The sequence below is a fragment of the Taudactylus pleione genome, unplaced genomic scaffold (genome assembly GCF_031769625.1).
Source record: "Taudactylus pleione unplaced genomic scaffold, aTauple2 ptg000037l, whole genome shotgun sequence".
Taxonomy (NCBI): domain Eukaryota; kingdom Metazoa; phylum Chordata; class Amphibia; order Anura; family Myobatrachidae; genus Taudactylus; species Taudactylus pleione.
Window position 1 is genome coordinate 21,207,743 of NW_028284439.1, and position 72,089 is coordinate 21,279,831.

The window sequence follows — 72,089 nt, forward strand, 5'->3', positions numbered from 1 at the left end:
AACGTCCCTGCCCCTACTTATTCCACCTTTACATAAGGTACATATGGCAAGACAGTTGTTGTCCGGATTTGGATAGAAATATTGCCAGACCAAAGAGGTGGAATGTTTGGTCTTCTGCCCAGGCATGACCGTGATGGGCTTTTTCATCCCACGGACAACAACTGTCTCCCCCGGAGCCTGATTTAAACAAACCACATCACCATCAGAATCCTCCTCGCCAACTTCCTCCTCAGCGCCAGCTACACCAGTATCCTCATCCTGTTGTACTTCAACAGTGACATCTTCAATTTGCATATCAGCAAGTGGACTGTGGGTGCTCCTTTCAGCACTTGCAGGGGGCGTGCAAATGGTGGAAAGAGCCACCTCTTCCCGTCCAGTGCTGGGAAGGTCAGGCATCGCAACCACCACCACACTTGGACTCTCCTTGGGGATTTGTGATATCTTCTTAGAAAGCACAGTTCTTCGCTGTGCTTTTGCCAGCTTAACTCTTTTGATTTTTTTAGTGGGAGGAGGGCTTCCATCGTCATGTGTAGCTGAACCACTAGTCATGAACATACTAGGGATCGACCTTAGCCGTTCCTTGCCACTCCGTGTCGTAAATGGCATATTGGCAAGTTTAAGTTTCTCTTCAGCTGATTTAAATGTTTTTTTCAAGGTCATTTTCCTGAACTTTGTCATTTGGGATTGTATGTGCCCTCTATTATGACATTGGGCATCGGCCTTGGCAGACGACGTTGATGGCATATTATCATCTATGTCATGACTAGTGGCAGCAGCTTCAGCACTAGGAGGAAGTGGTTCTTGATCTTTCTCTATTTTATTTTTATCGGAGAAAGTTTGGTTCTCCATTTATGTTATATCGATTTGATATATGCGTGCGGCTAAACACAGAAAATATTTCTTTATTTTTGCTGGAGAGTAGTGCACTTTGTGGGTTACACCAGCCTTTAAGAAATGAGCCAGCCGGCTCTTTACTTATGGGACACAGGCGCACGCTTGGCGCTGCTCCTTTGTTGATGCACGTGCGGCTACTGCGCACACAATTCACAAACACAGAAAATAATTTTTTTTTTGGTTTGGACTGGAGTGTACTTTGGGGGTTACAGCACCCTTTAATGGTCAAGCCAGCCGGCCCTTTACTTATGACACAGGCGCACGCTTGGCACTACTTTGTTGATGCACGTGCGGCTACTGCGCACACAATTCACAAACACACAAAAAATATTATTTTTTTGGTTTGAACTGGAGTGTACTTTGGGGGTTACAGCACCCTTTAACGGTCAAGCCAGCCGGCCCTTTACTTATGACACAGGCGCACACTTGGCACTACTTTGTTGATGCACGTGCGGCTACTGCGCACACAATTCACAAACACAGAAAATAATTTTTTTTTTGGTTTGGACTGGAGTGTACTTTGGGGGTTACAGCACCCTTTAACGGTCAAGCCAGCCGGCCCTTTACTTATGACACAGGCGCACGCTTGGCACTTCTTTGTTGATGCACGTGCGGCTACTGCGCACACAATTCACAAACACAGAAAATAATTTTTTTTTTGGTTTGGACTGGAGTGTACTTTGGGGGTTACAGCACCCTTTAACGGTCAAGCCAGCCGGCCCTTTACTTATGACACAGGCGCACGCTTGGCACTACTTTGTTGATGCACGTGCGGCTACTGCGCACACAATTCACAAACACAGAAAATAATTTTTTTTTTGGTTTGGACTGGAGTGTACTTTGGGGGTTACAGCACCCTTTAACGGTCAAGCCAGCCGGCCCTTTACTTATGACACAGGCGCACGCTTGGCACTACTTTGTTGATGCATGTGCGGCTACTGCGCACACAATTCACAAACACAGAAAATATTTTTTTTTTTGGTTTGGACTGGAGTGTACTTTGGGGGTTGCAGCACCCTTTAACGGTCAAGCCAGCCGGCCCTTTACTTATGACACAGGCGCACGCTTGGCACTACTTTGTTGATGCACGTGCGGCTACTGCGCACACAATTCACAAACACAGAAAATATATTATTTTTTTAGCACTTGGGGGGAGCACCCCTGATGGATAGAGCACCCCCTGGACAACACTACAGCACCCCTTTAGGACTGGGACACTGCACAGGACTTTGGAGTGGACACAGCCCCTACGGAGAACTGACTGCACAACACAGTCCAGCCAGCCCTTATGGACTTTGAAGTAGTGGACACAGCCCCTATTAACAACAGCAGCACAGCACAACACAGCCAGCCCCTATGGACTTTGAAGTAGTGGACAACAGCAGCACTACACTACACTACACAGCCCAGCCAGCCCTAACTCCCACCCTCACTCTTCACTGTCCACAGCTGAGTGAGAAAATGGCGCCGACGCGGGTACCTTATATTGGATCCAAAACCCGCGAGACTCGGAAGGCGGGATGATGACGTTTTGCCTCGATTTCAGATCCGAGTCAGGCGGGAAAAGTCGAGCCTGACTCGGATCGGACTCGGATCGGGGGGGCTCGGGGGGGTTCGGATTTCAGAAATCCGAACCCGCTCACCCCTAGTTTTTATCATTTAGTAAATGAATCCAAAACCAAACCAAAACACTTGTGGTTGGTTTTGCCAAAACCAAAACACGATGATGATTTAGAACAAAGATTAAAACACAGGGGTCTGTGTACATTCTGCCCAGTTTAAACAGCTTATTATTGCAAAGCACAACCCCTCATCCTTACATCACTGGACTGTTCATCATGATTCAGTATGTGTCATACACAGATCATAATGTAAGAGGGAAGTCGATAGCCGGGCGCATGCTCCATGCATCATGCATGGCGCCAGGTGATGCATCATCTATATCGCCAGGCTCCATGCACCTCCAATTCTTCCACATGGGCAGGTAAGTACCATTACAGGCCGAAGCAGCTCCCGAACCGCCCCCCAGGTCATTGCACCCTGGGTGACTATGGCATCGGCTGCACCGCCCTCGCTACAGCCCTGTGGTTATGAACTCAAACTCTGTTTATTCCTTAAGTAGGCTTCAGTATATTAGGTCAACATTCACAATGTTGACATTCATAATGTTGACATGAGAATGTCAACATGAAAATATTGACATGGTGAATAATGTCGACAGCGAACACGTTGACATTTAGCTTGTAGACTCTGATGAAATGACAACATGGTTAGAATGTCAACTTTGTCTATTGCAGGTAAGTCTAACCCTAACCCTACTGCTAACCCTCACCCCAATCTCTAACCCTAACGCTAACCATAACCCAATCCCTAAACTTAAGCCTAACCATAATGCTAATGTTGATATTTCATACATGTATGCCGTTATTCTGTCCATGCCAACATTTTCCAGGTGTCAACATTTATGATGTGGACATTTTAACCATATCAAGCTCATAACTGACATCATTCTGGCATACCCCTTAACATGATAGCATTTATTTAGTTGTCAAATTTCCATCGTTTTGTTTATTATTATTATTATTATTATTATTATTATTATTAATACGTTTTATTTATAGGGCGCCACAAGTGGTCCGCAGCGCCATATTCATTGAACTCTTCAAAACATTGCCAATAGGTGTATTGCTTAAAAATCTGTTTCAATAAATATAATAAACACAATTCTACATTTACTGATATAGAATGCTACATACATTAATAAAATATATACAAAGAATGAATGTAATCAAATAAAAAATATTCTTATACAGGTAAATTCTGTTTGTCTTATCATCACCTTGTTTTACATAATATTTTCACCATTACTGAAGAGCCTCTATTAGAACCAATTTAAAACAGTTTACTGATTTCATGAAGAATCATGAAGAGCTAGAATTATGTCCTATATTAGATATAAACACATATTTATTTTTAGAATTTAGTTTTAATTGATGTATTACATAGTTCCAGTTAACTTAGGGCCTGATACAGAGATGTACGCTAACCCAATGGTTAGCATACATCTCCGATGGTTTAGGGTCTGCGCATGTGCAGAATGGGTCCTGCGATCTCACTTGCTGACCCCACAGGGCCGCAGCATGATTGACACGCTTCGACGTTTGGGGTGCAGAGTGGGCGCATGACTGATCACCATTCCCAGAGACAATGGCGTGTCTGCCTGTTTTCCAGGAGGTACAAGGCCAGGGTCTCCGCCGGTGGATGCAGATTTCCTGGTCTCACAAGTGACCATTACCTGGCCAGGCTGCGGTAAGCTTCAGCTTCCGCAGCCTGGTCAAAGGGACAACCATCACAACTGATGGTCACGATGGTTGCAATAGTGATCCCAGGCTGTGACCTCAGACACAGCTCTGGGATCGCAGATGCAACAAAGAGGTGTCTGTTTCCTACAGACACCTTCTTCTGCATTAGCATTTGAGATGGACGAAATTGCACAGCCGCTTGTGTGCATCTCTGCAATTCCGTCCATCTCTGACTCAGGCCCTAAGTGGTCTATTTACTAAGCAGTGTCAGGAAACAGAGTGAAAAGTGATAAGTAAGTGATAAGTTGCCAGCCAATCAGCTCCCAACTGTAATTTTTCAAACACAGCCTGTGAGATGACAGTTGGGAGCTGCTTAGCTGGCACCTTATCACTTACTTATCACTTTTCACTCTGTCTCCTAACACTGCTTAGTAAAGACACCCCTTAGTAATTTTGTGAAGTTGCTTTCCCAATACAAAACAGCTTTACTTGGTATTAGATTATGGGGGAGATGTACTAAGCATTGGAGAGTGATAAAGTGGTGAGAGATAAAATACCAACCAATCAGCTCCTAACTGTCACTTTACTGGCTGTGTTTGACAAATGACAGTTAAGAGTTGATTGGTTGGTACTTTATCTCTCACCACTATCACTCTGCAAGGCTTAGTACATCTCCCCCTATGTCTTCTAGAATACATGTGTTCAATATTCTGGGTTCAGTATATTTTGTTGATGGTTAGAATCATGTCAACCAGAGAATGTCAGGGGAGGGGGCTGGTCTGCAAACTCTAATTTTAAAAATAATAAGAGATGCTACTATGCTAAGACTTGTAGTGCTATGCAGAAAAAAAAGAAAATGCAGGTGCACACTCCAAGCACTAAGAATACTGATAGTCAAAATAATTATGATAAACTCTACAATTAACATGGATTAAATAAGGTCTTTAGCATGCCTATCTTCAATGTCAGATGGGTGCCTAACATCCGTAATACAAACACATTCTATCAATTTATCCAGGGCTTACCTATAATAGTGCCCATTCTAATATGTAGACAGCAATGCAAGGACCTACAGTATACTAATTAAAATCACCTAAGTGGGATACTAGTATATATAGGAGTTTTTTCTAAGAAACAGTCCAGTTTAATCACTTAAGGCAGTACGGCGATGCGGCTGTTCCTGGTGTAAGTACCCTAAGCCTAACCACAAGTGGTGGTTGCGGCAGTAACTATGTCTCTAATCCTAACCCTAAAACTATGTCAGCATTTTGCAGAATTTGCAATTTGCAGATGTCGACATGTTAGCTGTCGATATTTCAACAATGTTGGTGTTCTAACTGTAGACGTTATATTGGTGACATTATGAATGTCTATATTGTTACCGTCGTCATGCTGACCGCATACCCTAAATCCTTAACATCAAAAGGTGTGTCTGATCTCAAAGAATGTGACATAACATGGTGCAACAAAACAGTATTTAATTACACATGGTATTACACGGAAGCAAAGGAAAACAAGAATTGTGACTCTCCACCAGTTATGGTGGAGAGATGTACCAGGATAAGGAAATATGATATATAGTGTACACTGTATGAAATGTTTTTTACACTTTTTTAAATTGGTATATTTCTTAACTAATAGGTTATAGTGTAAACTATTAATCTACAGGTTATATAGATCAGATCTTTCTATTCTGTGTAAATCTAGTGTGTAAATCTAGCAATAGTTTTTGCCTTACCATACACGTAAAACCTGCAAGAATGAAATTGAGGAGCAGGGTTTCTTTGTCCCTGGGGTCTTCACACCAGTAGTTCAGATAGAGATCTGATACTGTACATTTCAGAATCTTCCTCTGCCTGGTTGCTTTTTCAAAGGAGGGAGATACTGGTGATTATAAACCAATGATTATAACTGCTATTTTAGATGGCATCTGACAAACAATCAGATCATTGAGATCTTGCTCCTAATCCAGTCTTCCCCATGTTTCTTTGCTCCTGAGGGTTTAGATATGTCTGTCCTTCTAGAGGGTTCCAAGATTGATTGTCTTTCAAAGAGTCAATTGATTGCATCTTCTCCCAAGGTGAACTAATGTCTGGCTGGCTTCTTTACCTGCTTATGGCAATAGCTTTTTCATATGTTCTAGCACATATTTGTTGTTCCTAATACCCCTTTCACATCACAAAAGTAACCTGGTATATTGCCGAGTCGACCCGGGTCGAGGTGCAGTGTGAACGCACCAAAAGAAAAATTGCCGGGTTTGGCAACTCGGCCTTTCAACCCTGCAATCGACCAGAGTTGAACTTGGGAACAAGCCGGGTTGATGACCAGTGTGAACGGGCCCAACCCGGGTTATTCAACCCTGGACTCAGCAAACAGCGATGATTGGATGTTCCTGTGTCTCCTTTGATGATGTCAGAGCTCTGGACACACACGCAGCACACTGCAGATGACAACAACAACAACAACAACAGAGGCAGCATTCCTGCGGTTGGAGGCTTTTATTCCAAAAATCTGCACTACCACCATGTCCATTTGGAGTGATGAAGAGGTGAGGGAGTTGCTGACCATAAGGGGTGAGGAGGAAATAAGAAGACAGATAACAGGCACAGTGAAAGACGCTGTTGTGTACAAAAATATAGCAAAGGTCCTGGAATCCCATGGCTTCCATAGGACTCAGCAGCAGGTGGTATATATGCTTAAGGCACTCAGAAAAGTTTTTATGAAAGTGCATGATCACAATAGGAATAGAAGTGGAGCTGCCCGCTTAGAGTGGCAATACTATGACATATTTGTTTTTGGACACACAGCATTATGTACACCTGTTAGCCTGTCATCCAGCTTAGCAGCAGGGGAAAGCAGCCGGCCCTGTGCCTCATAAACCACCAGCAGCATGCCAGTCTCCCAAGCAGGCCCATCAGCCTCACAAGCATGCCCATCAGCCTCACATGCAGGCCCATCAGCCTCACAAGCATGCCCATCTGCCTCACATGCAGCCCCATCAGCCTCACAAGCATGCCCATCTACCTCACATGCAGGCCCATCAGCCTCACAAGCAGGCCCATCATCCTCACAAGCAGGCCCATCAGCCTCCCAAGCAGGCCCATCATCCTCACTAGCAGGCCCATCATCCTCACAAGCAGGCCCATCATCCTCACAAGCAGGCCCATCCTCGCCACTGTTACTACCAGATGACCCAGACAACAGCAATGCACCATTATCTGTGGCATGATGACAGCGTTTCACCAAGCATTCAGGTGGTTGTTGAGACACAGGCTGGTGCCAGTGGGATGCCCAGAAATAGCCAAACCCCAGCTTTACGCAGAAACAGTAAGTATTAGATAAAAATACAACACACATAACACCTCACATAAAAACACACACGTATAACACACACACATGAAAAACACTGTCACGATCGGGGCTGCGGAGACTGCGGTCCTTACCGGTCCGGGCGCTCTGGCGGGGGTCTTCCGGTGGGGGTGCGTGCTCCTGGAGATCAGCGCTGGGCACAGTGAGGCTCCAGAGAGGAGGCAGGTGAGAAGAGATGAATCTGGCAGCGCTACCGTGCTGTAGTCTGATGGGCGCCGCCATCTTGGATTCAGGTCAGGTGTCTGATTGGGCCAATCCGGTTGCAGCATAGCCTGGGAGTTCTAGCAGCCAATCCTGCACCATCTGGTAGTACTTAAGGACTGTCAGGAAGTCCTTTAGTTGCCAGTGTAACATCTATCACAGCGTATGCTGTGAGCTAGTTCTCTGTACTCCCATTGTGTTCAGTGCCTTTGCCCGCAGTTCCAGCCTGTATCCACCACTCTGGTCATGCCATGTCATGCTCTCGTTTTCTTCCAACTCCTGTTTGCCTGAGTGTGTGTCCTGTAATCCGCCTGCCGCTGGTGCTACTGCCGACCCCGGTTCCTTGATTTCCGCCGGATTCTCCATAGTTGTTCTCTCGCTCCAACGTGCACCCGCTACCTACTCTGCTCTCTGTCCTTGCCATTCATGAGTCATACCCCTCTGAGACCGGCTGCATTTCTTTACCAATTGGAAATCCTGCGAACTTCATCCGACTCCACTCCGGGTCCAAGCTCAAGTCAAGGTGTGACAGTTTGCACTGGCCCAAATGGATTCGGCTAGTGGACAGTATCCAAGGACTGACCTACTTCAAGGTATTGCCAGCCGCTTAGAGGGACTAGAAGCCTCGCAACGGCAAATGGCCCAGTTTCTACAAGAGATGTCGATACATCAGGACACTTTGCAGGCCTCCCTAGTCACGGTAAACATTCCTGCCACCACTAATCAGCAACCCACTCCAGCTATTCCTGCTCCATCCGATCTTCATTTGCCAACTCCCAACAAGTTTGACGGGAACCTTAAGATGTGCCAAGGTTTTCTTAACCAATGCGATGTCCACTTTATGCTGCAACCTATGAACTTTCCATCTCCTAAATCTAAGGTGGCCTATATCGTATCCCTTCTGTCCGGGTCCTCCCTTGATTAAGTTTTGCCTCTATGGGAGACAACTTCTCCGACTTCTTCACAGCCTTCCGGAGGACATTTGATAAACCAGGGAGAACCACTACAGCATCTGCTGAGATCATGCGTTTACGTCAAGGGAATCGCTCGGTCAGCCAGTACGTCATCCAGTTCCAAACCTTAGCCTCAGAATTGAAATGGAACGAGGAAGTGCTGATCTCCACCTTTTGGAGTGGTCTTTCAGATCGTATAAAAGATGACCTCACCACATGAGATCTTCCTGCCAGTCTCAAAGACCTTATTTCTCTCTGCAATAAATTGGATTTATGATACCGAGAGTGGCAAAGCGAAAAGATCAAGGGAGATCGTTTCAGATTTCGACCTGCCAATACTTCTGTTACTGCCCCGTCTGAACCGGTAAACGATGAACCCATGCAGATTAACCGGGCTCGTTTCACTACTGAGGAACGGCAAAGACGCCGGCGAGAAAATCTTTGCATGTACTGTGGAGAGACTAGTCATTCAGTTGCTTCCTGCTCACAACGTCTGGGAAACTTCCGCTCCTAACTGGCTCCGAAGACACCAGGTTGGGAGTTATGTCATCGTCTTCATCTAGAACTGAATTTGCTTTGTAAATTACTCTGGAAGTTGTACAAGGTCCTAAAATTGTTCTCTCTCTCCTTGATTCAGGGGCTGCCGAGAATTTTATCACCACTGAGCTCGTCCGGAAATTTCATATTCCTGTGTTCCCTCAAGATCATACAGTCACCCTGTCTGCTGTGGACAGTAGTCAAATCGTCAATGGGATTGTTTATTTACGAACTCAGGGCCTGATTCAGACCCAGACGCTATTTGCGGACGGTCGTTCCAAAAATGGGCTGGCTATTTAAATTGAGCGGTCGCTCTTTGCGGTTTGTTGATCTATGTCTGAGCGAGCGAACGAAAAATGCGCTCGGTATTTTGTAAACACGCCCCTTTGCTGTTCACAACACACGTTATCTCTGGTATTTATTAGATTAATCGGGAACATTGAAAGGCATCAGAACTGCTCGCAGTGGTTGTGGTAGGATTTTCCTACCGCAATCACTGCGAGCAGTTCAGGCTAATCGACAACCAAGTGACGTGGTTGATGATGCTCCTTTACTAATTATGCACTCCCATTAAATGCCCTTTTTACCATTAGGCACGCCTGCCTTCGGATCTCCACTCCCCCGTTTTCAAGCACCTTCCCCTGTTACCACCCACAAACGGTACATTCTGTCAATCAAATTAGCAGCCCCTCGCTGTTTTGCAAGCGCACGATTTCCGACCGCAATGACTGGTTTGCGCATGAACATTACGACCCATACGCATGCGCAGTTGTGTGAACATCGCTCAGCGCGAACGAGCGGCCGCTTACGAGCGGCTCTGAATCAGGCCCTCAGCCTGTACAGCTTCCCTCCACACAGAAACCATTCAATTTCTTGTCATTTCTAAGGCTTCTCATGGAATCATTCTTGGTTACCCCTGGTTATGTAAGCACACTCCCAGTATTGACTGGACCTCCATACAAAATCTATCTTGGTGAAATGCCTGTCATGTATCCTGTCTTCCTCACATTAAACCCATTAAAGAGATTCATGTAGCAGAGAATGTGCAGATTCCTAGCCCGTACATTTCTTTCAATGACGTCTTTTGTAAAATCGGGGCCGATACCCTGCCTCCACATCGGGATTGGGACTGCCCCATCGATTTGGTTCCTGGCAAAACCCCTCCCGAGGTCGTACCTATCCACTGTCCTTACTTGAGACCAAGGCCATGTCGGAATATATACAAGAAAACCTACAAAAGGGTTTTATCCGGCCTTCTTCTTCTCCAGCTGGTGCAGGCTTCTTCTTCGTGTCAAAAAAAGATGGAGGTCTGCACCCCTGCATCGATTACCGGGGCTTAAATGACATCACCATCAAGAACCAATATCCGTTACCCCTCATTACCGAGCTTTTTGACCGAGTAAAAGGAGCCACAATATTCACCAAATTGAATTTGAGAGGGCCATACATAAACAACGACACAGGCACTGCGCTGTAATTACCTATGACTGGATAATTGTTTTGTATACGGTCAAACACATATTGTATAATAAAAATATTTTTACTTCTAAAAAATGGATACACACATTACATACAATACATGAAACACATAAAAACACTTGGACATAAAAAAGGAAACAATTGAATAGATATATAGTAGCAGCATATATATTCATATCAGAGAGTAGATCTTCTATTAAACATGTGTCTAATGATTAGAAACACATCCGTTTCATAGTATCATATCAAGGAATTGAAAAAATACTGAATATGTCTTTTGTACATATAGTTCAGGGATACTGCATTCTGACACCTGAAATGAGTGATTGATATAGTTGTCTTTATCCTGTAGCTGTAAGGAATGATATTCGGTCCTGCTGGCGTCCCAGCAATGTTAGACTTGGATAGAAACCAGGTGTAATGTGAGACTTCTAATGTGTTGTGAAGTCTCCCCGTGGGAGAATATGTCCGTCGGCACAGATGGAGTTTAAGCGGCAGACATAAAATATCCTTCTTTCCGTATGATTAGTATAGGAGAGAGTATTTCTTACCGCTATCGGCAGCTGGATGGTAGCGCTCTCCCAAACAGATAGATACGCTGTGGGGGGCTGAATGATAGCGCTCCGTAAGACCAATGTCTCCGCTGTCTGTGATTACACGATCGGCTCCAAAATCTATCCCAGGTACAGGTGTATGGAATGCAGTAGAAGGACTTGGCAGGCAGTGACGTCAACGCGTTTCGTCTCTCTATTACGGAGACTTTTTCAAGACTGACATAGCAGTGGTGAGTGCCATATTTATCCTTCAGGATGTCTGACATGTGGCTGATAATAGTAGTATTGATCTGATTGAATGACCAATAAACTGTAGTGTGTATGTTGATTAAATATATACATCAGAAAAAAAACAAAAAACATATGTATAAAAATTAGGGGTGTGCACCGGCCACTTTTCGTGTTTTGTGTTTTGGTTTTGGATCTGGATCTTTCTTCGTGTTTTGGATCTGGATTGGTTTTGCCAAAACCACCCTTCCGTGTTTTGGGTTCTGGGTTTTGTGTTTTGGATCTGTATTTTTTTGAAAAAAAGCATAAAAACAGCTAAAATCACAGAATTTGTAGGTTTTTCTGCTCCTATGCTATTATTAACCTCAATAACCTTAATTTCCACTCATTTCCAGTCTATTCTGAACACCTCACACCTCACAATAGTGTTTTTATGTCCAAAAGGTTGCACCGAGGTAGCTGGATGACTATGCTAAGCGACACGAGTGGGCGGCACAAACACGTGACCCATCTAGGAGTGACACTGCAGTGGCAGGCAGGATGGCAGTTAGAAAAACTAGGCCCCAAACTGTACATAATGCAAAGAAAAAAAGAGGTGCAAGATGGAATTGTCCTTGGGCCCTCCCACCCACCCTTATGTTGTATAAACAGGACATGCACACTTTAACAAATCAATCATTTCAGCGCCAGGGTCTGCCACACAACTGTGGCTGAAATGATTGGTTCGTTTGGGCCCCCACAAAACAAGCTGGCAATTAATGTGTCCCTGCACAAACTGGCTCTACGGAGGCAAGATGTCATCCTCATCCTCCTCATCCACCGATTCCTCACCCTCTTCAGTGTGTACATCCTCATCCTCACAAAGTATTAACTCGTCCCCACTTGAATCCACCACCACAGGTCCCTCTGTACCTTCTGGAGGCTGGTCTCCCTGGAAGAGCTGATAATTCATTTTGATGAACATCATCTTCTCCACATTCTGTGGAAGCAACCTCCTACGCCTTTCGCTGACAAGGTTCCCGGCTGCACTAAACACTCTTTCGGAGTACACACTGGAGGGGGGGCAACTCAGGTAAAATAGAGCCAGTTTGTACAGGGGCCTCCAAATTGCCTCTTTTTCCTGCCAGTACAGGTATGGACTGTCTGACATGCCTACTTGGATGCTGTCACCGATGTAATCCTCCACCATTCTGTCAATGGTGACAGTATCATATGCAGTGACAGTAGACATGTCAGAAATTGTTGCCAGGTCCTTCAGTCCGGACCAGATGTCCAAACTTGGTCCTGCCTGCCCTGCATCACCGCCAGCGGGTTGCTTAGGATACCTAAGTTTTTTCCTGGCAGCCCCAGTTGCGGGAGAAAATGAAGAAGGAGCCGTTGACGTGTCACGTTCCGCTTCAGCTGACAGTGTGTTCACCAGCAGGTCTTTGCACCTCTGCAGGCTTGTGTCGGCCGGAAAGAGAGACACCACATAGGCTTTAAACCTAGGATCGAGCACGGTGGCCAAAATGTAGTGGTCTGATTTCAACAGATTGACCACCCTGGAATCCTGGCAAAGCGAATGAAGGGCTTCATCCACAAGTCCCACATGCCGAGCGGAATCGCTCCGTCTTAGCTCCTCCTTCACTTTCTCCAGCTGCTTCTGCAAAAGCCTGATGAGGGGAATGACCTGACTCAAGCTGGCAGTGTCTGAACTGACTTCACGTGTGGCAAGTTCGAAGGGCTGAAGAACCTTGCACAACACGGAAATCATTCTCCACTGCGCTTGAGTCAGGTGCATACCCCCTCCTTTGCCTATGTCATAGGTGGATGTATAGGCTTGTATGGCCTTTTGCTGCTCCTCCATCCTCTGAAGCATATAGAGGGTTGAGTTCCACCGCGTCACAACCTCTTGCTTCAGGTGATGGCGGGGCAGGTTCAAGAGTGTTTGCTGGCGCTCCAGTCTTCGGCACGCAGTCGCTGAATGGCGAAAGTGGCCAGAAATTTTTCGGGCCACCCAAAGCGTCTCCTGCACGCCCCTGTCGCTTTTCAGAAAATTCTGCACCACCAAGTTTATTGTGTGAGCAAAACATGGGACGTGCTGGAATTTGCCCAGATGTAATGCCCGCACAATATTGGTGGCGTTGTCAGATATCACAAATCCCCAGGAGAGTCTAAGTGGGGTAAGCCACTGGGCGATGATTTCCCTCAGTTTCTCTAAGAGGTTGTCGGCGGTGTGCCTCTTACTGAAACCGGTGATACACAGCGTAGCCTGCCTTGTAACGAGCTGGCGTTTCTGAGATGCTGCTACTGGTGACGCTGCTGCTGTTGCTGCGTAAGGTGATACATCTACCCAGTGGGCTGTCACAGTCATATAGTCCTTAGTCTGCCCTGTTCCACTTGTCCACATGTCCGTGGTTAAGTGGACATTGTGTACAACGGCATTTTTCAGGACACTGAGGACACTTTTTCTGACGTTTCTGTACAGTCTCGGTATCGCCTGCCTAGTGAAGTGGAATCTAGACGGGATTTGGAACCGGGGACACACTACCTCCATCAATTGTCTAAATCCCACTGCACTAATGGCGGATACCGGACGCACGTCTAACACCAACATAGCAGTCAAGGCCTCAGTTATACGTTTTGCTTCAGGATGACTGCTGTCGTACTTCATCCTCCTCGCTAAGGACTGTTGGAGGGTCAATTGTTTAGTAAAAGTAGTGGTGTTCCTACTTCCTCTCTGGGATGATGAACGACTCCCAGCAGCAGCAGCAACAGCAGCAGCGGCAGCAGTAGGCGTAGCAATGCAGGATCCTCCGGAGGAATCCCGGATAGGAGAGTCAGTCATGCCAGTGATATGGCCTGCAGGACTACTTCCGATCCTGACTAAGGAGGAAATTGACGAGGAGGGAGTTGACGGTGTGGTTTGCAGGCGCTTGGATACAACAGGACAACGGGATTTAGGTGTCCCTGGACTGCTTACGGTCTGAGCCAAAGTTTCTGAACTTGACAGTAACTTTTTATGAACGCGCTGCAGGTGCCGTATAAGGGAGGATGTTCCTAGGTGGTTGACGTCCCTACCCCTACTTATTTCACCTTTACATATGGTACATATGGCAAGACAGTTGTTGTCCGGATTTGGATAGAAATATTGCCAGACCAAAGAGGTGGAATGTTTGGTCTTCTGCCCAGGCATGACCGTGATGGGCTTTTTCATCCCACGGACAACAACTGTCTCCCCCGGAGCCTGATTTAAACAAACCACATCACCATCAGAATCCTCCTCGCCAACTTCCTCCTCAGCGCCAGCTACACCAGTATCCTCATCCTGTTGTACTTCAACAGTGACATCTTCAATTTGCATATCAGCAAGTGGACTGTGGGTGCTCCTTTCAGCACTTGCAGGGGGCGTGCAAATGGTGGAAAGAGCCACCTCTTCCCGTCCAGTGCTGGGAAGGTCAGGCATCGCAACCACCACCACACTTGGACTCTCTTTGGGGATTTGTGATATCTTCTTAGAAAGCACAGTTCTTCGCTGTGCTTTTGCCAGCTTAACTCTTTTGATTTTTTTAGTGGGAGGAGTGCTTCCATCGTCATGTGAAGCTGAACCACTAGTCATGAACATACTAGGGATCGACCTTAGCCGTTCCTTGCCACTCCGTGTCGTAAATGGCATATTGGCAAGTTTACGTTTCTCTTCAGCTGATTTAAATGTCTTTTTCAAGGTCATTTTCCTGAACTTTGCCATTTGGGATTGTATGTGCCCTCTACTATGACATTGGGCATCGGCCTTGGCAGACGACGTTGATGGCATGTTATCGTCTATGTCATGACTAGTGGCAGCAGCTTCAGCACTAGGAGGAAGTGGTTCTTGATCTTTCTCTATTTTATTTTTATCGGAGAAAGTTTGGTCCTCCATTTATGTTATATCGATTTGATATATACGTGCGGCTAAACACAGAAAATAAATTTTTTTTTGGTTCGGACTGGAGTGTACTTTGTGGGTTACAGCACCCTTTAACGGTCAAGCCAGCCGGCCCTTTACTTATGACACAGGCGCACTCTTGGCACTACTTTGTTGATGCACGTGCGGCTACTGCGCACACAATTCACAAACACAGAAAATAATTTTTTTTTGGTTTGGACTGGAGTGTACTTTGGGGGTTACAGCACCCTTTAACGGTCAAGCCAGCCGGCCCTTTACTTATGACACAGGCGCACGCTTGGCACTACTTTGTTGATGCACGTGCGGCTACTGCGCACACAATTCACAAACACAGAAAAAAATTTTTTTTTGGTTTGGACTGGAGTGTACTTTCGGGGGTTACAGCACCCTTAACGGTCAAGCCAGCCGGCCCTTTACTTATGACACAGGCGCACGCTTGGCACTACTTTGTTGATGCACGTGCGGCTACTGCGCACACAATTCACAAACACAGAAAATAATTTTTTTTTTGGTTTGGACTGGAGTGTACTTTCGGGGGTTACAGCACCCTTTAACGGTCAAGCCAGCCGGCCCTTTACTTATGACACAGGCGCACGCTTGGCACTACTTTGTTGATGCACGTGCGGCTACTGCGCACACAATTCACAAACACAGAAAATAATTTTTTTTTTGGTTTGGACTGGAGTGTACTTTCGGGGGTTACAGCACCCTTAATGGTCAAGCCAGCCGGCCCTTTACTTATGACACAGGCGCACGCTTGGCACTTCTTTGTTGATGCACGTGTGGCTACTGCGCACACAATTCACAAACACAGAAAATAATTTTTTTTTTGGTTTGGACTGGAGTGTACTTTCGGGGGTTACAGCACCCTTAACGGTCAAGCCAGCCGGCCCTTTACTTATGACACAGGCGCACGCTTGGCACTACTTTGTTGATGCACGTGCGGCTACTGCGCACACAATTCACAAACACAGAAAATAATTTTTTTTTTGGTTTGGACTGGAGTGTACTTTCGGGGGTTACAGCACCCTTAACGGTCAAGCCAGCCGGCCCTTTACTTATGACACAGGCGCACGCTTGGCACTACTTTGTTGATGCACGTGCGGCTACTGCGCACACAATTCACAAACACAGAAAATAATTTTTTTTTTGGTTTGGACTGGAGTGTACTTGGGGGTTACAGCACCCTTTAACGGTCAAGCCAGCCGGCCCTTTACTTATGACACAGGCGCACGCTTGGCACTACTTTGTTGATGCACGTGCGACTACTGCGCACACAATTCACAAACACAGAAAATAATATTTTTTTTGGTTTGGACTGGAGTGTACTTTCGGGGGTTACAGCACCCTTAACGGTCAAGCCAGCCGGCCCTTTACTTATGACACAGGCGCACGCTTGGCACTACTTTGTTGATGCACGTGCGGCTACTGCGCACACAATTCACAAACACAGAAAATAATTTTTTTTTTGGTTTGGACTGGAGTGTACTTTCGGGGGTTACAGCACCCTTAACGGTCAAGCCAGCCGGCCCTTTACTTATGACACAGGCGCACGCTTGGCACTACTTTGTTGATGCACGTGCGACTACTGCGCACACAATTCACAAACACAGAAAATAATATTTTTTTTGGTTTGGACTGGAGTGTACTTTCGGGGGTTACAGCACCCTTAACGGTCAAGCCAGCCGGCCCTTTACTTATGACACAGGCGCACGCTTGGCACTACTTTGTTGATGCACGTGCGGCTACTGCGCACACAATTCACAAACACAGAAAATAATTTTTTTTTTGGTTTGGACTGGAGTGTACTTTCGGGGGTTACAGCACCCTTAACGGTCAAGCCAGCCGGCCCTTTACTTATGACACAGGCGCACGCTTGGCACTACTTTGTTGATGCACGTGCGGCTACTGCGCACACAATTCACAAACACAGAAAATATTTTTTTTTTTGGTTTGGACTGGAGTGTACTTTCGGGGGTTACAGCACCCTTAACGGTCAAGCCAGCCGGCCCTTTACTTATGACACAGGCGCACGCTTGGCACTACTTTGTTGATGCACGTGCGGCTACTGCGCACACAATTCACAAACACAGAAAATATATTATTTTTTTAGCACTTGGGGGGAGCACCCCTGATGGACAGAGCACCCCCTGGACAACACTACAGCACTCCTTTAGGACTGGGACACTGCACAGGACTTTGGAGTGGACACAGCCCCTATGGAGAACTGACTGCACAACACAGTCCAGCCAGCCCCTATGGACTTTGAAGTAGTGGACACAGCCCCTATTAACAACAGCAGCACAGCACAACACAGCCAGCCCCTATGGACTTTGAAGTAGTGGACAACAGCAGCACTACACTACACTACACTACACAGCCCTAACTCCCACCCTCCCTCTTCACTGTCCACAGCCGAGTGAGAAAATGGCGCCGACGTGTGTACCTTATATAGGATCCAAAACCCGCGAGACTCGGAAGGCGGGAAGATGACGTTTTGCCTCGATTTCAGATCCGAGTCAGGCGGGAAAAGTCGAGCCTGGCTCGGATCGGACTCGGATCGGGGGGGCTCGGGGGGGTTCGGATTTCAGAAATCCGAACCCGCTCACCCCTAATAAAAATATGTAATAATAATAATAATAATATATTCTGAAAAAGAAAAAGAAAAAGAAACATTACTATTACTATTATCAGCCACATGTCAGACATCAAATTTGTCTGTCTGTTATTTATATTTGGATTACTTATTTTACAATTATTTTATATTTATTTCTGACACACTATCACATTTTACACATACATACAATAAAATATTTTTCGTGCATATATATATGTACACATCTTATTGTGTGTATGTATATATATTTGTGTATATATTTATGTGTATTATTTTCTTTACAATAACATGTATCATTTGAACATTATTAATTACAATATATTGTTCATGTCTATGTTCCAGTATTTTATAACATTCATTTTAATCACAAACTGTTATTCTAGATGCAAGCGTTATTATTATTATTATTATTATCATTATTATTATTTTTCCTTATATTGGATGTAAACCTAAAGAATTGTGAAATACAGCTGCTAAATTCATTTGAATACAACTCAGCTGTTCATAATTAAAATAATTACAAAGGTGGATTCTCCTGAAGGATAAATACGGCACTCACCACTGCTATGTCAGTCTTGAAAAAGTCTCCGTAATAGAGAGACGAAACGCGTTGACGTCACTGCCTGCCAAGTCCTTCTACTGCATTCCATACACCTGTACCTGGGATAGATTTTGGAGCCGATCGTGTAATCACAGACAGCGGAGACATTGGTCTTACGGAGCGCTATCATTCAGCCCCCCACAGCGTATCTATCTGTTTGGGAGAGCGCTACCATCCAGCTGCCGATAGCGGTAAGAAATACTCTCTCCTATACTAATCATACGGAAAGAAGGATATTTTATGTCTGCCACTTAAACTCCATCTGTGCCGACGGACATATTCTCCCACGGGGAGACTTCACAACACATTAGAAGTCTCATATTACACCTGGTTTCTATCCAAGTCTAACATTGCTGGGACGCCAGGAGGACCGAATATCATTCCTTACAGCTACAGGATAAAGACAACTATATCAATCACTCATTTCAGGTGTCAGAATGCAGTATCCCTGAACTATATGTACAAAAGACATATTCAGTATTTTTTCAATTGCTTGATATGATACTATGAAACGGATGTGTTTCTAATCATTAGACACATGTTTAATAGAAGATCTACTCTCTGATACGAATATATATGCTGCTACTATATATCTATTCAATTGTTTCCTTTTTTATGTCCAAGTGTTTTTATGTGTTTCATGTATTGTATGTAATGTGTGTATCCATTTTTTAGAAGTAAAAATATTTTTATTATACAATATGTGTTTGACCGTATACAAAACAATTATCCAGTCATAGGTGATTACAGCGCAGTGCCTGTGTCGTTGTTTATGTGTTTATATTTAGAGTTCACACAAAACTCTAAGCAGCTGCAGCTAATCATGATTGACAATTTTACGTTTATTTTTATTAGCGCCAGGAGTTGGGTAATCAATTTACCCTTTTTCCCTATTTTTGAGAGGGCCATACAACCTTATTAGGATACGTTCACATGATGAATGGAAGACCGCCTTCAACACGCGGGACGGTCATTTTGAATACTTAGTAATGCCTTCTGGCCTCTGCAATGCTCCCGCTGTGTTCCAAAACTTCATAAATTAAATCTTCCGGGACTTATTGTATGTTTCAGTAGTCGTCTACCTGGATGACATCCTAATATTTTCCTCCAGTATTGAAAAACATCGTTCTCAAGTGAAGAAGGTCCTGAGTCATCTACGAAGGAACCACTTATACTGTAAAGCAGAGAAGTGTGTATTTGGGGTATCTTCCATTCCATTTTTAGGTTACATCATCTCAGGTTCCGGCCTAGAAATGGATCCAAAAAAGGTACAGGCTATCTTGGACTGGTCTCATCCCAATTCACTGAAAGCGGTACAACGATTTTTAGGTTTCGCTAAATATTACAGAAGGTTCATTAAGGGCTTCTCCACTCTTGTGGCACCAATTTCCACCTTGACACGCAAGGGAGCAGTTCCCTCTCAGTGGCCTCCTGAGGCTGAAACAGCTTTTCACATGTTAAAGCAGGCATTTCTGCTTCTATCCTGAGACAACCTGATGTTGACAGTCCATTCTTCCTAGAGGTAGATGCCTCATCTGAAGCTGTGGGAGCAGTACTCTCACAAAAACTCGAAGATAATAAAATCCACCCGTGTGGTTACTTTTCTAAGAAATTTTCACCTGCCAAGAGAAATGACCCCATTGGAGAACAGGAGTTATTGGCGGTTAAACTAGCCTTTGACGAATGGCGATAACTTCTCGAAGGGGCTAAATTTCCCATCACCGTATATACGGATCATCGGAACCTACTATTTCTGAAAAGTATCCAGTGCCTCACTTCCCGGCTGGCTCGATGGGCAATATTCTTTTCCTGCTTTAACTTCACTCTAATCTTCCATCCAGGTTCGCTAAATCAAAAAGTGGATGCTCTCTCCTGTTCATTCTCCTCCGAGGCTTCTACTGAAATACCTAAAGAAACTCCAGTTCTTGAGTCCAAAGTATTTGCTGCCACCCATTTTAAACCTCCTCCTGGGAAGATCTTTGTGACCCCGGATCTACATAAACAACTGTTAACTTGGGCCCATTCCTCTCACTTTTCTGGACACACAGGCATACATTAGACTCTGGAATTCCTACAGCGGTCCTACTGGTGGCCAGCCATGAGGTCTGAAATCACAGAATTTATCTCCTCCTGCACTCAATGTGCTCAACATAAAATGTCCAGACAAGCTCCTGCAGGAACTCTGGTCCCTTTGTCTATACCAACCCGTCCCTGGACACACCTATCCACGGACTTTGTGATAAATTTACCAGTCTCCAAAAATTATAACACCATTTGGGTAGTGGTAGATCAATTCTCAAAAATGGTGCACTATATTCCTCTCAAGAAACTACCATCCGCTTCTGAGTTGGCTCAACTTTTCATTGTCAATATATTTCATCTTCATGGACTCCCAACTGAAATTATTTCTTATCAAGGGGTACAGTTTGTAGCAAAATTCTGGAGAAAATAAAAATTTTCTACTGCTTATCACCCTCAAACCAACGGATCTACGGAAAGGGTAAACCAAGATCTTAAAACATTCTTACAGATCCATCTGTCATCATCCCAGGACAACTGGGCAGATACTCTACCCTGGGCAGAGTTTGCTCATAATAGTTCCTATCATTCTTTTACTGGTCAAACCCGTTTTTTTTTTATAGTTTTTGGTATACATCCCAGAGTACCAGAGTTTAAAGAACTTCCAGTTTTTATTGTTCCAGCTGTAATCTCTACACTACAAGACTTTTCACGAATCTGGACTCAAGTTCATTCTTCCCTACAGAAAACTTCTGATCGATACAAATTAGGGGCTGATAAGAGAAGAAGGGCCATTCCCAACATGAAGGAAGGTGATCAAGTATGGCTATCCACTCGTAATCTTCATCTCAGCGTTCCTTCAATGAAGTTTGCACCTCGCTTTATCAGTCCATTCCCCATCATTGAAGTGATTAACCCAGTAGCCTACAGATTGAAACTTCCACCCTACCTTAAAATACCAAATTCCTTCCACATCTCTCTGTTGAAACCTCTTATCCTTAATCGCTTCCGCAAAGTTCTGCCACGCCCTCCCAAGGTCCTTACTGAGAGGGGCATAAAGTTTGAGGTCAAACAAATCCTGGACTCTCGATTTTGTTATGGTCAGCTTCAATGCTTGCTGGATTGGAGAGGTTATGGGCCTGAAGAATGATGTTGGGTAAGAGCAGAGGATGTCCATGCTCCTCGTCTAGTGTTTAAATTTCACTCGGAGAATCCAGAGAAACCCAGGAAGTGTCCAGAAGCCACCTGTAAAGGAGGGGGTACTGTCATGATCGGGGCTGAGGGGCTGTGGAGACCTCGGTCCTTACCGGTCTGGGCGCTCTGGCGGGGGTCTTCCAGTGGGGGTGTGGGCTCCTGGAGATCAGCGCTGGGCACAGTGAGGCTATGGAGAGTGAGGATGGCTATCAGGAGACAGGTGAGAAGGGTTGAATCTCGCACCACTTCCGCGCTGTAGTCTGATGAGCTCCGCCATCTTGGATTCAGGTCAGGTGTCTGATTGGGCCAATCCGGTTGCAGCATAGCCTGGGAGTTCTAGCAGCTAATCCTGCACCATCTGGTAGTACTTAAGGACTGTCAGGAAGTCCTTTAGTTGCCAGTGCAATGTCTATCACAGTGTATTCTGTGAGCTAGTTCTCTGTGCTCCCATTGTGTTCAGTGCCCTTACCTGTAGTTCCAGCCTGTATCCACCACTCTGGTTGTGCCACATCCTGCTCTCGTATTCCTCCAACTTCTGTTTGCCTGAGTGTATCTCCTGTAATCCACCTGCCGCTGGTGCTCCTGCCGACCCAGGTTCCTTGAGTTCTGCCAGATTCTCCATAGTTGTTCTCTCGCTCCAACGTGCACCCGCTACCTACTGTGCTCTTCCGACCTTGCCATTCATGAGTCATACCCCTCTGAGACCAGCTGCATTCCTGTACCAAAAGGCAATCCTGTGAACTTCATCTGACTCCACTCTGGGCCCAAGCTCAAGTCAAGGTGTGACAAACACATAGTATATGTTGCAGAGTGTAGCTTGTGTGGAGTTGGAGGAAGTCCACAAACACATTTGCTAACACAACTGCTATTTTATATACGCTCACTGATGACTCATTTTTTGTTTTTTAATATTATTTCCACAGTATATACGGCTCAGCCAAAGAGAAAAAGACCCAATAAAACAGAAAAAAGCTGCCCCGAGTTATGACAAGGGTCCTGGTTGAAAAATGACAGGACATGGACGGTGCTATGTCTGCACAGGAAGACGCTCGTCTAGACAGGTTTATGCAGGCAGAGCGTGATATGCAAAATGAACGTATTTCAAAGTTCATGGGCATGATGGATCGTCACAGTAGGGAATCATATGAACGCCAAAGGGCAGCCCAGCAATTCCAGATGGAATTTCTAGAGCGAATGTTTAGTCACAGTCAAACCCAAGTCACAGTCCCACCACAACAGCAGGGTCCACACTACCCAAATCAGCCTTATCCCCAGTACAATCAGGCCCATTACTATGACTGTAGACTTCTGAAAGTCGGGAACACCCAGATTACCCTGTTTACAGGAATTTACCATAACTGTGCATTTTGGTTTTAAAATATTTTGCCTACATCCTATGCCTTCTGGTGCTAAAATGTTATATGTTTTACATTTTTATGTCGATGTTACAGTTGTTATAACATGTACATATCAAGTAAGCAATGCCTTTACGAAAAATATGCTATTTTCAATGTTCTATTTTGCTACATTACATTTTGTATATGTTTTAAGACTTATATTAAAAACCCTTTATACCCCACACATTGTAATGTGTGCTGAAGATTACATTTATTAACGGGTAAACTGGTTGAACCGAAAAAATAAACCATTTTTATTTTTAAACCACACATTTGCCTTTCTTTAGCTAAATAGTGAAGGAAGGTTGGCTGTTAGAGCTGCCCGGATCTGTTCTACTCTACCGCTATGGTCCCCAACATAGGCCGTAGATTTACGGTCAGGGAGATCAAAATCTGACTCTTGCACACTCCATTCTGGCAGATATCGCACCTTCCTAAGCTCATATATGTTGAGCAGTACACAACACACAGCTACAACGTCAGGCATAATCATGAGGTCCACATCACAGCTCTTCATCAGACAGTGCCAACGTCCTTTTAAGCAGCCAAATGCATTCTCAACGGCCATCCTTGCTGAACTCAGGGTGTGGGTAAACGCAATTTGTTCTGGGCCCAACTGTACATGTTGCGTGAAGCCCTTCATCAGTCAGCTCTGTAAAGGTTAGGCTGCATCCCCAATAATGTGAACTGGGATCTCGACGCCATCATTTCTAATGAAAAAAAAATAAATTGGTAAGGTGGAAAAAGCATAATCACATGGAGTTACCAGTAAAGTTACATGTACAGCACGGTAGATTCTAAATATGTCCTTTGAGTATAAGTACACACATAGGGCCTGATTCTGCAAGGATCTCAATTGCAAAGCTGCAGGCAGGCTATAGATATGATGTAATGCACACAGGCAGCTTTGCTATTGCGATCCTTGCAAATATGGTAATGCAGCATGGATAATCTGTGTAAAATTGACCAGCTACGGTGTGGTCACATAGCCGGCCACCACAGTTGAGTGGAATCACCGTCAGTCAATGGAGGTCCTGGCATCTTCCCTCACCTCCAATGGTGGCGACATGCCTCCATTTCAGGAAACAGAGGAAATTGCTGCCCCCTCCCTTCCCACAACCAGCAGCAGACTATCAATAACTGACAGTCTGCTGCCAGTCTGCAAGGGAGATTGCATTCCTGTTCTTCACATGCGCAGAACATTGCGAATCTGCGTTCAGCAGTGCACTGCTGAAACCCATACTCTGGAGCATGTAGCACAGCATACAGTATTTGTACCAATAAAAATTGATTATACATCATGGCAGCATACAATAATATTTGTAGCGCCTATTAGGTTGTCAAACTACACATGCTGGGTATTTCTAGTACATGAGATAATTGTAATTGAAAATATTTAGGGTTAGAAGTCACAGTATTTACAATTGATAAATTGGTGGTTAAGTTTCAGCTGGACAGTGGATGTAAAGCTAACCATCACATACACTGTGCTGCCACAGCGAACAAGTACAGATAATATATAAGTATAACTGTGGCTGTCCATAAATTGCCTGCTATGACAGATGAGTTGAATATGACACAATCTGAAAATTAATATTATTTTCTTACCTCTCTTTGGAATAGCCATCCGCCTCGGTGGTTCTCTGCTAGGCGGAACAGATTGGAATTTGCGAGGACTCTCAAGTCATGTGCTCGCCTGTGCCATCCATTAAAGACATCTGTGAAGCTATAAATAATGTATAATAATAATGTATAATAAGTTTTCAAAAGGACACACATTAGTACATAGGTACATATTATAAAACACTCACTGGATAAAAATTGTGGTCCACAACAGCCTGTAAGATGATGGAATGCCAGCCTTTTCTATTATAATAGTCTGCCGAGTTGTCACGGGGAGCAATGATGGGGATATGTGTACCGTCTATGGCACCTGCGCACTATGGATACACATGCCTCAGGAAACCTTGTATTGTATCCTCTAAGCGCTTTTCTTGCGGCAGGTTGATGAGTATCCAGCAATGCCCGCGTCACCTCGTGCACTATGTTGCAAACTGTGGATATCTCAACTCCAGACAGACAGGAGAGTGTACGGTACTCTCCTGGGGTAGCGAACAACCATAATGCAATGGTTAGCCTCCTGCTTGGCTCTATGGGTCTCCTAAAGTTGATGGACTGCCTGGAAACTGCTGGGGTCAGTAGGTCCAGCAGGTAATAGAACGTTGCACGTGACATCTGAAAGTGGGCTATTCACTGCACATCCTCGAAAGTGTCCACAGTCACCATGAAAGCTTCTCCATGCTTGAGGTCTTGAGTCCACAATCTTTGGTCTGTTGACATATTCATTTTCCGGATGGTTGTCACAGTAGAGGATAAAAGGCCTCTTCTCCTGCGCATATATTGTTGCCGAGTGGTAGCCTTCTGAGCTGCAAACTGCGCCCTCCTCCTTCTCCTCCTGAAATAACTGTACAGTATGTCAGAAGCTGCATCATGTTCTCACTGGCTGAATGAAACAGCAGGAAAGCACAAATACACACGAGCTCTGGAAAACACACAGGTAGTCCATCTGCCATGAATGCTGTGAGCAGTTCCCACCTCTCCCTTTTCTTCCCATTGCAGGGGCAAACGCAGGATTCTCAGGGAGGGGTTTCCAATATATATGTCCACACACACATATATAAGTAGTTGCGCATGACAGAGGCCCCCAGTAGTAGTTCTCCCTATGTAGTGCCCCTTATATAGTGCCCCCGGTAGTAGTCCTGTTCCTATGCAGTGCCCCTTATATACTGCCACCAGTAGTCCTCCCCCTATGCAGTGCCCCTTATGTATTGCCCCCAGTAGTAGTCCTCCCTATGTAGTGCCACTTATATAATGCCCCCAGTAGTAGACCCACCTATGCAGTGCCTTATGTGGTGGTCCCCCCTATGCAGTTCCCCCATTAGTGCCCATTATATAGTACCCCAGTAGTGCCCCCCCAGCAGTGCCAGTGCCCCCAGTAGTGCCTCCCCCAGCAGTGCCTCCCCCCAGCAGTGCCAGTGCCCCCAGTAGTGCCTCCCCCCAGCAGTGACCCCCAGCAGTGACAGTGCCTCCACTAGTGGTCCCCCCTTGAAGTGCCCCCAATATAGTGCCCTCCAGTAGTGCCTCTCCCAGCAGTGCCCCCTACATATACAACACAAAATACACACAAAAAAAACCCCACTTACCTGTATCCCCGCTCCTGTGCCCGCCTCCATCCGTGAGCCGGAAGGTGCAGCCCGGCTCTGGCAATGCTTCCCTCTGTGTAGCTCCCTCTGGGAGGCACAGCCCGTCCACTGCCGATTCAGCTGCCAGCACTTCCGCGTCAGGTGGTATGAAAGCCACCTGACGCAGAAGCGCTGACATCTGAACTGGCAGGGGCCTACCGGACAGCGCCGCACAGGCGATCATGGGTGGCATGGGGATGGTGCAGAGATGGAGACAAGGCTGTCTCCATCTCTGAATAAAAAAAAATATTGGTTGGTCAGGGGGGGGGGTTTCTGGGTACTTAGAACCCCCCCCCCTCCGTGCGCTAGTTCATTTGTGACCCCATCTATGTGAGCCTGTAAAAAGTTAATTTTTAATGACATCCATAGAGTTTTACAGAGCTGACCCGGGTTCTGTGTGAACGGGCCCGACCCGGCAATAACCCAGATCGAATGTGCAGTGTAAAAGGGGGCTGACCCAGGTCGCAGCCAAATCCAACCGAGGCTTCTTGTATTCACTGCTTTGCAATGCAGTCTTTCACATTTATACTTTGTAACCTACTGCAGGGCCATAACTAGGGTAGTGTGACCTGTGCCATGGCACAGGACACCGCAGGACAGGGGGCACTGTTTGGGCCTGTCAATTGTCCTGTTTATTATCATTCTAACATGTAGCTTCCTGTTCTTTTATCCCCAGCATCTCCTGGGATCACCTATCTTTTCCCTGGCCCTTCCCCATGAGGCCATGACCCTTTTTCAGGTGCATTATTTTATGTCCCTATTTAAAAAATGGAGTTGGGGGGGTGCCAATGCTCTCTCTGGCACAGGGCACCAAAAGGCTAGTTACGGCTCTGACCTACTGATGACCATTAATTGTTAATGCCAAGATAAAAAATATGTGTCCAGCTCTGCAACAGTAGCGTATGCACTAGGTCTATGACACGAGAAAACAGTAGAATATGTACCAGGTCTATGCCAGGAGAAAAAAATAGCACATGTACCAGGTTCTTGCCAGGAGAAAACAGTAGAATATGTACCAGGTCTATGCCAGGAGAAAACAGTATCATATGCACAAGGTTTATGCCAGGAGAAAACAGTAGCATATGTACCAGGTCTATGCCAGGAGAAAACAGAATATGTACCAGGTCTATGCCAGGAGAAAACAGTAGCATATGTACCAGGTCTATGCCAGGAGAAAACAGAATATGTACCAGGTCTATGCCAGGAGAAAACAGTAGCATATGTACCAGGTCTATGCCAGGAGAAAACAACAGCATATGCGCTTGCTTTTTGCCTTGAGCAACAAAAGCATGAACATGTGACTTGACACTAGGGGTGGGCACCGGCCACTTTTCGTGTTTTGGTTTTGGATCTGGATCTTTCTTCGTGTTTTGGATCTGGATTGGTTTTGCCAAAACCACCCTTCCGTGTTTTGGGTTCTGGATTTTGTGTTTTGGATCTGTGTTTTTTTTTTTTTAAAAGCATAAAAACAGCTAAAATCACAGAATGTGTGGGTTTTTCTGCTCCTATGCTATTATTAACCTCAATAACCTTAATTTACACTCATTTCCAGTCTATTCTGAACACCTCACAATAGTGTTTTTATGTCCAAAAGGTTGCACCGTGGTAGATGGATGACTATGCTAAGCGATACAAGTGGGCGGCACAAACACGTGGCCCATCTAGGAGTGGCACTGCAGTGGCAGACAGGAAGGCAGTTTGAAAAACTAGGCCCCAAACTGTACATAATGCAAATGCAAAGAAATAAAAGAGGTGCAAGATGGAATTGTCCTTGGGCCCTCCCACCCTTATGTTGTATAAACAGGACATGCACACTTTAACAAAGCAATCATTTCAGCACCAGGGTCTGCCACACAACTGTGGCTGAAATGATTGGTTTGTTTGGGCCCCCACAAAACAAGCTGGCAATTAATCTGTCCCTGCACAAACTGGCTCTACGGAGGCAAGATGTCGTCCTCATCCTCCTCATCCACCGATTCCTCACCCTCTTCAGTGTTGTGTGCATCCTCATCCTCACAGAGTATTAACTCGTCCCTACTGGAATCCACCACCACAGGTCCCGCTGTATGTTCTGGAGGCTGGTCTCCCTGGAAGAGTTGATAATTCATTTTTATGAACATCATCTTCTCCACATTTTGTGGAAGCAACCTCCTACGCCTTTCGCTGACAAGGTTCTCGGCTGCACTAAACACTCTTTCGGAGTACACACTGGAGAGGGGGCAACTCAGGTAAAATAGAGCTAGTTTGTACAGGGGCCTCCAAATTGCCTCTTTTTCCTGCCAGTACAGGTATGGACAGTGTGACATGCCTACTTGGATGCTGTCACCGATGTAATCCTCCACCATTCTGTCAATGGTGACAGTATCATATGTAGTGACAGTAGACATGTCAGAAATTGTTGCCAGGTCCTTCAGTCCGGACCAGATGTCCAAACTTGGTCCTCCCTGCCCTGCAACACCGTCAGCGGGTTGCTTAGGATACCTAAGTTTTTTCCTGGCAGCCCCAGTTGCGGGAGAAAATTAAGAAGGAGCTGTTGACATGTGATGTTCCGCTTCAGCTGACAGTGTGTTCACCAGCAGGTCTTTGCACCTCTGCAGGCTTGTGTCGGCCGGAAAGAGAGACACCACATAGGCTTTAAACCTAGGATCGAGCACGGTGGCCAAAATGTAGTGGTCTGATTTCAACAGATTGACCACCCTGGAATCCTGGCAAAGCGAATGAAGGGCTTCATCCACAAGTCCCACATGCCGAGCGGAATCGCTCCATCTTTGCTCCTCCTTAACTTTCTCCAGCTGCTTCTGCAAAAGCCTGATGAGGGGAATGACCTGACTCAAGCTGGCAGTGTCTGAACTGACTTCACGTGTGGCAAGTTCGAAGGGCTGGAGAACCTTGCACAACACGGAAGCATTCTCCACTGTGCTTGAGTCAGGTGCATACCCCCTCCTTTGCCTATGTCATAGGTGGATGTATAGGCTTGAATGGCCTTTTGCTGCTCCTCCATCCTCTGAAGCATATAGAGGGTTGAGTTCCACCGTGTCACAACCTCTTGCTTCAGGTGATGGCGGGGCAGGTTCAAGAGTGTTTGCTGGCGCTCCAGTCTTCGGCACGCAGTCGCTGAATGGTGAAAGTGGGCAGAAATTTTTCGGGCCACCCAAAGCATCTCCTGCATGCCCCTGTCGCTTTTCAGAAAATTCTGCACTACCAAGTTTATTGTGTGAGCAAAACATGGGACATGCTGGAATTTGCCCAGATGTAAGGCCCGCACAATATTGGTGGCGTTGTCAGATATCACAAATCCCCAGGAGAGTCTAAGTGGGGTAAGCCACTGGGCGATGATTTCCCTCAGTTTCTCTAAGAGATTGTCGGCGGTGTGCCTCTTACTGAAACCGGTGATACACAGCATAGCTTGCCTTGGAACGAGCTGGCATTTCTGAGATGCTGCTACTGGTGACGCTGCTGCTGTTGCTGCGTAAGGTGATACATCTACCCAGTGGGCTGTCACAGTCATATAGTCCTTAGTCTGCCTGTTCCACTTGTCCACATGTCCGTGGTTAAGTGGACATTGGGTACAACGGCATTTTTCAGGATACTGAGGACACTTTTCCTGACGTTTCTGTACAGTCTCGGTATCGCCTGCCTAGTGAAGTGGAACCTAGATGGGATTTGGAACCGGGGACACACTACCTTCATCAATTGTCTAAATCCCACTGCACTAATGGCGGATACCGGACGCACGTCTAACACCAACATAGCAGTCAAGGCCTCAGCTATACGTTTTGCTTCAGGATAACTGCTGTCGTACTTCATCCTCCTCGCTAAGGACTGTTGGAGGGTCAATTGTTTAGTAAAAGTAGTGGTGTTCCTACTTCCTCTCTGGGATGATGAATAACTCCCAGCAGCAGCAACAGTAGCAGTGGCAGCAGGAGGCGTAGCAATGCAGGATCCTCCGGAGGAATCCCGGATAGGAGAGTCAGTCATGCCAGTGACATGGCCTGGAGGACTACTTCCGATCCTGACTAAGGAGGAAATTGACGAGGAGGGAGTTGATGGTGTGGTTTGCAGGCACTTGGATACAACAGGACAACGGGATTTAGGTGTCCCTGGACTGCTTATGGTCTTAGCCAAAGTTTCTGAACTTGACAGTAACGTTTTCTGAACGCGCTGCAGGTGCCGTATAAGGGAGGATGTTCCTAGGTGGTTAACGTCCCTACCCCTACTTATTTCACCTTTACATATGGTACATATGGCAAGACAGTTGTTGTCCGGATTTGGATAGAAATATTGCCAGACCAAAGAGGTGGAATGTTTGGTCTTCTGCCCAGGCATGACCGTGATGGGCTTTTTCATCCATGGACAATAACTGTCTCCCCCGGAGCCTGATTTAAACAATCCACATCACCATCAGAATCCTCCTCGCCAACTTCCTCCTCAGCTACACCATTATCCTCATCCTGTTGTACTTCAACAGTGACATCTTCAATTTGCATATCAGCAAGTGGACTGTGGGTGCTCCTTTCAAATTGCAGGGGGCGTGCAAATGGTGGAAAGAGCCACCTCTTCCCGTCCAGTGCTGGGAAGGTCAGGCATCGCAACCGCCACCACACTTGGACTCTCCTTGGGGATTTGTGATGTCTTCTTAGAACGCACAGTTCTTTGCTGTGCTTTTGCCAGCTTAACTCATTTGATTTTTTTAGCAGGAGGAGGGCTTCCATCGTCATGTGAAGCTGAACCACTAGTCATGAATATACTAGTCATACTAGTATGACACACACTAGTCATAGGGAAAGACCTTAGCCGTTCCTTGCCACTCCGTGTCATAAATGGCATATTGGCAAGTTTACGTTTCTCTTCAGATGATTTAAATGTTTTTTTTAAGGTCATTTTCCTGAACTTTGTCATTTGGGATTGTATGTGGCCTCTACTATGACATTGGGCATCGGCCTTGGCAGACGACGTTGATGGCATGTTATCGTCTATGTCATGACTAGTGGCAGCAGCTTCAGCACTAGGAGGAAGTGGTTCTTGATCTTTCCCTATTTTATTTTTATCGGAGAAAGTTTGGTCCTCCATTTATGTTATATCGATTTGATATATACGTGCGGCTAAGGCGCACACAAACACAGAAAATATTTTTTTATTTTTGGAGTGTACTTTGGGGGTTACAGCACCCTTTAATGGTCAAGCCAGCCGGCCCTTTACTTATGACACAGGCGCACGCTTGGCACTACTTTGTTGATGCACGTGCGGCTACTGCGCACACAATTCACAAACACAGAAAATATTTTTTTATTTGGTTTGGAGTGTACTTTGGGGGTTACAGCACCCTTTAATGGTCAAGCCAGCCGGCCCTTTACTTATGACACAGGCGCACGCTTGGTACTACTTTGTTGATGCACGTGCGGCTACTGCGCACACAATTCACAAACACAGAAAATATTTTTTTATTTGGTTTGGAGTGTACTTTGGGGGTTACAGCACCCTTTAACGGTCAAGCCAGCCGTCCCTTTACTTATGACACAGGCGCACGCTTGGCACTACTTTGTTGATGCACGTGCGGCTACTGCGCACACAATTCACAAGCACAGAAAATATTTTTTTATTTGGTTTGGAGTGTACTTTGGGGGTTACAGCACCCTTTAACGGTCAAGCCAGCCGGCCCTTTACTTATGACACAGGCGCACGCTTGGCACTACTTTGTTGATGCACGTGCGGCTACTGCGCACACAATTCACAAACACAGAAAATATATATTTTTTTTGTTTGGAGTGTACATTGGGGGTTACAGCACCCTTTAATGGACAAGCCAGCCGGCCCTTTACTAATGGGACACAGGCGCACGCTTGGCGCTGCTCCTAGTTGATGCACATGCAGCCACAGTGCACACAATTCAGAAACACAGAAAAAATATATATTTTTTTAGCACTTGGGGGGAGCACCCCTGATGGACAGAGCAACCCCTGGACAACACTACAGCACCCCTTTAGGACTGGGACACTGCACAGGACTTTGGAGTGGACACAGCCCCTATGGACAACTGACTGCACAACACAGTCCAGCCAGCCCCTATGGACTTTGAAGTAGTGGACACAGCCCCTATGGACAACAGCAGCACAGCACAACACAGCCAGCCCCTGTGGACTTTGAAGTAGTGGACACAGCCCCTATGGACAACAGAAGCACAGCGCAGCACAGCACAGCACAACACTACTCTTCAGTGCACTACACTACACAGCCCAGCCAACCCTATCTCCCACCCTCCCTCTTCACTGTCCACCACCGAGTGAGAAAATGGTGCCGACGTGGGTACCTTATATAGGATCCAAAACCCGCGAGACCCGGAAGGCGGGATGATGACGTTTTGCCTCGATTTCAGATCCGAGTCAGGCGGGAAAAGTCGAGCCTGACTCGGATCGGCCTCGGATCGGGGGGGCTCGGGGGGGGGTTCGGAATTCAGAAATCCGAATCCGCTCACCCCTACTTGACACTGTTAGAATAAAATGCCTAAAATCACATTACCCTATTCATGCACAATATAATAGTATAATGAAGTGTCTCAACTATAGTATTAATAAATTCAAAAGTTGTATTTACCATATAAAATAGTTTCCTACGTCTACAACAAACTACAACTCCTGGCGGCACATAGGTAACATTCTCCTCCTCTTCCAGCACTGGTTGGATAATTTGTCTGTACAGGGATGTGCTTTTGGCTGCATGTGTTCCCGGCGCTGTGCGGTGTCGCTGTATTAGTGTTGTGTCTGTGAGTGAGGAAACTAGAGATGTGCACTGACCCCCGTGTTTTGGTTTTGGATCTTTCCTGGTTTTGGATCTGGATTGGTTTTGCCAAAACCACACCTCTGTGTTTGTATTTCGGTTTTGGTTTTGGATCTGGATTTTTTCTTAAAAAATCATAAAAACAGCTAAAATCACATAACATGGGCCTTTTTTTGTTCCTACAGTATTATTAACTTCAATAACATTTATTTCAATCGTTTCCAGTCAATTTTTGACCACCTCGCAGCGCACATTAATGATTTTTTTCATCTAGTTAAGGGCTACAAGGTTGCATCCAGCTAGCTGGCTCAAAACTGAGTGATAAATAGAGTTGAGGACTGTGCAAAGATGATGGTTGGGGTACCCCTTGAGCATTAAAGAAATGATAGTTGATAATTGATACAATGGCTGGAGAATTGATAATAGGTGCAGTCCCTGGCTGTAAAATTGATCATTGGTGCAGCCACTGGCTGAAGTAAGAAGAGTTGATACCTGATAAATTGGCGCAGCCCCTGGCTGAATAATTGATAACTGGTGCAGCCCCTGGCTGAAGAATTGATAATTGGTGCAGCCTCTGGCTGGCTGAAGAATTGATAATTGGTGCACCCCAACAGGACATTCACAGTTTAACAAACCAATCACTTCAGTGACAGGGACTGCCACTTGTGGCTGAAATGATTGGTTTGTTTAGGCCCCCCACAAAATAAGCTGCCAATGCGCAGTGGACATTGGTGGCAATTATCCCATACACAAATTGGCTTTTCAATTCATTAGATTAGATGTCGTCATCGTCATCTCCATCACTGTGTGTGCATCCTCCTCTTCTTTACACAATATGAATTTGTCCCTGCTGGAATCCACCATTACAGAGTCAGATGCTTCTGTATTTATTGGACTTAAGTGCTGGTAAAGGTCTTCCTCGTGGAATTTGTAATTCATTTTGATGAACATCATCTTTTCCACATTTTGGGGAAGTAAGCTCCTATGATGTTCACTGACAAGGTTCCCGGCTGCGCTGAAAACTCTTTCAGATTACACACTGGAGGTTGAGCAACTTAAGTACAGCAAAGCCAGTTTGTGTAAGGGACTCCAAATTTCCACTTTTTCCTGCCAGTAGTGCAACGGACTGTCTGACATCTCTATTTGGATGCTATCCTTAAAATAGTCATACACCATTCTCTGAATGGTGACTGTACCAGACAAAGTACCTCATTCACAAATTTGTCAAAGTGACGGCATGGGAAGCGATTGCTTGCCAAGGCATAAGCACACCCACTTTGGCTGTGCGAGCGATCGCTCTGTGTATGCAGACACCCATATGTAGAGATACCCACTAGCACAGGTCATCTCCAGGAAGTGTATTAAAACATTGGTACATCGAGCACCATCGGTAGCGATCACAGTGCTTGTGGTTGCCTTACCCTGCCGCAGGCACTGTGAGGACTTCAGTGTAAAAATCAGGCATGTGACGTTTACTATGACGCTGCCTGTTAATTATGCATGCCTTAAAAATGGTGTTGAAACACCAAGGCACGCCTGCGTTCGCACCTCCACACCCCCATTATTAGTGTCCTGCTCCTGTTACCACCCACAAACGGCCTCTCCTGTCACTCATTTCACTGGGCTGTCTTTGCTGGGCGATCGAGCGGGCTACGATTGCACAGAGTAGTTCGCGCACGTGCAGAATGAAGTGTGCTCATGTCCATTTGCAAACCATTGGCCGCTTGCGAGTGCACAGCGCTAGTGAGCGGGTCTGATTGAGGTCCAAAGTCATGGTAGACATGTCACTCATTGTAGGCAGTTCTTTCAGACCCAACCAGATGTCATTAGATTTTGCTGACAGATCTGCATCACCACCAGCAGTGGGTCTCTTAGGGAAATATAGTTTTTTTCTTGACAGCTGTAGAAACTGAAGGAGGAAATGCTGCTGTGTCACATTCCTCTTGAGCTGACAATTTTTTCACCACCAGCTCTTTGCAACTTTTCAGATTTATGTCCATCGGAAAGAAAGATAAAAGGTATGATTTAAACCTAGGATCAAGTATGGTCACCAAAATATAGTGGCTTGATCTACAAATCTCACATACTTAGCGGAATCACTCCATTCCAGCTCCTTCTTCAGTTTCTCCAGCTGCTTTTGCAAAAGTCTGATTAGGGGAATGACCTGACTCAAGCTGGCAGTGTCTGAACTAACTTCACATGTGGCAAGTTCAAAGGGTTTGAGAACCTTGCACAACACGGAAATTATTCTTCACTGCACTTGACTAAGGTGCATGTCCTATGTCATAGGCCATTGTGTAGCCTTGGATGGCCCTTTTCTGCTCCTACATCCACTGAAACATATAGAGGTTAGAATTCCACCTACTTACTACCTCTTGCTTCAGCTGATGGCAGGGCAAATTCAACAGTTCTTGCTGGTTCTGCAATCTCCGACACGCAGTTGCTGAATGTCGAAAATGTCCAGAAATCTTTCGGGCCAGCAAGAACATCTCCTGCACGCCCCTGTCATTTTAAAAAAAAAATGTTGCACCACTAGATTAATTGTGTGAGCAAAACATGGGATGTGATCAAATTCGCCCACATGTAATGCTTGCACAATATTGCTGGCATTGTCAGAAATCACAAATCCTGAGGAGAGTCCAAGTGGGGTAAGCCATTTTCCAATTATTTCCTGAGCTTTTCCAAGAGGTTCACAGCAGTATGCCTGTTACTGAAACCGGTGATGCACAGAGTAGCCTGCTTCTGAATGAGCTGGCATTTGTTAGATGCTGCTGCTGCTGTTTGCCCAACTTTTTCAACTACTAAAAGTAGTCATCTTCCAGGTCCCCTTCTGGGATGAAGATCCACTTATAGCAACAGCACAAGCAGCAAGCGTAACACTCAAGGATCCTTATGAGGAACAACAGATAGGAGAGGAGTCATTCCTTATGATACGGATGCAGGACTACATCCAATCACGAATGAGGATGTTGATGATGATGCAGGTGTTGGTGGTGGATATTGCAGGCACTTGGATCCAGATAGAAGGGAGCAACTTGATGACACTGGACTGAATGTTGTTTGTTTTTTTGTCCACAGTTTCAATACCCTTTCCTATTTGATGAATTTGCTACAAGTGACATAACAGGGAGGAGGTTCCAAGATGGTTAAGGTCCTTACCTCTACTCACTGTTACTTGGCAATGGTCACAAATAGCTTGGCAAAACTTGTCCGGATTTGGGTGGCAATGATTCCACACATCAACATCCTCATCATCATCAACATCCTTATCATCCTTGTTGCTATTGCCAACTAGATAAATATCCTACTCATCCTCCTCGTGCAATTCCATAGAAGCATCCTCAATTTCTACGTCTGAAGGCACACAAATGGTGGAGGGAGGATCCTCTTCAAGTACAGTATTAAAAAGGTCAGACTCACACATGGCAACCACGGACACACTTGGACTATCCTCTGGGATTTCTGATTTTTCCGAGCACACAGTGGTTCTGGCGTCTTACTCGTCTTAACAATTTAAAAAATTTTTGTACCTCTCCTACAAGCAGATGGGCTTAAATTATCATCAGAACCATCATTCATAAATAAAGGCCAAGGCCTTATCCTTACCTTGCCACTTCATGTAGCGAATGGCATATTGCAAATTTTTGGTTTCTCTAAAGCTAACTTAGGGCCTGATTCAGAGCCGGACGCAATTAGCGCTCGCTTGTCCAGAAAATAGGGGTGGCTATTCAAATGAACCATTCGCAGTTTGCGGTCTGTTCACGCCTCCATGTCTGAACGAACAAACAAATCTTGCGGTCGTTTTTTGGATAACTACGCCCCCTGGCCGCTCGCATCCTACGTCATGTTCGCTATTTATTAGATTAATCGAGTACATCGACCAGGGTATGAGCTGCTCGCTATTCTTGTGGTTGGTTTTTGCTACCACAATTTTGCGAGCAGTTCTGGCTATAAAATAACCCAGTGACGTGGTCAATGACGCTGCTGTTTTAATTATGCACACCCATAAAATGCCCGTTTTGACCTTTAAGCACGCCTGCAATCGGATCTCCACTCCCCGTTTTCAAGCACCTTCCCCTGTTACCACCCACATACGCCTCTTTCTGTCACTCAAATTATCAGGCATTCGCTATTTTGCGAGCACATGAATTTCGACCGCACTGACTGGTTCACGCATGCGTATAACGATCCGTACGCATGCGCAGTTGGGCAAACATCGCTCGGAGCGAACAAGCGGCCGCTTACGAGTGGCTCTGAATCAGGCCCTTAGATTTAGCTTTTTTTTTCTTTATAGTGGTAAAAGTTGATTTTTTTACATGGCCTGACTTAAGCCCTGGTGCATTGGCCTTCATAGATGATGTTGACGGCCTTGCATTGTCATCATGACTGCTGCCAGCAGCTACAAGACTGGTATGTGGATCCTGCTCTTCTGTGATGTGACTGTCTTCCATACTCACTGCGGTCTTACAGCAGTGTCACCAAGCAATTATAGTGCAGCTCAGCTGTGGGTAACGCACACAACCAAAAAACTGTTTTATTTTTTCACTGGTGGTGTGGCAAGCTAACATGCACACACCAAAAAATTGTTTGTTTTTTTCACACTGGGGGTGAACCCCTGAAAGAGGCAGCAGCTCCTTGACAGACATCAGCACAGCACCCCTGCGCACCTACGCTGATGACAAGTGTGGCTAGCACATACACAGAAAAACATTATTTGTTTTTTTCACACTGGGAGTGAAGAGCACCCCTTATGGACAGAGCATGCCCTTTACAACACAGCCGAACAGCCAGCTTCTATGGACAACAGCCAGTCAGCCCCTATGGACTACAGCCAGCCAGACCCTATGGACAGTACAACAGCCAGCCCCTATATATGGACAACAGCCAGTCCCTATATAATGAACAACAGCCAGTCAGCCCCTATATAATGGACAACAGACAGACAGCCCCTATGGATGGACAGGGAAACCTCAGTGACTCACAACAGCCAGCCAGCCCCAATATGGACAACAACCAGCCCCTATATGGACAGTAGCCAGCCCCTATATGGACAACAGCCAGCCCCTATGGACATTAAATAAAGTAAGCAACAACTGTAGAATGCACAGCAGCGCAACACAGCTCCCAGCTCTCTCCCTTTTCTCTCCACAGCCGGAATGAAAAATGGCGGCGATCGCGGGACCTTTATAGAATCCAAAACCCGCGAGAATCCGACAGCGGGATGATGATGTTTTGCCTCGTTGTCAGATCCGAGTCAGGTGGGAAAACCCGAGCATACTCGTATCTGTCTCGGATCCCCTAAGTTTGGGTGGGTTTCGGATCTCAGAGATCCGAACCTGTTCATCTCTAGAGGAAACTGGGAGAGAGCAGTAATTTCCACATACAGAGGCCAATTCAGCAAAATTCAGCAAAAGCAAAGATCAGTCAAGCTTACTGATCTCTGTCATCAGGCAGGCGGTGTGGCAGGTTAGTCCAGCTACCCCTGAGGGGGGAAACATATATATACTAGGGGTGAGCGGGTTCGGATTTCTGAAATCCGAACCCCCCCGAGCCCCCCCGATCCGAGTCCGATCCGAGTCAGGCTCGACTTTTCCCGCCTGACTCGGATCTGAAATCGAGGCAAAACGTCATCATCCCGCCTTCCGAGTCTCGCGGGTTTTGGATCCTATATAAGGTACCCGCGTCGGCGCCATTTTCTCACTCGGCTGTGGACAGTGAAGAGGGAGGGTGGGAGTTAGGGCTGTGTAGTGTAGTGTAGTGTAGTGTAGTGCTGCTGTTGTCCACTACTTCAAAGTCCATAGGGGCTGGCTGTGTTGTGCTGTGCTGCTGTTGTTAATAGGGGCTGTGTCCACTACTTCAAAGTCCATAGGGGCTGGCTGGACTGTGTTGTGCAGTCAGTTCTCCATAGGGGCTGTGTCCACTCCAAAGTCCTGTGCAGTGTCCCAGTCCTAAAGGAGTGCTGTAGTGTTGTCCAGGGGGTGCTCTGTCCATCAGGGGTGCTCCCCCCAAGTGCTAAAAAAATAATATATTTTCTGTGTTTGTGAATTGTGTGCGCAGTAGCCGCACGTGCATCAACAAAGTAGTGCCAAGCGTGCGCCTGTGTCATAAGTAAAGGGCCGGCTGGCTTGACTGTTAAAGGGTGCTGTAACCCCCGAAAGTACACTCCAGTCCAAACCAAAAAAAAATTATTTTCTGTGTTTGTGAATTGTGTGCGCAGTAGCCGCACGTGCATCAACAAAGTAGTGCCAAGCGTGCGCCTGTGTCATAAGTAAAGGGCCGGCTGGCTTGACCGTTAAGGGTGCTGTAACCCCCGAAAGTACACTCCAGTCCAAACCAAAAAAAAAATTATTTTCTGTGTTTGTGAATTGTGTGCGCAGTAGCCGCACGTGCATCAACAAAGTAGTGCCAAGCGTGCGCCTGTGTCATAAGTAAAGGGCCGGCTGGCTTGACTGTTAAAGGGTGCTGTAACCCCCGAAAGTACACTCCAGTCCAAACCAAAAAAAAATTATTTTCTGTGTTTGTGAATTGTGTGCGCAGTAGCCGCACGTGCATCAACAAAGTAGTGCCAAGCGTGCGCCTGTGTCATAAGTAAAGGGCCGGCTGGCTTGACCGTTAAGGGTGCTGTAACCCCCGAAAGTACACTCCAGTCCAAACCAAAAAAAAAATTATTTTCTGTGTTTGTGAATTGTGTGCGCAGTAGCCGCACGTGCATCAACAAAGTAGTGCCAAGCGTGCGCCTGTGTCATAAGTAAAGGGCCGGCTGGCTTGACCGTTAAGGGTGCTGTAACCCCCGAAAGTACACTCCAGTCCAAACCAAAAAAAAAATTATTTTCTGTGTTTGTGAATTGTGTGCGCAGTAGCCGCACGTGCATCAACAAAGTAGTGCCAAGCGTGCACCTGTGTCATAAGTAAAGGGCCGGCTGGCTTGACCGTTAAGGGTGCAGTAACCCCCGAAAGTACACTCCAGTTCAAACCAAAAAAAAAATTATTTTCTGTGTTTGTGAATTGTGTGCGTAGTAGCCGCACGTGCATCAACAAAGTAGTGCCAAGCGTGCGCCTGTGTCATAAGTAAAGGGCCGGCTGGCTTGACCGTTAAAGGGTGCTGTAACCCCCAAAGTACACTCCAGTCCAAACCAAAAAAAAAATTATTTTCTGTCTTTGTGAATTGTGTGCGCAGTAGCCGCACGTGCATCAACAAAGTAGTGCCAAGCGTGCGCCTGTGTCATAAGTAAAGGGCCGGCTGGCTTGACCGTTAAAGGGTGCTGTAACCCCCGAAAGTACACTCCAGTCCAAACCAAAAAAAAAATTATTTTCTGTGTTTGTGAATTGTGTGCGCAGTAGCCGCACGTGCATCAACAAAGTAGTGCCAAGCGTGCGCCTGTGTCATAAGTAAAGGGCCGGCTGGCTTGACCGTTAAAGGGTGCTGTAACCCCCAAAGTACACTCCAGTCCAAACCAAAAAAAAAATTATTTTCTGTGTTTGTGAATTGTGTGCGCAGTAGCCGCACGTGCATCAACAAAGTAGTGCCAAGCGTGCGCCTGTGTCATAAGTAAAGGGCCGGCTGGCTTGACCGTTAAAGGGTGCTGTAACCCCCGAAAGTACACTCCAGTCCAAACCAAAAAAAAATTATTTTCTGTGTTTGTGAATTGTGTGCGCAGTAGCCGCACGTGCATCAACAAAGTAGTGCCAAGCGTGCGCCTGTGTCATAAGTAAAGGGCCGGCTGGCTTGACCGTTAAAGGGTGCTGTAACCCCCGAAAGTACACTCCAGTCCAAACCAAAAAAAAAATATTTTCTGTGTTTGTGAATTGTGTGCGCAGTAGCCGCACGTGCATCAACAAAGTAGTGCCAAGCGTGCGCCTGTGTCATAAGTAAAGGGCCGGCTGGCTTGACCGTTAAAGGGTGCTGTAAACCCCGAAAGTACACTCCAGTCCAAACCAAAAAAAAATTATTTTCTGTGTTTGTGAATTGTGTGCGCAGTAGCCGCACGTGCATCAACAAAGTAGTGCCAAGCGTGCGCCTGTGTCATAAGTAAAGGGCCGGCTGGCTTGACCGTTAAGGGTGCTGTAACCCCTGAAAGTACACTCCAGTCCAAACCAAAAAAAAAATTATTTTCTGTGTTTGTGAATTGTGTGCGCAGTAGCCGCACGTGCATCAACAAAGTAGTGCCAAGCGTGCGCCTGTGTCATAAGTAAAGGGCCGGCTGGCTTGACCGTTAAAGGGTGCTGTAACCCCCAAAGTACACTCCAGTCCAAACCAAAAAAAAAAATATTTTCTGTGTTTGTGAATTGTGTGCGCAGTAGCCGCACGTGCATCAACAAAGTAGTGCCAAGCGTGCGCCTGTGTCATAAGTAAAGGGCCGGCTGGCTTGACCGTTAAAGGGTGCTGTAACCCCCGAAAGTACACTCCAGTCCAAACCAAAAAAAAATTATTTTCTGTGTTTGTGAATTGTGTGCGCAGTAGCCGCACGTGCATCAACAAAGTAGTGCCAAGCGTGCGCCTGTGTCATAAGTAAAGGGCCGGCTGGCTTGACCGTTAAAGGGTGCTGTAACCCCCGAAAGTACACTCCAGTCCAAACCAAAAAAAAATTATTTTCTGTGTTTGTGAATTGTGTGCGCAGTAGCCGCACGTGCATCAACAAAGTAGTGCCAAGCGTGCGCCTGTGTCATAAGTAAAGGGACGGCTGGCTTGACCGTTAAAGGGTGCTGTAACCCCCGAAAGTACACTCCAGTCCAAACCAAAAAAAAATTATTTTCTGTGTTTGTGAATTGTGTGCGCAGTAGCCGCACGTGCATCAACAAAGTAGTGCCAAGCGTGCGCCTGTGTCATAAGTAAAGGGCCGGCTGGCTTGACCGTTAAGGGTGCTGTAACCCCCGAAAGTACACTCCAGTCCAAACCAAAAAAAAATTATTTTCTGTGTTTGTGAATTGTGTGCGCAGTAGCCGCACGTGCATCAACAAAGTAGTGCCAAGCGTGCGCCTGTGTCATAAGTAAAGGGCCGGCTGGCTTGACCGTTAAAGGGTGCTGTAACCCCCGAAAGTACACTCCAGTCCAAACCAAAAAAAAATTATTTTCTGTGTTTGTGAATTGTGTGCGCAGTAGCCGCACGTGCATCAACAAAGTAGTGCCAAGCGTGCGCCTGTGTCATAAGTAAAGGGCCGGCTGGCTTGACCGTTAAGGGTGCTGTAACCCCCGAAAGTACACTCCAGTCCAAACCAAAAAAAAATTATTTTCTGTGTTTGTGAATTGTGTGCGCAGTAGCCGCACGTGCATCAACAAAGTAGTGCCAAGCGTGCGCCTGTGTCATAAGTAAAGGGCCGGCTGGCTTGACCGTTAAAGGGTGCTGTAACCCCCGAAAGTACACTCCAGTCCAAACCAAAAAAAAATTATTTTCTGTGTTTGTGAATTGTGTGCGCAGTAGCCGCACGTGCATCAACAAAGTAGTGCCAAGCGTGCGCCTGTGTCATAAGTAAAGGGCCGGCTGGCTTGACCGTTAAAGGGTGCTGTAACCCCCGAAAGTACACTCCAGTCCAAACCAAAAAAAAATTATTTTCTGTGTTTGTGAATTGTGTGCGCAGTAGCCGCACGTGCATCAACAAAGTAGTGCCAAGCGTGCGCCTGTGTCATAAGTAAAGGGCCGGCTGGCTTGACCGTTAAGGGTGCTGTAACCCCCGAAAGTACACTCCAGTCCAAACCAAAAAAAAAATTATTTTCTGTGTTTGTGAATTGTGTGCGCAGTAGCCGCACGTGCATCAACAAAGTAGTGCCAAGCGTGCGCCTGTGTCATAAGTAAAGGGCCGGCTGGCTTGACCGTTAAGGGTGCTGTAACCCCCGAAAGTACACTCCAGTCCAAACCAAAAAAAAAATTATTTTCTGTGTTTGTGAATTGTGTGCGCAGTAGCCGCACGTGCATCAACAAAGTAGTGCCAAGCGTGCGCCTGTGTCATAAGTAAAGGGCCAGCTGGCTTGACCGTTAAGGGTGCTGTAACCCCCGAAAGTACACTCCAGTCCAAACCAAAAAAAAAATTATTTTCTGTGTTTGTGAATTGTGTGCGCAGTAGCCGCACGTGCATCAACAAAGTAGTGCCAAGCGTGCGCCTGTGTCATAAGTAAAGGGCCGGCTGGCTTGACCGTTAAAGGGTGCTGTAACCCACAAAGTACACTCCATTCCAAACCAAAAAAAAAATTATTTTCTGTGTTTAGCCGCACGTATATATCAAATCGATATAACATAAATGGAGGACCAAACTTTCTCCGATAAAAATAAAATAGAGAAAGATCAAGAACCACTTCCTCCTAGTGCTGAAGCTGCTGCCACTAGTCATGACATAGACGATAACATGCCATCAACGTCGTCTGCCAAGGCCGATGCCCAATGTCATAGTAGAGGGCACATACAATCCCAAATGGCAAAGTTCAGGAAAATGACCTTGAAAAAGACATTTAAATCAGCTGAAGAGAAACGTAAACTTGCCAATATGCCATTTACGACACGGAGTGGCAAGGAACGGCTAAGGTCGATCCCTAGTATGTTCATGACTAGTGGTTCAGCTTCACATGACGATGGAAGCCCTCCTCCCACTAAAAAAATCAAAAGAGTTAAGCTGGCAAAAGCACAGCGAAGAACTGTGCTTTCTAAGAAGATATCACAAATCCCCAAGGAGAGTCCAAGTGTGGTGGTGGTTGCGATGCCTGACCTTCCCAGCACTGGACGGGAAGAGGTGGCTCTTTCCACCATTTGCACGCCCCCTGCAAGTGCTGAAAGGAGCACCCACAGTCCACTTGCTGATATGCAAATTGAAGATGTCACTGTTGAAGTACAACAGGATGAGGATACTGGTGTAGCTGGCGCTGAGGAGGAAGTTGGCGAGGAGGATTCTGATGGTGATGTGGTTTGTTTAAATCAGGCTCCGGGGGAGACAGTTGTTGTCCGTGGGATGAAAAAGCCCATCACGGTCATGCCTGGGCAGAAGACCAAACATTCCACCTCTTTGGTCTGGCAATATTTCTATCCAAATCCGGACAACAACTGTCTTGCCATATGTACCATATGTAAAAGTGAAATAAGTAGGGGTAGGGACGTCAACCACCTAGGAACATCCTCCCTTATACGGCACCTGCAGCGCGTTCATAAAAAGTTACTGTCAAGTTCAGAAACTTTGGCTAAGACCGTAAGCAGTCCAGGGACACCTAAATCCCGTTGTCCTGTTGTATCCAAGCGCCTGCAAACCACACCGTCAACTCCCTCCTCGTCAATTTCCTCCTTAGTCAGGATCGGAAGTAGTCCTGCAGGCCATGTCACTGGCATGACTGACTCTCCTATCCGGGATTCCTCGGAGGATCCTGCATTGCTACGCCTACTGCTGCCGCTGCTGCTGTTGCTGCTGCTGGGAGTCGTTCATCATCCCAGAGAGGAAGTAGGAACACCACTACTTTTACTAAACAATTGACCCTCCAACAGTCCTTAGCGAGGAGGATGAAGTACGACAGCAGTCATCCTGAAGCAAAACGTATAACTGAGGCCTTGACTGCTATGTTGGTGTTAGACGTGCGTCCGGTATCCGCCATTAGTGCAGTGGGATTTAGACAATTGATGGAGGTAGTGTGTCCCCGGTTCCAAATCCCGTCTAGATTCCACTTCACTAGGCAGGCGATACCGAGACTGTACAGAAACGTCAGAAAAAGTGTCCTCAGTGTCCTGAAAAATGCCGTTGTACACAATGTCCACTTAACCACGGACATGTGGACAAGTGGAACAGGGCAGACTAAGGACTATATGACTGTGACAGCCCACTGGGTAGATGTATCACCTTACGCAGCAACAGCAGCAGCGTCACCAGTAGCAGCATCTCAGAAATGCCAGCTCGTTACAAGGCAGGCTACGCTGTGTATCACCGGTTTCAGTAAGAGGCACACCGCCGACAACCTCTTAGAGAAACTGAGGGAAATCATCGCCCAGTGGCTTACCCCACTTAGACTCTCCTGGGGATTTGTGATATCTGACAACGCCACCAATATTGTGCGGGCATTACATCTGGGCAAATTCCAGCACGTCCCATGTTTTGCTCACACAATAAACTTGGTGGTGCAGAATTTTCTGAAAAGCGACAGGGGCGTGCAGGAGACGCTTTGGGTGGCCCGAAAAATTTCTGGCCACTTTCGCCATTCAGCGACTGCGTGCCGAAGACTGGAGCGCCAGCAAACACTCATTCGCTTTGCCAGGATTCCAGGGTGGTCAATCTGTTGAAATCAGACCACTACGTTTTGGCCACCGTGCTCGATCCTAGGTTTAAAGCCTATGTGGTGTCTCTCTCTTTCCGGCCGACACAAGCCTGCAGAGGTGCAAAGACCTGCTGGTGAACACACTGTCAGCTGAAGCGGAACGTGACACGTCAACGGCTCCTTCTTCATTTTCTCCTGCAACTGGGGCTGCCAGGAAAAAACTTAGGTATCCTAAGCAACCCGCTGGCGGTGATGCAGGGCAGGCAGGACCAAGTTTGGACATCTGGTCCGGACTGAAGGACCTGGCAACAATTTCTGACATGTCTACTGTCACTGCATATGATACTGTCACCATTGACAGAATGGTGGAGGATTACATCGGTGACAGCATCCAAGTAGGCATGGCAGACAGTCCATACCTGTACTGGCAGGAAAAAGAGGCAATTTGGAGGCCCCTGTACAAACTGGCTCTATTTTACCTGAGTTGCCCCCCCTCCAGTGTGTACTCCGAAAGAGTGTTTAGTGCAGCCGGGAACCTTGTCAGCGAAAGGCGTAGGAGGTTGCTTCCACAGAATGTGGAGAAGATGATGTTCATCAAAATGAATTATCAGCTCTTCCAGGGAGACCAGCCTCCAGAAGGTACAGAGGGACCTGTGGTGGTGGATTCAAGTGGGGACGAGTTAATACTTTGTGAGGATGAGGATGTACACACTGAAGAGGGTGAGGAATCGGTGAATGAGGAGGTTGAGGATGACATCTTGCCTCCATAGAGCTAGTTTGTGCAGGGACACATTAATTGCCAGCTTGTTTTGTGGGGGCCCAAACGAACCAATCATTTCAGCCACAGTTGTGTGGCAGACCCTGGCGCTGAAATGATTGGTTTGTTAAAGTGTGCATGTCCTGTTTATACAACATAAGGGTGGGTGGGAGGGCCCAAGGACAATTCCATCTTGCACCTCTTTTTTTTCTTTGCATTATGTACAGTTTGGGGCCTAGTTTTTCAAACTGCCATCCTGTCTGCCACTGCAGTTTCACGCCTAGATGGGTCACGTGTTTGTGCCGCCCACTCGTGTCGCTTAGCATAGTCATCCAGCTACCTCGGTGCAATGTTTTGGACATAAAAACACTATTGTGAGGTGGGAGGTGTTCAGAATAGACTGGAAATGAGTGGAAATTAAGGTTATTGAGGTTAATAATAGCATAGGAGCAGAAAAACCTACAAATTCTGTGATTTTAGCTGTTTTTATGCTTTTTTAAAAAAAAATACAGATCCAAAACACAAAACCCAGAACCCAAAACACGGAAGGGTGGTTTTGGCAAAACCAATCCAGATCCAAAACACGAAGAAAGATCCAGATCCAAAACCAAAACACAAAACACGAAAAGTGGCCGGTGCACACACCTAATATATACACATATATAATATATATATATATATATATATATATATTTACAAAGATTCGGCACTCTTGACAGGTGCCTTCCTAAACAAATTTAAAGAAAGAGACTTTTCCTATAGTAGTGCATGGCAGCACCACAACAGTAAGAAAAAAATAGAGGCGGAACTCCCAAATTCAAAGTTCAAAATATGTTTAAATAAACAATGGCATAGGTACAGATAAAAGTCGACGTTTCAAGGCTCTAAAGCCTTTTCATCAGGACTGTACTTGTTGAACTTTGCACTCGGTAGTGCCGCCTCTATTTTTTCCTTACTGTTGTGGTGCTGCCATGCACTACTATAGGAAAAGTCTCATATATATATATATATATATATATATATATATATATATATATACAAACACATATATATATATGTATATATTTAGATATATATATATACATATTTATATAAACAGGCGGCAGAACGGCACTCAGCTGGTCTTACTCGATCCCAAACAAAATGTACTCAGACAGCCAGCATATTATTAATTAATATTAATGCATTTTGTCTGGAATCGAGTAAGACCAGCTGAGCGCCGTCCTGCCATATGTTTTAATTAACTACTCTGACTAGCACACTGGCAAGGTTTGTATGGGGTTGTAAGAATGTCGATCAGCTTGGAATATATATATATATATATGTATATATATATATATATATATATAGTACAGTATGTATATATATACAGATATTATAGAAAAGCTGCGGCACTCACGGGTCCTTTAAAGCGGAGTCCAGACAAGCATTGTCATTGTCTAATGTTTCAAGGCACAAAACCTTTTATCAAGAACCAGATTCTTGATAAAAAGTTTTGTACCCTGAACCGTTGGTTTTGTGCCCTGAAACCTTTAAAATATCTGTGAGTGCCGCACATTTTCGATACTCTATATGTTCAAGTATTTTGTGTACCTTCTGAGGGCATCTGAACATCTAGTCTTTATATGTGTGGAGTGCAGCTTTAAACCTATAAATATACATATATATATATATATATATATATATATATTAAAAAAAATAAAAAAAATATATATATATAATTCAATTGTACAATGGTAGTGACCAGCGATTCTCCACCTTAAATTCTGAACCAGTTTTAAATAATGTCCTCTAAAGCTGGATACATACTGACAGATACATTGGCCGATCAATTGATCGGCCAATGTATCTGCTGCCCGTCGGGCAGTGTGTACCCGCAATATGTCGGTGAACATCGGCATTCACCGACATATCACATTGGCTGTGCTGTACAGCCGATGGACAGATATGTCTGCAGACATATCTATCCATCGGCAGGTGTGTATGGGCAGTAAGCAGACCGCCCATACACACAGAGCGGCAGCCGTGAGGAGGGGGCGGGACACGCCCCCGCCTGCCGGGACACGCCCCCGACACGACGCCTGGACCTGCGGGCAGACACAGATGATGGTTGTTCAGTGTGTACGAATAACCATCATCTGCAGATATATCTGTCAGGTGTGTACCAACCATTACTGTATGTGATAAAAACAGCTTCTTTGATTCCACAAGATTTATTAGTGCATACACTTCCCGCGGTATGGGAAGCAGCCTTTGGGTCTCCAAAAAGGACAATTGTTCAATCAGCCCAAATAAGGATATATATAATAAGTGAGTAAACAGCACCTACTAGAGTAGCATATTAAAACTTTTAAGTGAAATGTATGTAATAAAAATATATATAATAATGCAAACGTTCAAAAGATCTGATGTGTGGTGTTTGAAGTTCCCTGGTGTATTCTTCTCAGAGAATCCTTGTAATCTTTTGATAAATGGTGCATAATTCATACAGAGGGAAAAAATTATATATATTTAGTGGTATATAACCACAGAGAGCAACAAAATAATAAGTCCCACACATATTCAGTTTTCAATGTGAGTGAAAAAAATAACTGCAAACAAGTGTACCGAAAAACGCAAAAAACACATCCTTCAAGTGCACAGTGCTTATGAAACCATGGAGAATTTTCAGTTTCGTGCAAACACAATCCATAAAGTGCATGTGCTCATACCAAGGACATATTGCGCTTTGTCCAGATGTCTACAATGCCAAAGCACCAATGAATTAGTATATTTAAAATTCACATTTAATAAATTATAACCAAACGTATCAAAGTTTAAAAAGTCGAGATTATCTGCAAGAACTGTAGTTCAACTTCCAGGCAGCAGAGGGTAAAGATCATAAACAGGATCACCTCAATGCATTTCATCACAATGCCAACTGGCTGGACTTCATCAGGAGTATCAGTTATATGTGCTACCTGATGTCCTATATAGGAATTGGTATGTTATACCACTGGACCTAAGCCCAGTGGATGAAATACTGACACCGGAAGGCTGGTAGATGGAGATCCCGACAGGGTAAGTATTAACCCTATCCCTACCCCTCTCCCCCCTAACCCTCCCTTAGTGGTGCCTAACCCTAACCGTCCCCCGTAGTGCCTAAGCCTAACCCTCTCATGCCTAGCCCTAACCTCCCCAAGGGGGTGCCTGACGTTAACCTCCCCTTCCCCTAGCCTAACCCTCCTGGAGGGGGTGCCTAACCCTAAGTCCCCCCGGGAGTCCCTAAACCTAACCATCCTCCCCTGCGGCTAACAGCTCCCGACGCCCGGCTTGCCTACGTCCAGTATTCCAGGCGTCGGGATTTCGTCGTGGGGCTAATGATAGGCATCAGTATTTAGATTAACATACTAAAAAAGTATGTAAGGGTGCTGCTATAAGCTATCTAACCAAGCAGCTGTTAAAATAGGAGATAGTGAGTCTCCTGGTAACAAAATAATACAACAAGATAAACAGCGCTGCAAGCAATATCTATTCAAATTGATTGGTCATCATTTAATTATATAAAAAGCAATCTAAAATAAAATAATATAAAAAACAGCTTACATGTATAAATTACACCGTATTTACATTGATTAAAATGTTCATGAGACACCTGGGTGTTTGGGAATAAATAAATGTAAAGTTCTTGGTAAACAATGGGTTCTAGTGAAGACAAAGAATCCAGCTATTTATAATATTATTGTTTACCGGCTTGTGGCAACGATGACAAAGTATCCTTAATTAGCAATGGTTATTTATTCCCAAACACCCAGGTGTCTCATGAACATTTTAATCAAAGTAAATACGGTGTAATTTATACATGTAAGCTGTTTTTTATATTATTTTATTTTAGATAGCTTTTTATATAATTAAATGATATTATATTGTTACCAGGAGACTGACTATCTCCTTTTCAATCAAATAGATGGATGGAAGTTCTATGTTCTATGTACAGTCACACTGATGCGTTTCGGCGGGTTGCCTTTATCAAAGTGCGACTGATCAAAGCTTTAAATACCCTTAAACACACCCCCTAAACTAATTGGAAGGTTGTTTTCCCATAAGATGTGGATAAACCTGGGCGTGTATTGTGCGCCGAAACTGACATTATTATGTCTTTCTCCGATCTCCATAACTACATAAACACTCTCCGGACCAAGAGTGAGCACCGGAAGTGGCATCTTCCTCCACACGCTTCACTTCCGGTGCAGCGGGTCCCGCTCACCAACTGATCCCCACCCGGAAGTGACCACATGTCTCATACCGCTTCCGGCGGGATGACACCTGGCTGGCATGGTGGGTCCATCACCTGATGCATTCCCCGCTGGGAATGCCTACTTCTGCTTCTTGCAGAACAGCACGTGGCCGGCATAACAGATCCATCGACCAGGCGCTCCCCACTGGAAACGGGCATCTAAACTCAATGGAACAACCTATTATATTCCACTCTATGTAATGGGAACAAATGTTCTGACATCATAATAAAGTGCTTAGTTATACAAAATACATACACTATGATAAAATCTCACAAATAGCACCAAATACAATACATATTATATGCACCATATCACATATAAAAAGGAGACAGTGCATAAAAAATGGACTAAAAGGATAAGACTATTATTAAGAATAAAAACTTGAATACCTATAAATACCTAAATTCCATTATTTAAAAAACTTTTTTTTATAAAAACCACTTAATTTCAAAATCACTATTTAACCTTTCGGGCTCTAAAGTTTTAAACTCGTAAATGAACTTCATTTCGGCTTGGGCTAGTGCCTCTTAACTACCTTTGGTCCTCCAATTGCCGTTTACTATTTTTATACCGACCATAAATTTAATGTTGGATACAGAACAATTATGAGTCTCTCTAAAATGATGTGATACAGAATGTTTATCAAAACCTTTTCTGATATTCCACAAGTGCTCTGACCACCTATCTCTCAATCGTCTCTTTGTTTTAAAAAACATATTGTAGGCCACAGCTGCATTCAATCAAATAAATACAATTAGTACTAATGCATGTCATAAAATCTTTCATCAAATTCATTTTGCGTACTATTAGAGATTACACTCTCAATTTTCATGGGTTGCTGTCTGTGTGAAATACAGACCTTACAGAAACCACATCTGTGGAACCCTTTGGTCTTAATACGTCCTGTTTTTTTCTCCTCAATTGCACTTTGTTTTTTAAGATTCAGAGCTTTTCTATATATGAACCGAGGAACTGCAGGTATAATCTCTTTAAGGATGAGGTCTTGACCTAAAATGTACCAATACCTCTTAAAAATATGTTCAATACTACGGAAATTAAAAGTAGTTATGAATGGTAAAAAAGTTGGATCTTTTATTTCTGTTGTTTTTTTCTCTTTATACTCCAATAAACTTCCTTGCGGTATTTCCTGCATATCTTCTATTATTCCGTTAATTATATCTTCATCATATCCTTTAATGGCAAATTTTTGTTTTAATTCCTCAGCTTGTTCTTTAAAAACTTCGTTATTAGTGCAATTATGACGTACTCTCTGTATTTGGCTTTTCGGAATGTTTTTCAACCATCTTGGATGATGATGACTCTTAACATTGATAGAAGCATTACTGTCTGTCAGTTTAGAATAGTTCCTCGTAAGGAGACCACTACCTTCCCTATAGATAACCAAATCCAGAAAGTTGACTTCCTTAATGTTAATATAATATGTTAAAATTATATTAAAATTATTATTATTGAGTACTTCACAGAATTTTCCAACTCTTTCTCATTACTAGTCCATATAAAAAAATATCATCTATATATCTGATCCATAAGGCAATATATTTTAAAAATGGGTTATTTTCCCAAATCACTTGTTTCTCCCACCAGCCCATGAGAAGATTAGCATAGGCTGGTGCAAAGCGGGTACCTGTAAACCAAAAGATATTATTTGTTAAAATGAATAAAATTCCTTCTTTAATAAAATTCAATAAATTAGGGTTAAAATTACTATCTTTTTCTAATGTATCTGTGACTCCTTGTATTCCCAAATTATGGTCAATAATTGTATATAATGAACATACATCAGCCGTCACTAAAAAACAATCTGAGAGGCCCTCAATACTTTTTACTTTTCTTATGACATCAATGGTGTCTTTCACATATGATTTTAATTCAATTTCTTTCAGCTGAAGAAAAAAATCTACATAGTGTGACAGATTTGAAGTAATTGAGTCTGTCCCAGCAATAATTGGACGTCCTGGAGGGTCATTAATGTCCTTGTGTATTTTTGGAAGGACATATATCACCAGGAGTACGGGTTCTTTTTTCATTAAATATTCTCTCACTGTTGAAGATATAGTGCCCTCCTTTTCATATTTTTCCAACATTTGGAGGAACTTCTCAGTTTTATCACTTGGATTACCTCTAAGGAGCATATAAGTGTCTTTATCATTTAGTTGTCTTTGAATTTCCGTATCATATTTCTCTATGTCCATGATGACAACCCCTCCTCCCTTGTCAGCTGGTTTTATTATAATATTGTGTTTTTTTTCCAGTTTTATCATAGCCTCAAATTCCTCTTTACTAAGATTATGTTTAGTGGTTCTCTGTGGTAAAATGTTCTTAATTTCTGAACATACTATATTGTTAAAACTATTAACAAAACAAACTATTAAAAACCAGATTAAAAGTGGACTTAGGCCCTCATTCAGAGCCGTATGCTCTGAGCAGAGCGCACGCTCTGAATGAGGGCCGGGCTCCATGAAAATGGAGCGTCCTCCTGGACGCTCATATAGCTGTGGGTCACCACCCACAGGCTATACGAGCGTGCATTGGGATGGCCGCGATGGTCGTGACCATCGCGACCATTGAAATTGCGAGCCGGAGCCTGCGGTTGAGGTTTTCAACCGCAAGCTCCGGAGTGATTTTGGCTCTATCAGAGCCAAAATCACTCCCACTGACATCACTAGTGATGTCAGTGGGCCGGCTTTTGACGGGAGGCGTTCCCGTGGGAACGCCCCCGTCAGGGAGGCACGCCCACCAAAGGGGGCGTGCTGTCAATCAACATTGACAGCACGCCCCCTTTGATCGGACACAACGAGCGAAGGACTTTCCTTCGCTCGTCGCGTCTGGAGCATGCGCACGACGGAGCTCCCTCCGTCGTGCGCATGCTCAGTCCATAACATCGACCCACTTGCGAGCGGACAGCCGCTCGCGAGTGGGTCTGAATCAGGCCCTTAGGTTTAAAAACTCCATTATTTTCATAATGTGTTGTTTCTTTTCCAGCAAAATATTTCTTCAAACTCACTTTTCTAATAAATTTTTGAATGTCCAAATACGTTTCAAATTTGTTTAATTTATTTACTGGTGCATATTTAAGGCCTTTACTTAAGACTGCCTTCTCACTATCAGTGAGAACGTATGAACTCACATTAAATATTTTTGTACTGGAATCCTTCTCAGTCCTTGGCTTCTCCAAGATTTTTTTATTATTGTTATCTTTATGAGAATTCTTCTTACTTAAACCCTTTCCCCTTTTACCTCTGTGTATGTTTGAAGTATTTTCTAGCTATGTCCTTCTCCATCTGACTGGTTCTTTCTCCAAAAAAAACCTCTCTTTCCAGGGGGTCAAATCTACTTTTCACAGGAAAATCATTGTGATATGTCCTTGAATTAAACCTCTGTCTATAACGGTTAATACCCATAGTGTTCCCATTATTTTCTCTACCTGGATTCTTATATCTATTGGCATAAGTGTATGAGTTCTCAAGAGACAGGTGGTCAGAGCACTTGTATAATATCAGAAAAGGTTTTGATAAACATTCTGTATCACAGCACTTTATAGAGACTCATAATTGTTCTGTATCCAACATTAAATTTATGGTCGGGATAAAAGAAGTAAACGGCAATTGGAGGACCAAAGGTAGTGAAAAGGCACTAGCCCAAGCCGAAATGAAGTTCATTTATGATTTTAAAATGTTAGAGCCCAATGGGTTAAATAGTGATTTCGAAATTGAGTGGTTTTTATAAAAAAGTTTTCTAAATAATGGAATTTAGGTATTTATATGTATTCAAGTTTTTATTCTTTATAATACTCTTATCCTTTTAGTCCCCTTTTTATGCCCTCTCTCCTTTTTATATGTGATATGGTGCATATAATAAATGTATTGTATTTGGTGCTATTTGTGAGATTTTGTCATAGTGTATGTATCTTGTATAACTAAGCACTTGATTATGATGTCAGAAGATTTGTTCCCGTTACATAGAGTGGAACACAATTGGTTGTTCCATTGAGTTTAGATGCCCGTTTCCTGTGGGAAGCGCCTGGTCTATGGATCTGTTATACCGGCCACATGCTGTTCTGCCGTAAGGGGAAGTAGGCATTCCCGGTGGGGAATGCATCAGGTGATGGACCCACCATGCCAGCCACTTGTTATCCCGCCGGAAGCGATATGAGACATGCAGTCACTTCCGGGTGGGGATCAGTTGGTGAGCAGGACCCGCTGCACCAGAAGTGAAGTGTGTGGAGGAAGACACCACTTCCGGTGCTCACTCTCGGTCCAGAGAGTGTTTATGTAGTTATGGAGACTGGACAAAGACATAATGATGTCAGTTCCGGTGCACAATAGACACGCCCAGGTTTATCCACATCTTATGGGAAAACACCCTTCCAATTAGTTTAGGGGGTGTGTTTAAGGGTATTTAAAGCCGGGAGTATCTTTGATCAGTCACACTTTGATAAAGGCAAATTCTCTTTGAGGGGTAACGCTAACCAACATAGAACTTCTATCCAGGAGAATCTATTTTATTGAAAAGTCTGAGGAGAGACGTTTGTTTCAAGTTTAGATGTGAGTAAGAATATATTTCCACTCAAATAAGTTGCACCCACTGATTGGTTGAGTCTCTCTATCAATGAACAACCAGGTGTATATATCATCTGTAGCATGCATTAAACTATATATAACATACTATACAAATAAATACAGAGTCCAATACATAATAAAATACACTACACAATACATAAAAAAACCATATAAAATGTATTTTTAAAATTAAAAATCTATACATAGTATAACAAAAAGTCCCTGGTAGGCATCTGTCTGTTTGTTCGGTCTAATCTTTAGGTGTATGAAATAATAATGTATGACAAATGGGAGCAGAGGAGTGACGATTTTAGTGAAGCAAGTCAATGAAAAAATGAACGTCCAAGTGCTTTCTGCTGCCCAACGATAGACTTAATTTAATAACATGTAGAGATTGATATGTATTATTTGGTTTCACCAGAAAAATTGATGAGTCCTGTTTACTGATACAAAATATCAGGTTTTCCCTTTTTTTACTGTTCCTATTTCATTTATGTGAAAAACGATTCTTTAATTTCACACGAGTCCAGTTCCCGGTAAGAGCCTGCTTTGGCATGAAGAATAAATAAAGCACAGGGACAGACACTCAACGCGGCTGGAGTAGACCTAAGTGGAGACTGTTTTTCTCATTAAGTAAAAATTCCCAGCAGGATTCTATTCCCTTTTTGTGCTCAATGGAAGTATATAAATATTATTTTATAATACCACTTTCAGACAGAAAAATCTCTAAAACCTGTGTTTTTTCCATATTCTTCAACCCGGGAAGGACCCGGGTATTTGCTCCTAACCCCCTTCAGGGGTGCCGAGAGGTGGGGGGAGCGGGTACTGATTACCCGGGCCCAGGCTTCCTGAGGGGCCCGGCGGGGGCCCGAGTCCGGCGCCGCTCCCCCTTCTCTTCTCTCTTTCACAGCAGCCCAGCACACAGCGTGTGCTGAGCTGCAGTGGGATACTGCTCGTGGCTGATGAGCAGCAGCCACAGCAGTCTCCTTGGCCTGTTGGGGGGGAGCGGTCACACTGTTGGCGCATCCCTGGCTTTGCACCGGGCTGAGGGGCTTACAACGCCCCTGTGGCGCTGCAAAACTGTGTCTTTTTTTGCTCAAGGGGGCGTGGCCACACCTCCCGCTATTAGGCCACGCCTCTTCTGTACCTGGGCCTGCCACGGCTCTCTACGGCCCTGACCCACTATCACACTGAACCCAGGTCAACCCTGCAATATACTGCGTGTCATAATAAATGGACTGCTTTATGGCACACAGAGATGAAGTCATGAAGAGTGTGTGGTGACTGGTCACTGCATTGCATTAACCATAGCCAACGAGTTACTACTGAGTAGCCCGGAGTTCCTAAGTTATTGCTGTTTTTTGTTGTTTTACACAGCAAATGAGAGCCTGATGCAGGTGCTGAGTTTTATGGAGAAGGAAGCAATTTCTAGTGGAGAGGGCTTCTACTCGATATTTACGCAGGAGGAGAGCCCTGATTTTGGGCAGTATTACATCCTTGCTGAGGGTTACCAGCACGACAAATTGATTGTTGTGGACTGGAGACCGCATGCATGGAGAAGCTTTCTGGACCCGAGCAGTGGACGGCACACTTCCGTATGTTGTGTGGTACCTTCAACTACCTGCTGGAACTTCTCTTCCCAGCACTCACAAGTGGACACACCAAGTACTGCAAGACAATCGAGCCACATGTGAGACTGGGGATTGTGTTGTGGTGGTACGCAACCCCGGGGGAATACCACACCAACTCCTGTTTGTTCGGTGTTGGCATTTCAACGGTGTGTCTGCTAGTGCGGGAAGTGACACAGGTATTGTTGGAGACCTTTTACCACAGCTTCATTTTCTTACTGCAAGGTGACCGGCTGAATGACACCATAAAAGGTTTCTTGTGATGTGGATATCCCCAGTGCGGTGGGACCATAGATGGGACCCACATACCCATTATTGCCCCCACAGAGAACCCAGCAGATTACCACAACTGTAGAGGCTGGCACTCCATTATCCTGCAGGCTGTAGTGGACCATAAGTATTGGTAAGTAGTATGTTGTGTTTTAATGTGAGTGATATGCTGGGACCATAATGTGTATTGTTAAACACAGCTAATATGCCTACTATTTAGTTTCACAGATGTATTTATCGGCTGGCCTAGTCGTGCTCACGATTTACGGGTACTTGCCAATTCGAACTTGTTCCAGATTGCGGAGGAGAAGAAAGATGGCTAAATGTTCCCTAGAGAGGTAAAATGTTCTCTTTTGTTTTTTGTGTTTTTTACAGCAAAATCATAAGGACTGCCCTTTATCCCAGCATACCCTGCCACAGATTTTAGGTTACGGAGTGCTGCAACTGTGGCAGGTCATGTTGGTATATGTAGTTACACAACAGCTGGAGGGCCACCAGTTTTTAGCTAAAACACCTCTATACACAGGCCCTGCATGCTATATGGGAAATAGATTGTAAGCTCCACTGTTGTGACTGCTGTGAATATCCTAAATATTCTCATGACTTTGATGAAGAATATATGTGCACTATAGAAAGTACCCTTGAGCACACATATTCACCAGCACCATATAGAGCAGGCCTGGCCAACCTGTGTCTCTCCAGCTGTTGTGAAACTACACATCCCAGCATAACCTGCCGTAGTTTTGATATTAGGGAAAGCTAAAACTGTGTCAAGGCTTGCTGAGATGTGTAGTTTCACAGTTCCAGTTGCTTCGGGCTGAGGTAGGGTTCGGTTGAGGCACAGACCCCATGAGGCCATGGACCCCAGTTGTCAACAAGTCACTGTGCAGGCTGGTGGTGGTTCCATAATGGTGTGGGGTGTGTTCACATGGCATGGGCTAGGTCCACTGGTCCACCTGAACACGTCATTGACCAGTAACTGCTACATTACATTGCTTGAGGACCATTTGCAGCCTTTCATGGACTTCATGTACCCCCACAACAATAAAGTACTCCAGCAGGTTAATGCACCCTGTCATCGGCCCCAAGTTGTCCAGAATTGGTTTGAAGAGCTTCTGAAGTATTCCTACTAATGGTGTGGCCACCATGTTTGCCCAACATGAACGTAATTGAGCATTTTTTGGGATGTTGTGGAGAGGTCCATTCACACACAAGATCCTGTACCAACAATATCAGGGTGCTGTGGGAAGCTACTCAGACGGCATGGGTCAACAACTATCCATTGTAGAATCAATGCCATGTAAGGTTGTTGCACTTTGCTGGGTTAGAGGGTGTCCTACATGATACTATGCATCTATCCCATGACTTTTGGCACTTCAGTTTATATGGTGCAGGCAAAAGACTTCAACCCTCATTGCATTTTTCATGTTTTGTTGCCTCACAACCTGGAATTAAAATGGATTGTTTGAAGGTGTGCATCATTTCGTTCACATAACATGCCTACAACTGTGAAGTTGTGTTTTTTTTTTATATTGTGAATCAAACAACATTTAGGACAACATAATAGAAACTTCAGCGTGCATAATAATTCACCCCCCTAAAGTCAGTACTTTGTCGAGCCACTTTTTGCGGCAATTACAGTTGCAATCGCTTTGGATAAGTCTCTATGAGCTTGCCACATCTTGCCCCTAGGATTTATGCCCATTCCTCAAGGCAAAACTGCTCCAGCTCCTTCATGTTGGATGGTTTCTACTTGTGAACAGCAATCTTCAAGTCTGACCACAGATTCTCAATTGAATTGAGATCTTGGCTTTGACTAGGACATTCCAACACGTTTAATGTTTCCCCTTAAACCACTTGAGTGTTACTTTAGCAGTATGCTTCGGGACATTGTCCTGCTGGAAGGTGAACCTCCGTCCCAGTCTCAAATCAAAGGCAGACTAAAACAGGTTTTGCTCAAGAATATCCCTGTATTTAGCACCATCCATCTTTCCCTCGAGTTGAATCAGTTTCCCAGTCCCTGCTGCTGAAAAACATCCCCACAGCATGATGCTGCCACCACCATGTTTCACTGTGGGGATGGTGTTCTTGGGGTGATGGGATGTGTTGGGTTTGTGCCAGACATAGGGGCATATTCAATTGTGTGCGAGAATAGCAAAGAACCCGCACCTGCGAGGTTTTTCCTGCAGGTGCGGGTTTTTTGCTCTACTATTAGGTGCGTGTTATTTTTAAAAACATGCACCAGGAGGTTTGTTTTGACGCACCTCCTGAGCAAGCGTGATTTTTCCTAAAATCGATGATTTTAGGAAAAATCACCGGGACTTGCTCTGACACCCCCCCGGCACCCCCCTGAGGACTAATTAAGCAATTGGAAGTATCCAATTAGCTTAATTAGTCCTTAATTACTCACCTTCTGAAGTGCTGTCTTCTGCATCTTCTTCTGCATCCAGCGTCGGGAGCCGTCTCTTCTGCAGCAGGGTGAGTATGTCAGTGTGTGTGCTGTATGTAAGTGTGTATGAGTGAGTGAGTGTGTGTGTGTGCAAGAGTGTGCACGCATACTCGCAGTATTCCGGAATTGGGCACGAGGTGCATGAGGTTTTTAACTCGCTAATCCTCGTGCCCAATTGTATATGCCCCATAGAATTTTCTTTGGTGGCCGAAAAGTTAAATTTTAGTCTCATCTTACCAGAGCACCTTCCTCCATACATTTGGGGAGTCGCCCACATGCATTTTGGCAAACTCAAATTGTGTCTTCTTATTTTTATCACTAAGTAATGGCTTTTTTCTGGCCACTCTTCCATAAAGCCCAGCTCTATGGAGTGTAGGTCTTATTGTGGTCACATGCACAGATACACCAATCTTTGCTGTGGAACTCTGCAGCTCCTTCAGGGTTACCTTTGGTCTCTGTGCTGCCTCTCTGATTAATGCCCTCCTTGCCCGGTCTGTGAGTTTTGGTGGGCATCCCTCTCTTGGCAGGTTTGTTGTGGTACCATGTTCTTTCCATTTGATGATGATGGATTTGATGGTGCTCCGGGGGATCATCAAAGATTTGGATATTTTTTTATAACCCCACCCAGAATTGTACTTCTCAACAACTTTGTCCCTGACTTGTTTGGAGAGCTCCTTGGTCTTCATGGTGTGATGCCTCTTGCTTAGTGGTGTTGCAGCCTCTGGGGCCTTTCAGAAAAGGTGTGTTTATACTAGGGGTGTGCACTGGCCACTTTTCGTGTTTTGTGTTTTGGATCTGGATCTTTCTTCGTGTTTTGGATCTGGATTGGTTTTGCCAAAACCACCCTTCCGTGTTTTGGGTTCTGGCTTTTGTGTTTTGGATCTGTATCTTTTTGAAAAAAAGCATAAAAACAGCTAAAATCACATAATTTGTGGGTTTTTCTGCTCCTATGCTATTATTAACCTCAATAACCTTAATTTCCACTAATTTCCAGTCTATTCTGAACACCTCACACCTCACAATAGTGTTTTTATGTCCAAAAGGTTGCACCGAGGTAGCTGGATGACTATGCTAAGAGATACGAGTGGGCGGCACAAACACATGGCCCATCTAGTAGTGACACTGCAGTAGCAGACAGGATGGCAGTTTGAAAAACTAGGCCCCAAATAGTACATAATGCAAAGAAAAAAAAGAGGTGCAAGATGGAATTGTCCTTGGGCCCTCCCACCCACCCTTATGTTGTATAAACAGGACATGCACACTTTAACAAACCAATCATTTCAGCGCCAGGGTCTGCCACATGACTGTGGCTGAAATGATTGGTTCGTTTGGGCCCACACAAAACAAGCTGGCAATTAATCTGTCCCTGCACAAACTGGCTCTACGGAGGCAAGATGTCATCCTCATCCTCCTCATCCACCGATTCCTCACCCTCTTCAATGTTGTGTATGTCCTCATCCTCACAGAGTATTAATTCATTGTATGTTCTGGAGGCTGGTCTCCCTGGAAGAGTTGATAATTAATTTTTATGAACATCATCTTCTCCACATTTTGTCGAAGCAACCTCCTACGCCTTTCACTGACAAGGTTCCCGGCTGCACTAAACACTCTTTCGGAGTACACACTGGAGGGGGGGCAACTCAGGTAAAATAGAAGGGAGGGAAGGAATGCGCTAATCCACTATTATTTGATTGGGGTTATTGCAGATTGGTGTAAGCGAGGGCACTACAAAACCTCACTTATATATGAACATATATGTGGTGAAGCGAAGGAGAGGTAACACCTAGCGCATATAACACCCTAGTTAATCAGATAATAGACAAATGAGTGGTACTACTTAATCATCCAATCAATCAATATACATATGTATTGCAGCCCCACAAAGGATGTCTCCTGCAATATAATCAATAAATATTATAAAAATGATTAGGTCTATTCCCAATGAAATAAATACATACAAAATAAATATATAAAATAAATTTTATTTAAGATATTGAAAATTAATGAAGACTGAAATTGATACAGTGCTAATAAATTGTATAACGAAATTTATATAAATATTGTCTATTGTCACAATTTGAGGCACCTTGTGTGCCTATACCTATGATAATGACTGTATAAAAATGGACAGCATGCCATATGTAATAAAGGCTACACAATTGCTGGAACTAGTACCGGTAAACAACAAATAACATAGGACGTTACAAACGTTACACTACAAACAACATATATATTGTGCTTGCCTTAAGCAATACGCTAAATAGCATTTTACTTGCTCTGCAATATAGAACTAGTCCTGGTTACACTCAGCACAGTGTGGCTGTACTTCTTAAAGTCAATACTGCGTTCTAGTGTCTAGGAGGGATGATGCTGTCACCCCAGATCAGTGTGGGCTGTGGCCGCCTCTTATTCCCTTACCGCGGGTTATATGATTACCTTCTTCCTCTTGATAATCGGAAACGGTTCCTCAGAGTCCTCTGAAGTGGGTTTGTCTGCCAGCAGACTTTCCAAGATGGCCACGGTGAGCACTGTGCGGCTCGTGCGGCTCCTGTCAGGATCAGTGAATCTGCGATCTACGGGTTTCACCTTCAGGCTTCCTCAGGATAGCAGATGATCTCCTGCCCGACTGGGACTCTATTTATAAGGCAGTGGCGGCCATTTTAGATGTGGTATATCTGCCCATTCTTCTAGTATATTCCTTATTCGTGACCTAACGGCCATTTTGGTGATGGGAACTTTGCCAGAAAAATGTATATAATAATTGATTAAAAAATATATATAATATATTATATGGGCTTGCCCATGTCTATATACCCCTAATGCACCTATTTACCCCTAATATACCTATGATTATGAGGTATAGACAAAGGGCATCGTTTGAATAAAGTAATTTTCAATATAAGTAAAATTCAGGTTTTTTAGGTTTTTCTAGGGAAGTTTATATTCTATTTTAACTTAATAATATTATCATTTATTAAATTTTTATGCACATACTTATGAGTATGGTGCTATTCCTAATTCAGCTTTTTTCAACCCAATATATTATATATATTTTTTGATCAATTATTATATACATTTTTCCAAGAATATCACTCCAATGGAACAATATGGAGAATTGTTATTTAATGTTGTATGTTTTTGTGTCTATGTGAGTGTGTCTTACAATCAATATGGACTATGTACAGCAATAAGTATTATCCTGGCAAAGTTCCCATCATCAAAATGGCCGTTAGGTCACGAATAAGGAATATACTAGAAGAATGGGCAGATATACCACATCTAAAATGGCCGCCACTGCCTTATAAATAGAGTCCCAGTCAGGCAGGAGATCATCTGCTATCCTGAGGAAGCCTGAAGGTGAAACGCGTAGATCGCAGATTCACTGATCCTGACAGGAGCCGCACAAGCTGCACAGTGCTCACCGTGGCCATCTTGGAAAGTCTGCCGGCAGACAAACCCACTTCAGAGGACTCTGAGGAACCGTTTCCGATTATCAAGAGGAAGAAGGTAATCATATACCTCGCGGTAAGGGGATAAGAAGCGGCCACAGCCCACACTGATCTGGGGTGACAGCATCATCCCTCCTAGACACTAGAACGCAGTATTGACTTTAAGAAGTACAGCCACACTCTGCTGAGTGTAACCAGGACTAGCTCTATATTGCAGATCAAGTAAAACGCTATTTAGCGTATTGCTTAAGGCAAGCACAATATATATGTTGTTTGTAGTGTAACATTTGTAACGTCCTATGTTATTTGTTGTATACCGGTACTAGTTCCAGCAATTGTGTAGCCTTTATTACATATGGCATGCTGTCCGTTTTTATACAGTCATTATCATAGGTATAGGCACACAAGGTGCCTCAAATTGTGACAATAGACAATATTTATATAAATTTCATTATACAAACCTAGGATCGAGCACGGTGGCCAAAATGTAGTGGTCTGATTTCAACAGATTGACCACCCTGGAATCCTGACAAAGCGAATGAAGGGCTTCATCCACAAGTCCCACATGCCGAGCGGAATCGATCCATCTTAGCTCCTCCTTCACTTTCTCCAGCTGCTTCTGCAAAAGCCTGATGAGGGGAATGACCTGACTCAAGCTGGCAGTGTCAGAAATGACCACGTGTGGCAAGTTTGAAGGGCTGGAGAACCTTGCACAACACGGAAATCATTCTCCACTGCGCTTGAGTCAGGTGCATACCTCCTCCTTTACCTATGTCATAGGTGGATGTATAGGCTTGAATGGCATTTTGCTGCTCCTCCATCCTCTGAAGCATATAGAGGGTTGAGTTCCACCGCATTACAACTTCTTGCTTCAGGTGATGGCGGGGCAGGTTCAAGAGTGTTTGCTGGCGCTCCAGTCTTCGGCACGCAGTCACTGAATGGCGAAAGTGGGCAGAAATTTTTCGGGCCACCCAAAGCGTCTCCTGCACGCCCCTGTTGCTTTTCAGAAAATTCTGCCCCACCAAGTTTATTGTGTGAGCAAAACATGGGACGTGCTGGAATTTGCCCAGATGTAATGCCCGCACAATATTGGTGGCGTTGTCAGATATCACAAATCCCCAGGAGAGTCTAAGTGGGCTAAGCCACTGGGCGATGATTTCCCTCAGTTTCTCTAAGATGTTGTTTGTGGAGTGCCTCTTACTGAAACCGGTGATACACCGCGTAGCCTGCCTTGGAACGAGCTGGCGTTTCTGAGATGCTGCTACTGGTGACGCTGCAGTTGTTGCTGCATAAGGTGATACATCTACCCAGTGGGCTGTCACAGTCATATAGTCCTTAGTCTGCCCTGTTCCACTTGTCCACATGTCCGTGGTTAAGTGGACATTGGGTACAACCGCATTTTTCAGGACACTGAGGACACTTTTTCTGACGTTTCTGTACAGTCTCGGTATCGCCTGCCTAGTGAACTAGTGAAGTGGAATCTAGATGGGATTTGGAACCGGGGACACACTACCTCCATCAATTGTCTAAATCCCACTACACTAATGGCGGATACCGGACGCACGTCTAACACCAACATAGCAGTCAAGGCCTCAGTTGTACGTCTTGCTTCAGGATGACTGGTGTCGTACTTCATCCTCCTCGCTAAGGACTGTTGGAAGGTCAGTTGTTTAGTAAAAGTAGTGGTGTTCCTACTTCCTCTTTGGAATGATGAACGACTCCCAGCAGCAACAGCGGCAGCAGTAGGCATAACAATGCAGGATCCTCCGAAGGAATCCCGGATAGGAGAGTCACTCATGCCAGTGACATGGCCTGCAGGACTACTTCTGATCCTGACTAAGGAGGAAATTGACTAGGAGGGAGTTGACGGTGTGGTTTGCAGGCGCTTGGATACAACAGGACAATGGGATTTAGGTGTCTCTGGACTGCTTAAGGTCTTAGCCAAAGTTTCTGAACTTGACAGTTACTTTTTATGAACACGCTGCAGGTGCCGTATAAGGGAGGATGTTCCTAGGTGGTTAACGTCCCTACCCCTACTTATTTCACCTTTACATATGGTACATATGGCAAGACAGTTGTTGTCCAGATTTGGATAGAAATATTGCCAGACCAAAGAGGTGGAATGTTTGGTCTTCTGCCCAGGCATGACTGCGATGGGCTTTTTCATCCAACGGACAACAACTGTCTGCCCCGGAGCCTGATTTAAACAAACCACATCACAATCAGAATCCTCCTCGCCAACTTCATCCTCAGCGCCAGCTACACATGTATCCTCATCCTGTTGTACTTCAACAGTGACATCTTCAATTTGCATATCAGCAAGTGGACTGTGGGTGCTTCTTTCAGCACTTGCAGGGGGCGTGCAAATGGTGGAAAGAGCCACCTCTTCCCGTCCAGTACTGGGAAGGTCAGGCACTGCAACCGCCACCACACTTGGACTCTCCTTGGGGATTTGTGATATCTTCTTAGAACGCACAGTTCTTCGCTGTGCTTTTGACAGCATAACTCGTTTGATTTTTTTAGCGGGAGGAGGGCTTCTATCATCATGTGAAGCTGAACCACTAGTCATGAACATAGGGAAAGACCTTAGCCATTCCTTGCCACTTCGTGTCGTAAATGGCATATTGGCAAGTTTATGTTTCTCCTCAGATGATTTAAATGTTTTTTTTAAGGTCATTTTCCTGAACTTTGTCATTTGGGATTGTATGTGCCCTCTACTATGACATTGGGCATCAGCCTTGGCAGACGACGTTGATGGCATGTTATCGTCTATGTCATGACTAGTGGCAGCAGCTTCAGCACTAGGAGGAAGTGGTTCTTGATCTTTCCCTATTTTATTTTTATCCGAGAAAGTTTGGTCCTCCATTTATGTTATATTGATATATACGTGCGGCTAAGGCGCACACAAACACAGAAAATAATTTTTTATTTTTGTTGGAGACTAGTGCACTTTGTGGGTTACACCACCCTTTAAGAAATGAGCCAGCTGGCTCTTTACTTATGGGACACAGGCGCACACTTGGCGCTGCTCCTCTGTTGATGCACATGCAGCTACAGTGCACACAATTCACATTATTTTTTGTGGAGCACACTTTGAGGGTTACACCACCCTTTAACAGACAGACGCACGCTTGGCGCTGCTGCTTTGAGGATGCACGTACAGTGCAGACAATTCACAAACACAGAAGTAAATGTTTTATTTTTGTTGGAATGCACTTTGGGGGTTTAACAGACAGACGCACGTTTGTCGCTGCTTCTTTGAGGATGCAGGTGCAGCTACAGCTCACACAATTCACAAAGACAGAAAAAAAAGGAGAATTTTTTATTTTTTGTGGAGCGCACTTTGGGGGTTACAGCACCCTTTAATGAACAAACCAGCCGGCCCTTTACTTATGGGACACAGGCGCACCACAGTGCACACAATTCACAAACACAGAAAATATTTTTTTATTTTGTTTGGAGTGCCCTTTGGGAGTTACAGCACCCATTAATGGACAAGCCAGCCGGCCCTTTACTTATGGGACACAGGCGCACGCGTGGCGCTGCTCCTTTGTTGATGCACATGCAGCCACAGTGCACACAATTCACAAACACAGAAAATATTTTTTTATTTTGTTTGGAGTGCACTTTGGGGGTTACAGCACCCTTTAAAGGACAAGCCAGCTGGCCCTTTACTTATGGGACACAGGCGCACGCTTGGCGCTGCTCCTTTGTTGATGCACGTGCAGCCATAGTGTACACAATTCACAAACACAGAAAATATTTTTTTATTTTGTTTGGAGTGTACTTTGGGGGTTACAGCACCCTTTAATGGACAAGCCAGCTGGCCCTTTACTTATGGGACACAGGCGCACGCTTGGCGCTGCTCCTTTGTTGATGCACGTGCAGCCACAGTGCACACAATTCACAAACACAGAAAATATTTTTTTATTTTGTTTGGAGTGAACTTTGGGGGTTACAGCACCCTTTAATGATCAAGCCAGCTGGCCCTTTACTTATGACACAGGCGCACGCTTGGCGCTACTTTGTTGATGCACGTGCCGCTACTGCACACACAATTCACAAACACAGAAAAAATATTTATTTTTTTTGCACTTGGGGGGAACACCCCTGATGGACAGAGCACCCCCTGGACAATACTACAGCACCCCTTTAGGACTGGGACACTGCACAGGACTTTGGAGTGGACACAGCCCCTATGGACAACTGACTGCACAACACAGTCCAGCCAGTCCCTATGGACTTTGGAGGAATGGACACAGCCCCTATGGACAACAGCAGCACAGCACAACACAGCCAGCCCCTATGGACTTTGGAGGAGTGGACACAGCCCCTATGGACAACAGCTGCACAGCACAACACAGCCAGCCCCTATGGACTTTGGAGGAGTGGACACAGCCCCTATGGACAACAGCAGCACAGCACAACACAGCCAGCCCCTATGGACTTTGGAGGAGTGGACACAGCCTCTATGGACAACAGCAGCACAGCGCAGCACAGCACAGCACAACACTACACTGCACTACACTACACTACACAGCCCAGCCAGCCCTAACTCCCACCCTCCCTCTTCACTGATCACAGCCGAGTGAGAAAATGGCACCGACGCGGGTTCCTTATATAGAATCCAAAACCCGCGAGCCCCGGAAGGCAGGATGATGACGTTTTGCCTCGATTTCAGATCCGAGTCAGGCGGGAAAAGTCGAGCCTGACTCGGATCGGCCTCGGATCGGGGGGGGCTCGGGGGGGTTCGGATTTCAGAAATCTGAACCCGCTCACCCCTAGTTTATACTGTCAGATCATGTGACACTTTTCACAGGTGGACTTCATTTCACTAATTATGTGACTTCTGAAGGTAATCTGTTGCACCAGAACTTTTGAGGGGCTTCATAGCAAAGGGGGTGATTACATATGCACATGCCAGTTTTCAGAATTTTATGTGTAAAGATTATTTTTTATATATGTTTTTCTCATTTCACTACACCAAATTAGACTATTTTGTGCAGATCCATCACACAAAATTCAGATAAAAATAAATAAATAAATTACAGGTTGTAATGTAACAAAAAAGGTAAAAAGCCTTTATGTATAAAGCAAATATTGAGAATTAAATGATCCTTCATTTTGCGCTACTATATTCCCACAAACATTTTACAGAATATCCGCTGTATTCTATAAAAGATACAAATTTATGTTCTCTATTACCAGAACAGACTCATTTTATGTTTGTTTTATAGCTCTATATTGTAGAATCTCTAATGGAAATAAAACTCAATATAGGACTAAATCATCTATGACTCATATATAATATTGTAACTATCCAGCTGTGAACATTTGATTTTTTTCAGATCACCTCAAAATATTACCCTGGTCATATAACAGCTAAAATATAAAAGGTGACATGCAGCAGAGAAGCGAAAGTGAAGTGTCGGCTGGAATATTTATTATAAGAACTATGTGCTCGGCTACAATTGAACACATGTGGTGCATTGATAAGTACAGTATGTGCTATTTAAATCTTTCACTCAGGTGCACAATTCAATATTAATGTCCCTTGTTAAAATACTAAAACAACAAAAATGCATTTACACCCATACGGTGAAATCACTTAGTATAAAGCAAAAATAGTTTTATATGTGAACGACCATTGCTATAAACTTACTGAGTATGACTAAGAAATATGATTTACTTTCTTCCCAGAGTGATTTCTTTGTATGTGTTCTATATTTTGTACGTTTCTAACATGTGCAATTGTATTTAAAATCTAAGTATTGCTGTGCACACAGTGAGGCACTGCTAATAAGAGATCTACTGCAGTCTATTCATAGAAGCTTTTGTTGAGCATTATAAACCTTTCACTTTCTGTAAATAAGACATGCATATATATTGATTGGATTATGATGCTCAAGTCATATTGAAAGTCTTACAGTACATATGTGGAATTTAATTACAGTACGACATTGTACACAACCCTTACAATAAAAATATAGTAGTTTAGAAAACAAAGACACAAATAAGTTCAGTATTTGCCAATAGGAAGCAAAAATAAATAGTAAACAGGTAATAATAATGTACTAGACCTTGTAGTCTAAAAAAAATATCAAATTATGGGATTTTTTTAATTAAGATTTAGAAAGCCTTAATATCAGCGTAAAGGGCAATATAATATCTCATAACCCGGTTAGTTTAGCTCTAATAAATGATTGTACAGCGCTTGAATATTGGAATTGTGGATGGATTTGTTTTATGCCATTATGGCTTACTATATTAAAGGCTATCAGAGACCCTGCAGGATTCCAGGTCGCTGATCTATATATTTTATTTGTTCAAATTTTAAATGAGCAACAATTTTCCAGTTGGCTTTTAGGCCATATTGGTCATACCATTGCATACAGGAGGATTAGATTACAGACTGATCTGAAAACATATCTTATATAAACATACACGTGCATATGGGTTTTAAAGAAGCTCCAGGCGGAAGGCAGGGGTGACTTAAATAATCGGAACATAGTTTCTGATAAGATGGAAACAGCCATATTAACTGAGGGTTGTCAGAGGCATCTGCAAATACACTGATGCTAAAGACGATCATCAGCATTAGTGACCCGCTTCTGATTGGCTGATTGCAAATGCATCGCTGATGATCATAGGTGCTTTCTACATTGCTTGGGCATATACTGTAGAATGCTTTAATTGTATGTTTTAGAAATTAATTAAAATGTCCATATACGAGGTAAGGTTGCCTCTGTTGTAGTAGATACGTTTTTATAGTTTTATTGATGCCTAATAACAAATGCATATTTCGCAAGCAAAACAACTTGTGAAAAACATGGCTGTAAGTGTATGTGCTCAGCATAAACTGGGCACATATCCTCAGGGGCATAGAGAGCCCTGCCGGGCCCAAGTGAAGAATCACGGGCGCCGTGGCCACGCCCCCTTGATCTTAAAAAAAAAACACTTTTGCAGTGCCGCGTAGCAGCGCTGCGCACTGGGGAGAGGGGGGAGGTGAGCCCCTCAGCCTGTTGCAAGGCCATGGGGGTGTGATCAGTGTGATCGCTCCCCCCCACAGGCATAGGAGACTGCTGTGGCTGCTACTCAGCAGCCACAAGCAGTCTCCCACTGCAGCCCAGCACACGTTGTGTGCTGGGCTGCTGTGAGGAAGGGAGAGGGGGCGGCGCCGGGCCCCTCAGGAAGCCCGGGCCTAGGTAAATAGTACCCCCCCTCCTCTTGGCGCCCCTGCATATGCTACTGATATGGAGCATAGGGCTTAGCATAAAGGTATAAATAAATATATAATAGCTATTTTAGGTGTGTGGGTTTTGTTTTTTTGCACAGATTAATTCATTTTATGAACTTCTCTACATCAAAGTAATTTCATAGAGGAATGGGGACATTTAAAGATCTAGGACTTTTTACCTGTTACTAACATTTGTGGTACTCATTTTGAAGATGCAATGGCAGAACAGAATGCCGACTGCTGGAATTTCGATAGTCAGAATGCCGACGCCGGAATCCTGTCACTTATCAGAATACCGGCACCAGCATCCTGACCACCAGAATCCTGAAGGTACTGGGTTTAAGGGGAGGGTTAAGGTAAGGGGTTAGGTTTAGGCACTAGGGGGAGGCTTAGGGTTAGGCTTTCGGGAGAGGAGGTAAGGATTTCAACCTCTATACGCACCTACCTATACCTTCTAAACCCTGCCTATAAACCTCTAAAATTTACGCTATTTGCGTACGCAGACATACAGTAAAATAAAGACTTTAGGCCTTGAACATGTGTTCCAAAGCACAAAGTATTATTCAAGTAAAGTACAATCAGTTACATGCTGTGATCTAATTACAATTTAGCGCAAAGAATTATACAGACCCAAGATACAGTCATACATACGCACGCGCTCTGGACCAGATACCAGCATCAGCAAGAAACCTCCGTCAAACAGCAATCAGCAAGAAGACTAGAAACCCAGGGTCAGAGCACACATATTTATACCCCCCCAGAAATAGACAACACAATAGAGGAGTTTGTTGCTGATCCCATTGGTTCCCAGTGCGGGTGCATTTGTTACAGGGCATTTAACAGGTTGGTTCAAATGGACACAGAACAGCCTCTAACAGCTTGTTGCCTCCGCTATTTCCCCTGCATGCAAATCTAGGCTGTTGGTTTCACATAATCCATTTTGGTGCTTTATATCTCTACGGTCCATAAGTTGAGAATGCATGTTGCGATCTTCACACCCATGATACCGGGAAGCTGTTGAGAAAGTGCGGATCAGGATAATATGAAACACAGCTTACTTATCACGTATTAAACCTTAGATACCAAAATAGTCTTTATTTCACAGCATTTGTAATAAATGAATAAAACTTGGATCTCTCACTTTATAGCTATGGAACCTTTTGTGTAAGTGTGCTTTATGTAAGTATTAGGGATATGGGAAAAGACGCTAGTTAGGTTTATCTGATTTGGGGCAGATGTGCACGCATGTAGCTAATAAACAGCGTTCACATGCAGGATATTGTGCATTTGCTACTGTGCGTCATGCTAGCAGCGCAACTGTGCGTAATGTGCAGTGTTTATTCATGAGATTCTATTTATGATGGATTTAACATATATATATATATATATATATATATATATATACATACACATATCTCATTCCTTACTAACAGTTTCAAACTGCAATGCAAATGTGATATGGGCAGTGAGTGTCACTTCTCAAACAAGGTGGAGACCCCCAGCTGTGTTGGTGCCAGCCTGTCTGAAAAAGAGCAGATTTCTTACCATTGTTCATTCAGTCAAATTCAAGTGTCTGGGCCATATTACAATTGCCACAGCTACAGCTGTCCACATGTGAGGTCTCTCCCTTTACATGCAAAAACACTCACAGTTCCTGGTGTATTGTCTATTCTATTTACTTTTCTCAGGAGGCTGTTTTTCTAGTTGTTTTGGTATTTCTCTATGCAAGGTTGTCCCCAGAATATGCCTGTCATGGTTTCTAAAAAGATTATCAAAAACATTGCCATCTGTACTTAGCTCGTGAGTTGTATCTTAAAATGGCACTGGTCGCAAAATGGCGTCTTGCAGATTCTTATTTTTAAGATGGAGTCTGGTTGCCATTCGCAAGATGGCATCACTCCAAGCTAATTTTACACTGATTCTGTCTCAGCCACTA

General features: G+C 44.6%; 1 pseudogene; it reads left to right on the forward strand.

Moving 5' to 3' along the window:
* The first annotated feature begins 6,720 nt into the window (after window positions 1–6,720).
* Window positions 6,721–23,250, forward strand: LOC148538778 (uncharacterized; annotated as a pseudogene).
* Window positions 23,251–72,089: the final 48,839 nt, after the last annotated feature.